Here is a 66,633-nt window from a genome sequence, read left to right as displayed (position 1 = left end):
AGTAAGTAAGTAAGTAAGTAAGTAAGGATATATTTGTTCTCTTCTATCACGATTCTTATGCTAGGAAGTTGTCTGCCATTTCGGAATGATTGGCTACAAGAAGAGTCTCACACTGAACTACTGAGCTGCAACCCTCGCATTCACTTTCATATATACACATGGTTCATAAAAAGTTAATTCATCAACTAGACTAGACTAGAATATACATTGAATCAAACAAGAGTCATACATATGATTAAACAGTAACCGTAAAAATTAGGTTAAAACTAATTTAACAAAAATCAAACAATCGAAATCCGTGGTCTGCAGTCCGCAAGCGAGCTATACTGACCGAGCGACCGCTGTTTGTCGGCGAAGATAGTGACAAATTTCGTGGATAAAGGGTGTCACGTGATCAGATCAACGAATCCCCACTGCCGTTAGTTTCGGTTTTCTAGACCGGAGCCGCTATTTCCCTTGAAATATCTCCTCAGTTATTCTCACGAGGCTGAATGGACCCCGTTTCAGACCCACTACAAACTAATCTGACAATTATTTTAAAACTAAATCGAAAATTGATTTTTAAATAATTTTTAAAACGTCCTGAGCTCTAATGAACTTATTGTCTGTTGTAGTACACCACGCATAGTTTTCACAACGTTCTTCTAATATTTGCTGTGTCAAACCGTTCTCTTCTTATCATTATGTTATTTTTTCCTAGAGAATAAACTCCTTTCATTTATCGGATGATAATTTACTGTTGATGTTTTGTTGTGTATTTTATGCCGTGTACTCTGCACTTATGTCACTCAAGCAGTATTATTTCTTTCTTCAATTTTTTAAATATAATTCTTTATTTATTTCTCATACGTATCACTCGTGATATACTCCACGTCCGTCTTTACCTGAAACGTAATTTTGACATAAGCCATTTTGTGTCAGAAATATATCTCGAAGTACCAATCAAGATGTGAAGTCTTCATCCTCTGTCCCTATCACAAGGACATTGAAGCTGAAATGGAGTTTATGTCAAAGTTAAAATTAATAACAATAAACATGATACGCTTTCTGCACAGTTAGAATAAGAAATAAAATTCCCAATAATTTATAAAGTAGAGTCACATTGTTGAAGGAGGCAAAATATATTTTTAGAAGAAAAAAGTGGAAAACCTGCTTACTGCGAAGAATCATAACAGCATTATGCCGTTTAGAAAATCTAGGCGTAGATGAAATTATATTAAATTTGATCTAGTAGGAAATATGTACTATAACTTTTTTTAATTCGCTTAGTGTGGGGTGGAGTCCAACTGGGTCCACTCGGCACGTCGGCCACAGATTGCCCTATTCTACTTGTCCAGGGTGATTATGATGTTGAAGAATTTGATGGAATGAAGACTGGCAGGGGAAACCGAAGTACTCGGAGAAAACCCGCCCCAGCGCCACTTTGTTCACCACAAATCCCACTTGACTAGACCCGGGATCGAACCCGGGCCGCCGCGGTGGAAAACCAGCTACTAACCGCTTGAGCTATGCCGCGGGCTGTAGTGTAACTTAGTAAAAAGTAAAGCTATCCCTGTTAACAGGCCGCGTAGGTCCATAGGGTTGTGAGACGTTAAGGTTCCCACATTTTCTACACAATCGGCTAGCAGACGGCTGTAAGGTTGTCAGCCTTACGCGCAGTGTAACTTAGTAACAGATTTGAAATCTGAGGAACGCTAAACAAATCGTAACTTTTTAACAGAAACGGAGTTAATGGGCACAGCTGCATGCTTATGGCTCTATGCGAAGCGAACGAACTCCTCAAGCCGGGAAAGTCCTTTGTTGAGGACATCTTGCACGTGGTATTTAGGTAAGTACCGACATCAGGACTCTACAGACTAGTCTACTGAACTTGTAATTACTTTTAAAAGTTTGTGACGATGGTATATTGCTATAAGTATTGTGTTCTTGGACATTATCCATCGTCTCGTCTATTTTTACGAAAACGTCCGGAGATAGGGGCTAGATCAAGCTGCCTCCGTAGTCTAGAGGTAACGTTCTCACCTCATGACTCGTAGTACGCGGGTTCAAATACCCGGCAGAGGTTGTCGAATTTTTAAGGGCGGAAATATTCAGGGAACAAGTCCTCCGGGAGGGACTTTAGGCTGTGTGTCCCGTGTCGTAGCTTTACGGCACGTAAAAGAACCTCATATCCCCAAAGGGGATCACTGAGCCCAATTCCATAAAGTTTCCCTCCCAACAATAGTCTCTAAGGCCTCTGATAGATGAGGTAAGCACTATAGATACTGCTAAGCAAGTGGCCGAACTCGCTTGCTCGGCGGGACTGATGGAACGCACCACTTATCGGTAGGGTATAGAGACTGGTAGAATATCATAGAGGGAAGCACAATAGATCAAACTGTTCGCGGTGCATGGAGAAACCCACCCTCTCTAAAATAACTAACTAACTAACTAGGGGCTAGCTCTGTCTATTGTACCCAACTGAGTATGTTTTACCTGAGGGCGGGAACATAATGCAGTCTCCGGAACGTCGTATTTTTAAAAAAGAAGCAGGACGGTTTTTAAATATAGAAATAAAATGGATAATGTCAAGAAACATAATACTTGTCGTAATTACGTATTCTACGTAGATCTAAGATACAATTAACAATTTCTGACTTTGAGAGTGTTTTAACTGTTAATAGAAGAATTAACATTTTCTGTCATACTCAACCAACAGGTACAAGTTTAAACTACGTATTAATACTTCAAGGACATTCCGTATGCATCTTATATTCCCCCTTGCTGGGTTCCATTCCGTGCATCCGCGAGAGTACAAAGGCTGATTGCAATATTCCTCGGGAATCTTATACTGGAGCATTGCGTTCCGATCAATCATATATGATAATTACAAATATTGTTTTGATTTGTTTCACAACAACACAGCGCGCCACAAACATATACAGGACAACATCAAGGAACCTTCTTCTCGAAAACGACAGGAGACACATATTCGGGCCCCGTCAAAAGAATTAATAAGAGGGAAGACACGAACCAGCTTCGTTTACGAATTCCAATAGTGTCTTAACAAACAAATTATAAATATTTTAACGTATTGGAACAGCCGCTGTAGTTGTAAGGACTTTAGGTTTTATACACAATTGTATATTGTTAATATTATTTTAACTTTTAGAACATGCACTGTAGCAGCAACTTCCAACAGTATTAATGTAAAGGTGTCCCTCTGAAGATGGTCTCTGATGACCGAAACATGTAAGGGCGTAAATAATTCAAATAAGAAAAATCTTCACCAGTCACCCTAGATGGTACTGTTTAACTTTTTATGATACAAATATTTCTATACAAGAAATTTATTTCTTAATTACTCTGCCTTCAAAATTGAATTGCACTTTTAAGAAATATTTTATGTTAATTTTACACATAATAGAAGTAAGTCAATTTTTTGTTTCCATTGGCGCTACAGCCATCATTTGGGCCTAGGCTTACCTCCATGAAACTCTCCGTTTCACTTCGGTTTTAATAGATCTTACACATTCGGCAGGACTCCTTGGGCGGGTGATCAGCTTTTCACAAGGCCTCTATCTCTACACAAACATAGAAAAACGCACACACACAAATTATACATCCATTCCCTGAGTAGGATTCGAACCAACGATTCCGGTTTCCAAGCGAGCGAAGACAGTACATGCCCTTGGTGATAGATATTTATGAAAAATTCTTTGACCTCTGTTATCCCCAACTATTCCTTACTTATGAAGAAGTATGTCTCTTTGCCGGGTAATATACTTAAGATCTACTGCACCCCACATGCATGACTACTCTCTGTATAAATATAATACCAAAGAGCGTGTCTTTCTTCGTGATTTTGTAAAGAAACTATTCGTTTCTTATGTACCCTAATATGTTTTCCTTTAAACAAAATTGGACTTAAAATATTCACGTATTAAAATGTGTATTTACTGCACGAGATCATTAGTACTCCACATCAAATGCTCATTTCATCAAGGAAAGTAGAATACACGAAAGAGATCGTCATTGATAGGACGATACTTTGTTTTTCAGAATTCCACACGGAAGAGGTGATGAGTTTGAAGCTGAGGGGTACAACGAACCGACCAATGCCATCTTCTGCGATTCCTTGAAGCAAAGCTGTCACTTTTCATTATTGAGATTTTTGCTTCAAGAATAAACTCATTTAACTGACAGATGCGACGCCACCAGAAAGCAAAGGAAGACGAATATTGAAAGTAAAAATAAAGATAAAAGAAAATAATTAAATGTGAATGTGAAATGCGCTCATTGGAGAGGAAAAATTATTCTTATGCACGAGTTGACAATATTAGATGTGAAAGGTCTTACGAATATTGATACTCATCTACACGTCTGAATAGTCACTGCTCCTTATCACTTTCATTAAAGAATATTTAATTAATACACACATGATTAAATTCTTTTGACAGGGATGTTATTTACTTTGTCAAAATTTGACGTCACAGAATTTACAGCAAATGTGAACAGTGTATACTGTACTGAAATACTTGAAGTGGCAGCTACTTGAAGTATTAAGAAATGCTTACGATCATACATGAAATAGTTTCCTTCAAGTAAATTGTTCTCGTAGTATTTTGAAATGAAATATACGAACAAATTTAGCCATTGAAAATATCTGTAAGTGTAAGAGTACTAACTTCCGGAAGTGTCACCCTGTTTCCGGTAAGAGTTCTTTCATGTGGTTTGCTTTGCCAACTCTTCAACCCCGAAGATAGGGGATTGTGTAGGAGTCTGGCAGATTGCATGACGTTACAACCAAGAAGACAACACGCCCAAGAGACGCCCTTCATAAGAAGGTCAGATGGGATATATCTACAATTTGGTTCATGTCTACAGGATACTCACGTATTTCAAATTACTCCATGCACGTATTTAATTTTCCAGTGTTATTTTCTTTATAACGATCTCAAATCACAAATACGCAGAACTGTATTTTTTGTATAATTGGGCTGAATATCCCCTTTAAGTTTATAAAGCTTTAACAAAAATATGATCATTTTCAGAAAAATTCTAAATATTTCAAGAATTAAATTCCATGTTTGGTACAACAAAATATAGATTCCAAATCAATAGTAATGCCTCCTCACTCTGTGCTTGAAGGTAGACAAAAGGCTTCTCGTTCATGTTTATTTAATTTTTGTCTTCTTGCATGTCTTCCATATATATATTTAATTTATTTTAGCTGAAAAGATAGATTTCATAACTTGGAAATGTGCGCTCAAGCTACAAAAACTTTGAGGATGTACTCAATTCTTAGGTCCTTTGATTTTCCCTTTCAGTAGAGGCGTCACGAAATTAGTTGACTTTTAATTTCTTTGCATCTCTTCTTCCGAGAACTGAAGACTTTCTAACGGAAGCCGTTTGTTATGATTAAGGGGACGCCATGACCTGTTAGCCAAAGCGGAGATGTTCACGACAACCAAAAGCGTTGTGCAAACAAGCAACTCTATGGACACTGCACACAGCGGTAACGGGAAACGCTGGCCAGCTATTTATTTACACATTTCCGTGTACATTTTTAGGGAACACACTGTGTACAAATTAATTCCAGAGGTTTACGAACTCTGAGTTCTGCAGAGTTATCTCTCACTGTTTGCTGGTTCACACCCATCATGCGTAACTGCCAGTAGAGACTAAGGCAGAAGGGAAATACAGATTTGGGGGCTTGAAGTAGTAACATTTACTGTCAAAGTGCAGCCTTCGATCCTAGTACTTTGTGCAAAGACCGTAAGTATGTGATATTCTGAATTTTATGTGAAGTAGAGCATGACTATTCTGTTCTCTGTTTCGTGAGTTAACTTATTCTTAACGAGGAAACTTCTGCAAGCTGAATACATTCTCCGTTTCTAATATACTATATGCACAGAGTACCCATTGGTGACCTTCAGGATATCTTAATTAAAAAATATTAAATAATCGCAGAAACATGTATTTAAACACATGATTAATGTGAAAATATTCAACAACTATGTATTAAGGACACAATGGAGATTACAACCATGCCGAACCAACTGTTATGACTGGACCGCACCATATCTCAAGCAGTTTGTCGCTGGCTTCCCACCGCGGAGGTCCGGGTTCGAACCCTGGGTCTGGTCAATTGGGATTTGTGGTGGACAAAGTGGCCCTGGGGCGGTATTTCTCCGAGTACTTCGGTTTCCCCTGCCAATCCAAATTCTCCATCCTCATAATCACCCGGCGCAGGCTACTATAGGCCAATCAGTGGTCGCCGTGCCGAGTGGACCCAGTTGGACTCCGCCCCCCACTAAGCGAAGTTAAAAAACTTTTAAGAATTTCTTCATTATATTGGGTACAATAACTAAGGTAGGGATGTCGCAATCAATTGAAGTTCTACATAACGAGTAATCAGCACAAATTCTGACAGCGCCATCTGGAGTAAAGGTAAAGTAAGGTTATCCCTGTAACAGGCCGTCGAAGCCCATAGGGCTGTGAGGCGTTGAGGCTCCCACATTTTCTAGAAAATCGGCTCATAGATGGCGGCAAGGTTGTCAGCCCTACGCGCCGGCCGCCCTTTAACCCCTCCCCAGGAATATTCCTGGTACTATTTCTGTTAGAGGCTGAGTCGACCCCAGGGCCATTGTGCGGTTGGAAGGATTACGAAAATTGTAAAAAATTCGCCTCATTGGGACTCGAAACCGATACCTTCCGGCTTGTAGTATAGTGCCTCAATCGACTACGCTACCGAGTGCCCCGCCATCTAGAATATGAAAGTAATATTTTACCAACTTACTTCCTACATAAAGTGTACATATCTATTTAAGCATCACAGCAATGTGTCAAGTATGAAGAAAGGAGGCAAACCTCCCTGTATTCCTTATTCCTTGTCATTCATTTCTCATGTTCATATAGCGTCTAATTACACATTGTTAGTGTGTGACAAATCGAAAGAAATGCGAAAGGAAGATCTTCTTCTGCTTTTTGGAAGTAATCCGGTATTTAGATGAAGGGACTGAGGAGACCCACGCAGAAATCTCAGGTATAATAACAGATACCCGGGCGAAGTTTTGAACTTGAAATATCCAGAAAATTATTCAAACGCTAAGTTTTCGGCCAATCATTCTTGCCATTGTTGGCGTCAGCACATAAATCATTTTTGTCGTTCTGTTGCTTTGGGTTTCAAACTTCGTTATGAATAATTAAGGCAATGATGATGACTGTCAACATATATGTATAACCTTTTTTTGCCAATGATATACTTCCCTGTGCTGCCATCTTGCTACAAGACCTTTACCAATTATTATGGCCAAAATGGAAAACTGCGTCCACTGCTATCTTGTTGGAAGTCAGATTTTAATGCATCAATCTTTGTGATATTCCGCGGCGACAAATAACGAAACATTGGTCAAGTGAAACATTTATTCAACACTTGTTATGAAAAGACCAATCTCATTATTTCACTACAATTTTTTTAAGAAAAAGTGGAGTGTTTTCTCCACGAAACATAAATTCGTTAGTAATGTTGCATTACGTTAAGGCATTTACTTGCATCGACAAGAAGACTGTAGAAAACCACCATAAGAATGTTGAAATATACTGTGACATGACGCCTTAAAGCCGGAAAAGCGGAGCCAGAGTAGATGCTCAGTGCTAGGCAACGACTCGGTAAACAGTTTCCTGCGGAAATGAACACGCATGAACAATGGAAGAAATGTTGTTTCTACGCAACCGCGAGGTAAACAAAACTCCATAACAACAGAGGAATTTTTAGTGAACGCTGTTTTATGTTATAGTCGCCCCGAGGCTATGCTCGTATAAAGAGAAGAAATTAAGGAGTCTCAGGAGTCGCCAATCTAAGATGATTTAGAAGAGATGGCAACGAGAGACTTGTGCTGCCGTCCCTTTCTCTTTCTTTGTACTTATGTGCCGGCTTCGGTAGTTCACTTGACTCTTATCAGGAACGTGCTAAGGCAATAACTGAGGCAACCGGAAACTGGACACTTGAGGTCAGTCCACCGCTCGAAATCAACAACACAACCTCCACTGTCCACAAACTGTTTATTTATTCAGAAGCGAAATATTATAACATCTTTGCAAGCACAGAGTAAGCATGTCCTTCAAAATTATCAAATTTTAACTATCCAAAGTGAGGGGCTGATGAATTTAGAGAGACCTAGGAGTGCAGCACAATGACGTCTACCTCCGACCAATTTAAAAGCCAAGTTTTTGAAGACTGCTATCCTGCGGGAGCATCCCCCGAGAATGATCTAAATTGATGGCCTCTCCCCCATACAAGAATTAATTTCTTATTGGCTGATTTTTAACTAGCCAAAATCATCATGCAATCGGCACAAGCCAATCGCGTAACGAACTTTGAGAATGAAACAGTTCCTAAGATGTAGATCTCGGAACCCCACATGTGAGAGCGGTTATTTCCTCTAGTTTAGGGTCCAGCTACACCCTTCCGAAGGCACTTTATGATAGCAAAACATAATTCACATCTTCAGAAAACTAAACGTGTCTCCCGTGGTGACCTTGTCCCTTTCCGGTCACCCCAACTGGATGTAAACACAAACAAGGCAGTTGTTTTTTCCAGAGATGAAACACAAGTCTTAACATGCTAATAAATCGGTCTCGCCAATAAACGAGTCACCCTACCGAAATGGCTAAAGAGGACCATAACGTCTCACGGAGAACTGTAACAGGTTTGGACGGTCACAGTTGGCAGATGATGAAAGAATTGAAAGAGTTCAGTTGAGAGTTGAAAGTCCGATTGTGAAGAGATAGCTTTATTTGTTCATGTGTGCTGCAGTACAGCTATATTCGGAGTGAGTGATTCAGTAAATTTCACAGTGTCTGTGTTAAAATCCGTTGCCAGGAAATGATTAGTGGAGAGTGTAACAGTCTGCAAAATGTGTAGATTAGCGATAGCACTGTATTTCTTGTAAATACGAGTGAAGTGTCACTAAATCCAATCAGCCAATATAAAACCCCTACTTCTCACTCACTCACTCACTCACTCACTCACTCACTCACGGTGCTGAACCCTTCTTGAGGACTCGCCAATTGTGCAGCTACTCAAGGAATTCCCAGCATTTTATGGAACCCGAAGATTCATTCCCGTGTTCATAAGAGCCCTCCACTGGTCCCTATCCTGAGCCACATCAATAAAATCCAAACTATCCAATCCTATCTCTTTAAGATCAATTTTAATATTGCACAACCACCTACGTCTTGGTCTTCCCAGTGGTCTCTTTCCATCTGGCCTTCCTACCACTATCCTATATGCATTCCCATTCTCTCCCATTCGTGCTACATGTCCTGTCCATCTCATCCCCCTGGAGTTCATCATTCTAATTACATAGTCACCCTACACGTGACAATGAAATTTGAATATTTAGATCTTTAGCTTCGATTAAAAATGAACTTACGTTCTTGTAAAAATATCCGAATTTCTTTCCCAGACTCGAAATTTAGTGAGGAAGTCGGTAACGAGCCAACATTTATAGACCCGTTCCCAAATACGAGTATATCTAGTTAAACCTCTGAACAATGCATATTACATGAGCAGGCATATATTTCTTCGGGCTTTTCGAACACACATTTCATACTTTCATTGCAGGAGGCAACTAAAATTTTAATATATCTTCTCTGCTTTACAGAAGTTCATCCCTCACAAACTGTGAACCTGTTGACATGAAACAATACGTTATTTTCATGATGATAATAATATATCTGAATCAACTGTGTAGCTGCGAGGTGAAATCTGCTAAAAACCAAAAGGTACTGTCCAGGAAGAAGAGATACCTGTCTTTCCCAGAAGGAAGTTCTGCTGTGGTAAGTGGTTTATTTGGCCACATATTAGCGTCTCAGCCTGACATAGTAACGTAATAATCAATGCAGCGAGAAAATGTCTTACTGACTAAACCTTCATTTGGCCGCGCCATAGCTCAAGCGGTTGGTCGTTGACGTCCCACCGCGGAGGCCCGGGTTCGATCCCTGGTCTGGTCAAGTGGGATTTATGGTGGACAAAGTGGCGCTGGGGCGTGTTTTCTCCGAGTACTTCGGTTTCCCCTGCCAATCTTCATTCCACCAAATTCTCCATCATCATAATCACCCAGGGCAGGTACAATAGGCCAAGCAGTGGCCGCCGTGCCGAGTGGACCCAGTTGGACTCCACCCTCCACTAGCAAATTTATATATGCTGCCATTCAAGTAGCCACATGGTATTCTTCGATGCATTATTCTCACAGACCGTGAATACTTGAAACCACATACGAGGTACTAACTTTATCGCTGGACATATCCTGACGCTTCTTGCATATCCGCGAAACATTTCTGGAAACCATACACTGAAATATCCTTTCAGAAATGTGAGCATAAGTTTTAATTAATTTCAGTTTCTATATTAGACCTTCTTCGATGGAATTTCTACTTTTGTAAAGCCTAAATTATTTCGATTTGGAAAAGACATAATGAAAACTGTCAAACCTTTACGCTTAATATTCGACAAAACATGCCTCAACATGCTTCACACACACACACAAAACTGAAGTGGGCAGGGGCAAAGTTAGGATGTAAAATCTACGTGCTCACATTTGCCCGGCCTCAACACTTGGTCCATTTCATCCAGACCTCTGTCTGCATGTTCCATATGGTAACAAGTCTCTTTATTGATTGCCGCAGTTAAATCTCTCGTTTGCGAACTCGTACATCTGGGACTACAGCCCTTTACCACGTCCATCCTGGAACAGCCTGTGTGAGGCAGACATTGGGTTCAAGCTCCCTAACAACTCTCGAGTGTTTTACGGGTCCAGGACCAGAAGAAACCAGAGGAGCTACCGCCTGCACAGGAGCGAGCGGCTGGAGCTCTTCCGCAACGTTGAGTGCCTGCTAGACCTGTAAGTAGCAGCTGAGGTGCGGGGTGCGTGGTGCAGGTTGAGGATTGCAGGTTGCGAGTTGCTGGTTTCGGGTTGCGTGTTGCGGGTTGTGGGTTGCTGGTTGCGAGTTACGGGTTGCGAGTTGCGGGTTGCGGGTAGAGGATTGTGGGTTGAGGGCTGCGAGATACGGGATGCGGGTTGTGGGCTACGGGTTGCGGGTTGCGGGTTTCGTGTTGCGTGTTGAGGGTTTCTGGTTGCAAGTTGCGGGCTACGGGTTGCGGGTTGCGGCCTACGGGTTGCGGGTTGCTGGTTGCGAGTTACGGGTTGCTGGTTGCGAGTTACGTGTTGCTAGTTGCGGGTTGCGGGTTGCGGGTTGCGGGTTGCGGGTTGCGGGTTGCGGGTTGCGGGTTGCTGGTTGCGAGTTACGGGTTGCTAGTTGCGGGTTGCGGGTTGCGGGTTGCGGGTTTCGGGTTTCGGGTTGCATGTTGCGGGTTGCGGGTTGCAGTCTACGGGTTGCGGATTGCGGGTTGCTGGTTGCGAGTTGCGGGTTGCGGGTTGCGAGTTGCAGGTTGAGGGCTGCTTGATGCGGATTCAGGGTTGCGGGTTGCGTGTTGCGCGGTCCAAATTGCGAGATGAATCCTTCAGTGCACTTCATTGTACCTTTCTTCATTCACACAACAATGACGGCTTCTACAGAAAACTGGAAACAAGTGGGAGAATAAAGGATTCCGGCTCAACCCTACACAGCATTGCGCTACTTATCTCTTTCCTTGCTTTCCATGGATTAAGCTTAAGCCTGTAACAACTGTAAGTACGAGTATGTCGCTTCATGGCCTTCACGTACCTTATATTATTTTGTTATGTACTGAAAAGGAGTCTGGATAGCTCAGTCGGTATACCGACGGGCTACAAGCTGGACAGCAGGGGTTAGATTCTAGGGGTTGATAACATTTTTCCATTCTCCACAGTGTCCAGACTAGCTCTGGGCACACAGTCTCCAATCCAATGGATTTCGTGGGCTCTTTCCCCTAAGGTAAAGAACCCGGGGTTTGAAGCAGACCACTCACCTCCATCTAGCCCCAAGGTCAAGAATGTTGGGTCTGTACCTCCACTCCTCCTGTATCTCCATGGCATAGTGCTTAATTAATTAAGCACAGGAACAATTTTACCCTTCTACTGAAGAGAGATTATTCGAATATCTGCTTTTGTCACGGTTAAACATGTTTGTCTAGTTGCCTTTATTACACGTGGCTAGTAGATCCACATTCATTCGCTTTATGTCTTATCTTATACTCGTATATCCATCGACGAGTTTAAAATATTCATTCGAGCATTCGCCCCCAAGGAAAGCAAAGGGTATCTTTTGAGTTAATCTTATTATTATATTAATAGTCCACAATGAAAGTTGATACGTATAAGCCAGTGACCTCCAAACAGAAGTGAAAATTAGTATAAAGGTTTGCGTAGACATTTAATGAATTCTTAAATAGTCCTGGCTTCAATTAAATCACATGGCTGTGAGAGAATTCACTTGGTATGAACTGAGAACAAAGGGGGACAGATCCTTGTTACCCTTGTTACTTTCGCAAAATCGACCATCTCACCTGAGTAGTATAGCTCATAAGAGGCTGAAAATTGCTCAGTTGTTCAAAAATTCCACGTCTATTACAGAGCCCTAAGTCCACCGCGATGTTCACAAGAGCTCATCACTAGGCGCAACGCAAATTAAGATGAATCAGGTTCACGCTCTTCCCATCCTGTTTAGCTAAAGTTCACATTAACTCGATCATTCTATTTGTCTTTATGATTCTTAGTTACGTCTTCTTTCACACTTTTCCATAGAACTGCATAGTCTGGGATGTACGAACACTCGTTTTCCGTCCAAGCACCGCTTCACGCCGTCTGTGTCCGCATGTAAACTGAAGGGGGCTTCCCTTTACATACTCGTACGCAACTGTTTCAATAGATTGTTTTTTTTGTTAGGTTTGGCGTTGAAGGTCGTCCATGCTTAATCAGGACGCTTTGCGAAGCCAAAAGGGTTCTAAAACCTGGGCGGTCACTTGTAGAAGATATCCTACACACCGTGTTCACGTAAGTAAGATTTGAGGTTTTCACGACGCTGACTGTGAAGAAAGCAGTCTTCTGGGATGTGGCACGGTGTAGATGTGGTGTTAACCACGTTTCGGAGGAACGTATTGCCTCCATCTTCAGGGTAGAAGACAAGAAGAAATCAGCGAGCGAACCAACGTGAGCAGGTGCAACAGAGTCTGTTGCCACGGCGACACGTCCCAGAAGACGGCTTTCTTAAAAATTATACCCAATTTGAAAGTCCTTCGGGTATCTCAGGACTAAGGACAAAATTATCCTAAACTAATTATATATTGAAGATTCCTCTTCGGAATTTCCTAATTATATGGTAAAAAGATTTCTTGCTGTTATGAAGTCCAAATCTTTGCCTCTGTCTTCACATTGTTTCAGAAGTAGACTCTGATATTGTCACGTGACCTGCTAAACCGACAAGTACTTAATGAGTTCCGGGTTAGGTGAATCGATTTATTGAATGTTCATCAGGCGGAACTACAATTAATTGTAACACAATCTTACTGTATTCTCCATATGGAGGGACTGATCTGCATTCATCTTCAAAGTTGAATCACCAACCTATAAATCTCAACACACAACCAGTAATATAAAAGGAGAGGCAATATTACGCACTTAAGCGTAAAGACGGAAGCAGCATGTTCCTCCGAAACGTCGGCATTCAGCGCAAGACCACAATGACACAGACCAGGAGACAATGCGAACAGACACCACAGTCAAATATTAAATCTCGTGTAGGAGTTAGTGTTGACCGCCTCTGTGGTCTAGTGATCAGTGTTGCTGGCTACAGATCTAGAGGTCCTGGTTCGATTCCCGGCTCTACCAGGTATTTTCTGAGAAGTGGTGGTTCTGGAACAAAGTCCGCTTAGCCTCGTGGTGATAATTGAGGAGCTATTTCAAGGAAATAGCGGCTCCGGTATAGAAAACCGAAATTAAGGGCCGTGGGGATTCGTTGCTTTGACCACGCAACACCCTCTATCCGCAAAATTTGGCACTAACTTCGCCGACAAGCGGCGGGCGCTCGGTCGGTACAGTTCGCTTGCGGACTAAAATCATCGAGTTTTTTTATGGGTTAGTGATATTTATATTCTGCTATTTTATTTTTCAGAATCCCAAGTGGACAAGGAGATGAATTCGAAGCGGAGGGATACAATGGGCCCAGAAGTGAAATGTTCTGCAAGTCATTTGAAAAGCGCTGTCCATTTTCCTTGCTGGAATACTTGCTTTATGATTAAATCAGCACGAATCTTGCTATTCGTATCACAAACAGCCGATAATGACAAAGTTACAGGGTTAATATAAATTATACATTTCAAATATTATTCTAATTGTGGCAGACGGAACATGTAATCTATGTAGTCGGATATGGACCAGCGACGGAAACATTGTGCGCAGGTCTACATAAGTAATTTAGTCTTAACTCTCGCATTGTACATAATCATAATGTAATGTGGTAGATTAAAAGAGAATATTACAATAATTTACTTTTATTATATTGTGACATATTGAGCTATGGATGACGCTCCTCCCCCCCCCCCCCCCCGCCGNTTTGGAGTGTAGTATTTGTGATACTGCAGATAGCAGTAATTGTGGATCTGTAATTTGGGTGATTGTAAGTGCGAATGTGAAATAAAATTCGCCATACCAAATACGGCGTGAAGTTATTTGTCGCGTTATACACCCAAGACACGTGACAATATAATTCCTTACGGTCGAATTGTGTTTGGATTATTAACTAATGTAACCCATAGAGGTGAATGCTTCTTGAAAACCTAATTGTTGTTCAGCTATTTAAAAAATTTCCAACTATTTATTGAAATCTCCATTACAGTGATCACAACAGTCGGCCACTTGTCTCTATCCGTAGCCAGATTAATCTAGTTTATATCTCCAAATTATTTATTTAAGTTGAACTAATATTATCCATCCATTTACGCCTAGTTTTTAAAATCGCTCATATTCCCTTACAGTTTGCTACCCAAGTACGGTAAGTTTTTATTTTCTCTCAAACATGTGCTACACGTCATACCAATCCCATTCACCTCGACTTGATCATCATAATATCTGGCCAGGAGTACAAATTCTGAAGCTCCTCATTACGTAACTGTCTCCATTATTCTGTATCTCCTTCTTTCTTACGTCAAAGTACTGTCTTCAGCACTCAGTTCTGACACATCTTGAGCCTGTGTTCCTTCACTAATACAAGAGTAAGTGGTTCACAACCGTACAAAACTACAGAAAAATTACAGGTTCTTCAAATAGTATATTAATCGGTATATTTCTAGATAGCAGAGGCGAAGACAAAAGGTTCGGAATTGAAAGGTGGCAAGTATTCCCTGATTTTAATCTGCCCTTAGTAACTTCATGAAAGCTATTTTGATGTGTTAATGTCGTTTTTCCATATTTGAAATCTGCAGGATTTTCAAAGAATCTATTATCGATTTTATATTATGATGGCCCATGATTTGATGATGAAGTAGGAGATATACTTGCTTTCCTGTGCTTTAACTTCCAGACCTAAGTCCATACCAGTGTTCAACAAAAGATTTGTGTATTTACCTTCTGCTCAGTAAATTAACATTAGAACAAGCCGGAAAGTAATGTGTTCCACTTAATTTTAATCTCTTATGGGTTGCTTGGACCGGTCACGGTAGCCGAGCGGTCTAAGGCATGTACTGTCTTCTTTCGTTTAGAAACCGGGATCGTGAGTTCGAATCCCACTCAGGGCATGGATGTTTAGTTTGTGTGTGTGCCTTTTTCTGTGTTTGTGTACAGGTAGAGGCCTTGCGACGAGCTGATCACCCGCCCAAGAAGTCCTACCGAATGTGTAAGATCTAGTAAACTGAAGTGAACGGAGTTCATGGAGGTAGGCCTAGGCCCACTGGGGCTGTAGTGCCAAGGAAAAAAAGGGTTGCATGGTCCTTCTTAGTGACCAAGCAAAAGCTGAAGTTTGATGGCAATGAACAGTAAGACATTATGAATGGGGAAGATACAATATCAGACAAATGTTTGTTCACATGTTTCACTTCAGTATATATTCATTACTCTTCACTCACATACTCCACTTCCTCACCCAATGTAACTCGTTTATTAGCTCCCTCTCTCTGCATGTTTCGGCTGTATACGGCCATTATCAAGTGTCTATTTGCCGAAACTGTTTCACTGTGTAGTACGTGCAACTTCGCCACTCAAACAAAAAATAAACTCTGTGGTTTTAGTCCGCAAGCGAACTATACCGACCGAGCGACCGTCGCTTGTCTGCGAAGTTTAGTGCCAAATTTAGCGGATAGAGGGTGTCACGTGGTCAGGGCATCGAATCCCCACGGCCGTTAATTTCGGTTTTCTAGACCGGAGCCGCTGTTTCCTTGAAATAGCTCCTAAGTTATCATCACGAGGCTGAGTGGAACACGTTCCAGATTCACTACTTCTCAGAAAAAAAATCTGATAGCTCCGGGAATCGAACCCGGGCCTCTGGATCTGTAGCCAGGAACTGTAACCACTGCAACTTTGCCTATCATTTGTGAATATGATATCTCACACTTAAAATAAATGTATCCTAATAAAAATCACTAATATGTATTAATAATACAAACAACTGGCCGCCTGTCACCTCTCACACCCTCGAGTCCACCCGCTTGTCTGAAATGTTTCTTCTGCGCACTCAAGGTTACTCTTGGCCTTGGTCGAAGTTACGTGACACTTGCTTTAACATTCTAGAAGGCTTTCAAAAATGTAACTAAATTAATATGATACAGTCTCTTAGTGGTTAGGATGAAGTTTTGTGTATAGCGAATATTGAAATGTATTTTTATTTTAAAGACAGGAAGCTCTGAGCTCATTAATAGTCACGGCAAGCAGCAATTCTTCTGATCACTTGTTATCACTTGACTACACGCTCTCCGCTCTGCTATACCCAGGTCTGCTGTATTTGCAGTTATATAGTAGATCAAATATGGATCCCAAGACATGGCCTACAGCTTCGTATACGTCTTGACCAGTCAGTCCTCTAGTATAATTAAGATCCGGGAATAGAACCACTACAAATCAGAAATTGAAAAAAAGCTTGGATACAAATTAATAAAATTTCTAAGGAGCGTAATGCCTCACGGCCCACCACACATATTCTATGACTGCTCTGAGGAAAACTCTAGGATCTCCAGTGTAAATAACTTACTTTAAAATGCATTAATCTTTACTTTCAATGTTTCATGTAGGCACACAAATATATCGAGTCGAGAGGAACTGATATGTTCTGGGAACTTGTACAGGAACAACTGTGTACATATTAGTAGTGAATTTTTTTGGCTACGTATGAAATAACTGCGCAAATGTCAAATGCCACTTTAATTCCAGGAATAAGAAGAGAAAACTTGTGTTTTTTTCTCCCTTATTTCTATAACTGACAATTTCTTCTAATAAACATACAGAAGGCTGATTACTTACTTACTTACTTACTTACTCATTGAGCTAGGCCGCGCTATAGCTCAAGAGGTTAGTCGCTGGATTTCCATCGGGGTTCGACCTCGGGTCTGGTCAAGGGAGATTTGTGGTGGACAAAGTGGAACTGGAGCAGGTTTCCTCCGAGTACTTCGATTTCCCCTCCAAATCTTCATTCCACCAATTGCTCCACAATCACCCTCACCTATCATCTGGGGCTGGTACAATAGGCCAGAAGTGGCCTCAGTACAAGGGTCTTAGCCCCACCCTACTAGAAATAAAAAAAAATACGCATGGAGGTAAGACTTTCTGGAGGAGCCGCCAATTCTACAGCCACTCAAGAATTTCCTAGCATTTTCTGGAAACCGAAGGTTCATTAACATGTTCACAAGATCCCTACACTGGTCTCTAATCCTGAGCCACATTGATCCAGCCCATACCATCTCATCCTATCTCTGTAAGATCCATTTTAATATTGTCTACCCACCTACGTCTTGGTCTTCCCAGTGTTCTCTTTCCTTCCGGATTTACCACCAATATATATGCATTCCTCGTCTCCCGCATTCGTGCTACATGCACTCCGCGCCTCATACTCCTTGACTTGATCATTCTAATTATATTGGAGAAGAGTACAAGTTATGAAGCTCCTCATTGTGCAGTTTTCTCCAACCTCCAGCCACTTCATCTCTCTTCGGTCCAAATATTCTCCTCAACATCCTGTTCTCAAATATCCTCAGTCTATATTCCTACCTTAATGTTACAGACCAAGTTTCACACCCATAGAGAACCACAGGCAAAATTTTAATTCTCTTTATTCTAATTTTTATATTTTAGACAGCAGACGGGAAGAGCAAAGGTTCTGGACTGAACGGTAGCAAATATTACCCGAGTTCAATCTCCTCTANATACCATCTCATCCTATCTCTGTAAGATCCATTTTAATATTGTCTACCCACCTACGTCTTGGTCTTCCCAGTGTTCTCTTTCCTTCCGGATTTACCACCAATATATATGCATTCCTCGTCTCCCGCATTCGTGCTACATGCACTCCCCACCTCATCCTCCTTGACTTGATCATTCTAATTATATTTGGAGAAGAGTACAAGTTATGAAGCTCCTCATTGTGCAGTTTTCTCCAACCTCCAGCCACTTCATCTCTCTTCGGTCCAAATATTCTCCTCAACATCCTGTTCTCAAATATCCTCAGTCTATATTCCTACCTTAATGTTACAGACCAAGTTTCACACCCATAGAGAACCACAGGCAAAATTTTAATTCTCTTTATTCTAATTTTTATATTTTAGACAGCAGACGGGAAGAGCAAAGGTTCTGGACTGAACGGTAGCAAATATTACCCGAGTTCAATCTCCTCTAAATTTCCTTCTGAATCAGGTTTCGATCTGTTATCGTTGTTCCCAAATATCTGAATTTTCAAAACATCTGTTTCCTATGTAAGTTTTGAGGTTTTCACGACGATGACAGTGAAGAAAGTTGTCTTCTGGGTTTAGGCACCGTGTATTCTTCGTTTTGGCCGACGTTTCGGAGGAACGTAGCGCCTCCATCTTCAGAGCAGTTGAATAGCTGCGGAGAGCAGCAGCTCTCCTTCAAAGAAGAATATTGGACAAAATTTTATATGAAGTTGATAGCAGTGATATTCCCCGATAATTACTACTGTAAGTTTTATCACCCTTCTTGTGAACTGGTATAATAATAGACTCCTTCCATTGATCAGGCAATTTTTTCTTATGCCAANCGGTAGCAAATATTACCCGAGTTCAATCTCCTCTAAATTTCCTTCTGAATCAGGTTTCGATCTGTTATCGTTGTTCCCAAATATCTGAATTTTCAAAACATCTGTTTCCTATGTAAGTTTTGAGGTTTTCACGACGATGACAGTGAAGAAAGGGTTTAGGCACCGTGTAGTATTCGTTTTGGCCGACGTTTCGGAGGAACGTAGCGCCTCCATCTTCAGAGCAGTTGAATAGCTGCGGAGAGCAGCAGCTCTCCTTCAAAGAAGAATATTGGACAAAATTTTATATGAAGTTGATAGCAGTGATATTCCCCGATAATTACTACTGTAAGTTTTATCACCCTTCTTGTGAACTGGTATAATAATAGACTCCTTCCATTGATCAGGCAATTTTTTCTTATGCCAAATAGAAGTAATTAGATTTTGGACCTTAGAACGTAATATTTCGCCTCCTGCTTGAATAAGTTCTGTTGGAATTTGATCACTACCTGGTGATTTATACCCTTTCAATTTTGCAAGAGCACTTTCAACTTCAAAACGGCTAGGATCAGGTATTAACGGCTCATCTGTATCGCTTTCTGCCTGCATAACATAACTGACCCTATGTACATTCAATAACTTAAGAGTAGTTCCTGCACCTATTCAAAACGTTGTGGGTATCTGCAAGCAGATCACCATTCTCATCCTTCACTAAGTTACTGCTAGGCTGGTAACACCTCTTAAAGTCATTTATTCCTCTATACAAGTCTCTAATGTTCTTTTTCTTACTGTTCATTGCAAGCTCATAAATTTTGTCTTTCAGATATTCCCTCTTTTTTTTCCTGAAATGCCTGCTGATTTCACGTCTTATATTGTTTAGATTATACCCATTTAACTCGCTTGGATCGTGTAACCATTGCAATTTGGTCTGCTTTCTTTGATCTAATAATTTTGAGCTTCCTTTATCGAACCATAGCTTATGTTTCTTCTGTTCATAATTACCTAGACTCTCTTTGGCTGACATTTTTGTATTCTCTCTAATAGTTTCCCAAACTTTATTAACATCCACCTCAGTTTCCAAGTTTTCCAAAGCCGCGAACCTATTTGAGATTTCAACACAATACTGCCCTTCACCCTCTACATTATTTAATTTCTTGAGATTGAACATCTCCATATGAAATCTGTGAGTTGTTTATTTACTCACTGCCAGTCTTTCCCTAACCTTTGCCACCACCAGGTAGTGGTCAGTATCACAGTCTGCTGCCATGAATGATCGGACATCGGGTATACTTGAGTGCCGTCTCCTATTTATCAAAATATGGTCTATTTGATTGTGTATCTTCCCATCAGGAGATGTCCAAGTAAATTTATGGATGTAACGATGTGGGAACATTGAGGCTGATTAAGTTTTCTAATACATAATTAAGTGAAGCATTTTATTGTTTCGTTGTTTCTGTGATAGAATTATCAACATAGATTTTACAGCTGTGTGCACACTAGAAGATTTTATTCTAATTACAAATTACGCATCACAATAAGATTAATTCAGGTATCTTTAAGGGCAATAACTACTACCTAACATAGATATATGTTTATTGTAATTGAAAGAGTACCAATTAATATTGTAATCACGAAATTATTGTCAGCGATCCAATAAAGTAGTGAAGTAGAATACGTACTGCGAGGCAATAGTTAGAGCAACTTTAACACAATCTTCACAATTTACTTTATAACAAATTATCTTACCTGCCTTTATATTTTCGTATGTAATTAGTGCTCTCATTTCCATATGGAAAATGTGAAGTTTTATCTTTGCTTATGGCGCTCTTTGCAGAGGTCTGTGTACTTAAAATTCATGCCAAAGGATCCCAAATGTCATGCGTCACCTATGTTCTGTTAATTAACTTAATTAGTTTCAATTATAATCCTTGTCATCACAGCCGTTACTAAGCTAGGACACTCGCATTCACATACGCATAGAGAGTATGAGTCTAGGAGCAGAGAACATGTAGAAATGTTGTTCAGATTTCACTAGTAGAGGTGATCAGAACACGTTAGAGCTTGAAGAAGTTTCTGTCTATGGATAATTCTGAAGGAAATCTATAAAACGATCGTGGTTAGTTCAAGAACGTTTGTGCACGAGTTAAATATAAATTCAGGTGAGAACACAGGTGTGAAGCAAATTAAACTTTGTGTGTAAAAGTGAATATATGATGCTGGATTAAAGCATCATTTCGACATTAACCGTTAATTTTTCTACAATACTGGCAAAAGAGAAGTACTTGATAACAATATTTATTTTTTTTTTTTCAGAATATACGTGAATATATTACAGAATATAAGAAGTTTGGAGACCAAGAATTACTTCGATCTTTGTTATCTGCATTTTATTGTGTGTCATGATTAAACGTATAATTGAGAACTGAGTTATCCGAGAATACTTTCCAAGAGATTAATATTTTTAGAGGAATCAAACCTTCTGTTTCACTCTTTATGAAATGAATCCTGTTGCGTGATCAAACCAATCAAATATCACGTTCCGTGTGACGCAGCACATAATCTATAACATTCAATTTATTTAATTAAATTCACAACACGTTTCGGCCATTTTATCTGGTTATAATCAGGTGAATACACGCTTAACAAGTGCTTCTACGGAACTGTAAAGCACTTTACCTCTCATATGGGCCCAGAAGTCGTTGTACCTTGTAAATATGGGATCATAGTAGAGGTAAAGGCCGGTCACGGTAGCCGAGCGGTCTAAGGCATGTACTGTCTTCGCTCGCTTGGAAACCGGGATCGTGGTTTCGAATCCCACTCAGGGCATGGATGTTTAGTTTGTGTGTGTGCGTTTTTCTGTGATTGTGTACAAGTAGAGGCTTTGCGACGAGCTGATCACCCATCCAAGGAGTCCTACCAAATGTGTAAGATCTAGAAAAACCGAAGTGAACGGAGAAGTTCATGGAGGTAGGTCTAGGCCCACTGGGGCTGTATTGCCAAGGGGAAAAATAGAGGTAAAGAGCTCTTATTCATCTGATGATGACCAAAGAAAATGGTCCAAACATGAATAAAACAAATTGAATGTTATACATTCTCTGTGCTGCGTTAGACGGGACGTGATAGCTGATTTGTTCTGTTTTAAGTAATATATTAATTATATAGTAATAAATTTGCTTAACGGACCTTTGGTAAATTACGTCAAATGAAAAATTTCCAGATTGGACATAAATATCAGAATTATTTTTGTATATTCCTCTGAATTATTTTGCGGTTGCTGATCGATCAAAAAACTGGGGTCACAAAATGTTTTCATTCTCAGGTTGGTATGCATGGATACCGGCTGGTGTTCCTCTTCCTGCTCTCTGTGCTTGAACTCTGCACACTGTGCCAGTCCTCTTACGACGATATAAATGATGTGACCACACACTCACGCAGGAAACGTTACCTCGTGTTCCCAGACGGCAGCACATTCTCGGTGAGTGTTTAGGATACGAAAAACAAGTCAGACACTGCATGTAGTATATGTCTTATACAGACAAAATAAACTCCGTGGCCTATAGTACGCGAGCGAACTATACCGACCTAGCGACCGCCGCTTATCGGCGAATCTAGTGCCAACTTTAGCGGATAGAGGGTGTCACTTGATCAGCGCAACAAATCACCACGCCGTTAAACTCAGTTTTCTACAACGGAGCTGCTACTTTTCTATTCAAGTAGCTCCTCCATTATCCTCGCAATGCTGAGTGGACCCCGTTCCAGACGCACTACTTCACAGAAAATCTGATAGCGCCTGGAATCGAACCCGGAACCTCTTTATCTGTAGCCAGGAACTCTGACCACTAGACCACAGAGGCGGCATATGTTTTATACGTGTTCTCTAATTCGTTAGAAGAACTGTAACTTTAGATAATACATAACAAATAATTATATTCTTTATGTAGTTCAATTTCCTTCCTTCAGCGCAAACTGAAAGGAACATAATCCATTAAATACACATACTTCCAAGATGAATCTCAGTACTGAAACACCTCACAAACCAACAAGCTCACTGCATGATAGGATTCAGAAACTGTACAAGTTTAGTCCATACTTATATAATTTTTTTTTCTGACTTGATTATAAACCTACGAAGTTATTATCCTTCAGACTGAAAGGAGTACAGATGGCTGAAAAGCTTTCCCTTAAAACTGGAATTTCCGTAATTCAGTTCCCTCTTCATCCATCTCACTCACTCATGGAGATGAGCCCTTCTTGAGGATTTTCCAATTGTGCAGCTATTCAAGAATTTCCCAGCATTTTCTGGAAACCGAAGGTTCATTATCGTGTTCACAAGAGCCCTCCACTTGTCCATATCCTGATCCAGATCAATCCAATCCAAACCATCCCACCCTATCTCTCTAAGATCCATTTTAATATTGTCCACCCACCTACGTCTTGGTTTCCTATTGTTCTCTTTCCTTCTGGCTTCTCCACCAATATCCTATATGCATTCTTCTTCTCCCATATTCGTGCTACATACCCTGCCCACTTCATCCTCTTTGGCTTGATAATTCTAATTATACTTGGAGAAGAGTACAAGTTATGAAGCTCCTCGTTATGCAGTTTTCTCCAACCTCCTGTCACTTCATCCCTCTTCGGTCCAAATATTCTCCTCAACACCCTGTTCTCAAACACCCTCAGTTTATGTTCCTCCTTTAATGCCAGAGCTCTTCATCCATCTAGTCTACTTAATTCAGAAGTGTTTAGTGTTCATACACAATACTCTGATGTTATTTGTTACATCTCAAATAACATGGTTTGTTTTAAAATCAGTGTTCTGGCCAATGGAACCGGTAAGAAAAAACACCAACGCTACTAAATTAGCGACTATTTTAGGGATCCGGTCTGCATACTTATGCATGTCATGTTCATGCTTTTGTATCTGGGTTTTATATTTATTTATTCATTCATTCATCAGTAATCTGTCAGACGACAGGTCCACCGTCTCTTCCAAAACAGTTCCTCCACTTAATGCGATCTTCTGTTTTTGGAAAGAGACTATCCAGGAAAAGTGATAATGTGGTAGTTTTTCCATTTACTTTCCACATCGCAGTACAACAGCCGTTCAAACCACTCTGGTCACGCCTGTTGCTATGCGAACTTGAACCATCTCGAGCTTCATTTGCTCTGTGCTTCAAGTCGCTGCTGATGACGCTGCTTCCGGCATCAGTTTTTGGTGTCTCTCTTCGTCTGATGCCTACCCTTTGACCTGTCCAGCAAGAGAGGCCCTGACAGTAGTTACGCTACCGCTGGTATAGCTCTCAGGGTCCTTGGCATACTCAAACCCCCTCATCACGATAAGGTGGAGACACCAACGAGGGGGTGTATAAATTTATATAGTGGCATTAAACGTGAGAATTTACGGGAAAGTGTAGACTGTCTCAAGTCTCACGTAATTTCAGTGTGTACGTTATGCATAAAATCTGTATGAAGACAAAGAAACCAAGGTCTTAATGTTCCAAACTTCGTTGACACATCAGAGAATCTGAGAATATCAATTAACATGTGTCACCTAAGACGCAAATTAATTTATGAACCCTCTCTCTTTAGGAACAGCTCAGTGCACAAGGGCATTTTATGTTTTAAGTCCCTATGCAATAAAATCTTTTTTTAGCGTTTTGATATATTCAGACTCTGAATGAGAAGAATAAAAAAAATCGTAAAATCTTTAGAACTGTTGAGCCAGAAAAGAAAAGCACAAGACCAGAAATTAAGAACAACTGAGCCTGCTGCTTTTAACTCAGATTTCAACACGCAAAACTGTGGCCTGGCGAGAAGTTCCTGCTTACAGACTTTGAATTATTACAACAGAATTAACTTAATTGTTTTTGTTAACGCAAACTTATTGATTAGTTCTATTATTTTAGCTCGTTTACTAGTGTTATCAGTATGATTTTCACTGTTGTCTAAATGATACAATTTTCTTTGTCTATTCTTTTGTTTGTATATATGTGTTTGCTTGTTTCCTTGTTTTTATCTTTCTTTCTTTGTTAATTGCCCAATGATTTATGGGTAATCATGCAAATAAACAAAATTTAATTATGTTACAACAGATTCTTTAGAAGTGATAACGTATAGATATTATTACGCATTAAACGTAAAACATTAGTAAGTAAGAAAGCACTAGACCTACATTTGTCCCCATTAAGTACTCAGCTGTCCAACAGCTGATTCTAATGCTCCTCAAATATTCACAGATCGCATTCTGTGTCCAGTGGGGAATACTGGATTCGGACCCTCTTATCTTCACCGAAGCAGTGAACTGGGCCGTCTCTTACGAACTCCCGAATCAAACCATCCGCGATCCCGACACGAAGAGACTTGTGGTACCCTACATCTTACGCAGAAACCGACGAGAGCTGTATCATAAGCTGGAGACGGCAATGCATTCGTGAGTAACGAGCACCTGTTTCGAGCACGTCCCCAGAACTACTCGTTGCTGTTATGTTAATGACCCCCCAACATATGATTATCTAGTGGATGATATGGTGAGTAGGTGAAGGTTTATTATCGGATTTGGTGGAAGGATACGTCCATAGGTATACATACTGAATGACGAACTAGTCTGGTGATTTACAGCGGCTCCATGGTGCTACATTAGTGATTTAGTGAATGAAAAGTTATCTTATTTGGCGTAAGATAAGGTTGATTCACCTAATGTTTTATTTAAACTACTCTGTGTTACTGAATTTAATTGACCGTATCAGAGCGTCTTCAGTCAGCTCTATACATGGTCCAACGATGGTGTGAAACAATCAATCAATCCATCAATCCCAACAAGACGGTAATAATACCACTTACTAGGAAGAGAAATGTAAAGGGTCTTAAGGAACCGATTCTCTTCAACAAGACAATCCAGCTCTCCAGCGATGTCAAGTACCTTGGTCTAATATTAGACAAGGGACTGACATGGAAAAAGCAGCTGGACAAAGTCATTAACAAAGCCTATAAGGCTTTTTGGACATGCTGAAGCATGTTTGGTAAAACTTGGGGACTACAGCCACACGTTGTACATTTGGTATACACTGCGGTTGTGAGACCCATAATTACTTATGGTGTCACAGTATGGTGGCCCAGAGTTAAACTCAAGACAAGAAAGATGGAACTTGGCAAATTGCAAAGGTTGGCTTGCTTAGGTATTACAGGAGCATTTCGAACGTCTCCAACAGCTGCACTGGAGATACTCCTTGGACTCCCCCCACTGCATATGCAGATGGATGCAGAGGCCAGGGCAGGAATTTACCGTCTCCACTGCTGTGGACAATAGAAACCTAGATCCGATGGTTTCGGCCATGCAGACATGACTCAGGACATGAAAACAGAACCCATATTACAAATGGGGTCTGACAAAATGATACTGAGACATGTATATGAAAAACCCTTCAAAGTCAGATTTCCTGAAAGGAGTGAATGGGAAGACGGGTTTCAGCCTGACAGAAAAGGGGGACTGATCTGGTATACAGATGGTTCCAAGACACATAGAGGCACTGGAGCTGGTGTGTACTGCCATGGTACGAGGCGGAAACTTAGTTTCAGCCTTGGGCGGTACNTATTGCTGGAAACGAAGCAGCAGCACACCAATTAGCTAAAACTGGAGCTGAACATCCGTTCATAGGACCTGAACCAGCCTGTGGCATTTCTATGGGAGTTGCCAGACTGGTAATCAGGGACTGGACTAACATAAAACATAAGAAATAGTGGCAATTCTTAACTGGACTCATGCACGCTAAGGGACTCATACGAGGACCTTCTGATAAAAGAGCGAAGGAACTGTTGAAGCTCAACAGGAACCAGCTACGATGGGGGGCAGGACTACTTACAGGACACTGTCACCTCAAAGGACACCTGTTCGAACTGAGACTAAGTGATAGTCCCACTTGTGAGAGGTGTCAGATAGAAAATGAAACAGCCACACACGTCCTGTGTGAATGTGAGGCTTTAGCTTCTTTAAGACTACGTCACTTGGGTCAGTACTTTATGGAACCAAGTGACTATTTCGACGCCCCCACGTCCAAAATCCTGCGCTTCATCCGAAGCGTGGGGTTGCTGAGGGAATAATTAAAAAGGGGAAGCACAATGGACCACTGAGGTCTAAGTGCAAGGGCCGAGTAGGCGTACCCCTTCATACATACATATATACATACTGAATTTAAACTGTAAATATGTAAAATCGTTGCTGCTCTAAATAATTCTTAGCCAATTAAAGGTTATGGTCCTTGTAGTACTTTCTCCTATTCACGTGTTTATACGGAGTGTCCCAGGTGTTTGGTGCCATAGTTCAGGAGCGTACTGAGGGTTCCTTATAGAATGACTTTGAAATAGGAACCCATGTCCACAAACGTAAAATAGCAGCGCTAGGGCAGCATTTAAAATCATTTCGTTTAAACTTGGCGCCTCAATGTCCAACTGCATTGCATAGAGGAACAGCCATCCACCAGCATTCGTGCCATTGCCAAGATTGTGGGGACATCAGAATCAAGTGTTTTGAGGATGCTGCACGGCCAACAACTTTATCCGTATCATCCAACCCGTGTACACGGCGTAGGTCCAGCTGACTTCGTACCGCGAGTTCAATTTTGTCAGTGGATACTGAACCAGTGTTTACATCAGCCCAACTTCCTGAATCACGTGTTATTCACAGAAGAAACGCAGTTTACAAGGGATGGCTGGTTCAACTGTCGAAACAGCCACGTTTGGGCTGACTTAGTTGGTTACCACCAGGCGCAATATTCTGTCAATGTCTGGACGGGAATCATTGGCGATCACTTGATGGGGCCTTTCCTCCTACCACCGCGACTCAATGGGCCCTTTTACAAGGTGTTCCTGGAACGTATCCTTCGACTTTGCTAGAAGACGTGCCACTGATTGTGCGGAGGCAAATGTGGATACAGCATGACGGAGCGCCGGCACACTTCAGCATTGTATCACGAGACTACCTGGAAGCTGCTTTTCATGGCCGTTGGATAGGAAGAGGAGGCCCAGTGCCTCGGCCACCTCGATCCCCAGACTTGACACCTCTGGACTCTTTCGTCTGGGGCCATGTGAACAGCCTGATCTACGACACGTCTGTGGATAATGAATTCGAGCTCTTGGCCAGAATACTTATTGCAAGTGACGTGATCCGTGAGGCACCTGGAATATTTGAAAGGTGCGCCAAAGTTTCTTTCGTCGATGTAACGCATGCTTTGAAAATGAAGGGCGCCAATTCCAACATCTACTCTAGCAGGTGAGTCTTAAGAGTCTGGAGGGGGTAATATGCCTGTGCATGCTCTTCGGCATTGAGGCGCCAAGTTTAAACGAAATTACATTAAATTCCGCCCTAGCGCTGCTATTTTACGTTTGAGGACATGGATTCCTATTTTAAAGTTTGTTCTATAGGAACCCTCAGTATGCTTCTGAAGTATGGCACCAAACTCCTGGGACACCCTGTATAGATAATCGAGTTCCTTTCACAACCTCTTTCAAGGTCTTCCTCAGTCTCTGCGTCCTTTTGGTTTACATCGTTGGAAAATTTCCTGTATTCTTTCGTCAGTCATTCTACTTCTATCTATATTATATTCAGTTTTCCTAACATCTTCATCTCTTTTAGAACTAAAAGCAAGTGGTATTTTGGGCCGCGCCATAGCTCAAGCGGTTAGTCGCTGGCTTCCCACCGTGGCGGCCCGAGTTCGATCCTGGGTCTGGTCAAGTGGGATTTCTCGTAGACAAAGTGACGCTGGGGCAGATTTTCTTCGAGTACTTCGGCTTCCCCTGCCAATCTTCATTCCACCAATTGCTCCACAATCACACTCACCTATCATCTGGGGTTGGTACAAGAGGCCAGAAGTGGCCGCAGCACAAGGGACTTAGTCCCACTCCACTAGCAATAAAAGAAATGGTAATATGCCCAATACAGGAGAGCAGATATCTAATTCCAGTTACTTAGGAAGTGACGTAATATGTCTGTGTATATTTCACATGGCGATTTATTAAGTACCATAGAAGTAAATGTTAAATAAATTTCATATATTCACCACGTTATCGTGGTGAGGGGGCTTGAGTATGCCAAGGACTTTGAGAGCTATATCAGCGGTAGCGTAGCTACTGGCAGGGCCTGCCTTGCTGGACAGGCCAAAGGGTAGACATCAGACGAAGAGAGACACCAAAAACAAAAACTGATGCCGGAAGCAGCGTCATCAGCAGCGACTTGAAGCACAGAGCAAATGATGATCGAGATGGCTCAAGTTCGCATAGCAACAGGCGTGACCAGAGTGGTTTGAACGGCTGCTGTACTGCGATGTGGAAAGCAAATTGAAAAACTACCACATTATCACTTTTCCTGGATAGTCTCTTTCCAAAAACAGAAGATCGCATTAAGTGGAGGAACTGTTTTGGAAAAGACTGTGGACCTGTCGTCTGACATATAACTGTCTAACCGTCTAGTGCGTTAAGGCCCTTTGCGTTTGGGGCCACTCCTTCTAACCGTCCTTCTCCGGCAGTCCTCTGAAGAGCCCTTTGGTTGCTGGTTGCATCTGCTCCTGTAGCCGTTCCCTCTCACCTGTTGTTACTTCGAGTTGGCAGGTTGCTGCTGCGTCCTTCCTATCCAGTTCTGTTTCCTTTTTTGTTGTTCTGGTGGATAATAGTTTGCGGGGTATGGGTTATCGGAGTGCTGGGCGCCAGTAAGCTTACTGTAACGGCTTACATTTCGGGGAAAAGGGGGGACGAACTGGAAACTACAGGTGCTAGGTACCGCGTTCTCACTGGAGCGATGAGATTCGGTCTCAGGGTGAATACGGGAAAGAGAAGAGTGTTTTAGGTAGGCACTAACACACAGTGTTTAATTAGCCGATCTTGCTATACACGTACATGTAACAGCACTTGTTGCACTTCCATAAAACACCTGGAAATCTCTCCAACGTTGGCGACCGGATCCCTGGCTAGTTAGTTAGCGGCTGTTTCTTTTAGCACAACCCCTAGAATTGCACTTTCACTTATACTTTTAGCACAAAGAAAATTTCACGTTAAATTTAGAAGAGTTATCCAGAGATTGTTCCTGCAAACACTTAAACATAATTTCGGCTGTACACTTGGAGGGCTGTTCAGAGACTCATCTCGCAGACTGACCCTGCTTCGAAGCAAGGAATCTTCGCGGCTTCAGCTCCGCCTCCAAGTTACTACGCTAATTTCTGCTGATTGGAACAATTCGAATTTAGGGAGTTAACCATAATTCTCATTGCTCCAATCACATAACATTAATTTGGGACTTTGGACAAGTCCTAACGTCGTTTTTGACAGCTGCTTGAAAAATTATACCAGTAGCGTGCTTCCTGCCTGGTCTTTGTAGCAGTGAAGCAGGCCCTATTCTTGAAACCAAGAATCGGGCTAAGTCACCCTTGAGTGTTCCTTGCTACCTCTTGTGTATAATTACTATAAAAAGAAATATTGATTACAGATAAAGCTGATTGTATCAGTGGTACGGCTACAACTGATGAATGAATTGTGACCCATTGCTAGGAAACAACCCCGAAACAAACGACGTTTGCTATTAGACAATGGCTCGTAAACAGCGGCAACGGTGTTTTCTGTGTGATTCGTGCCTAGATATTATACACAGGACAATTAGTGAGTTAGCACCCTACAGTGTAAGAAAGTGAAGTGATTATTGGTGATTTAATTAGTCAGGTAACTGTAGTTCAGTCGTTTTTAGCTGTTGTTGTTAGAAGCTGCTAACTGAGGCATGGGGATTATTAGAAAACCCAGAGTAAAGGGAGAGTCCTCCATTAAAAGCCGTTACCAGGCAACTGCTGGTAAGAACACAGCAGACTGAGATGGCATAGTACGTGATGTAGTGAACTGCAGAATGTGTGAAATAGCGGTAACGCTATAGTTACTTATAATTACCATCTGTGAGTAATCAATAAATCCAATAACATATCCAAACCCCGTCTGTAGTCACTCACACACTGATAATATTTACTGTGAGCTGTTCAGATTATTATTTCAGCAAATTTACTAAGTTTCAGGAGGGTGAATTTGCTTTCTTATTTTAGAATCTTCTCATGGGATACTATGATTATAATACGAAGACTTGAAACAAAATTAAAAATATCGGTACTCTTCTCTGATATTAACTATATTACCAGACAATTATCACTTTTTCATAAATTTCCAAAACCTCATTCCAGGATAATACAGAAAATTATTAGTTGCTCTTCAATCCCCCTACCTCTCACCCTTCATAACTCATAATCCTGAGAAGAAAAAAATAAATCGAAAATCTCTCCCAGTCAGACAAGAAACTTCTACTAAAGAACTGCAGTAAATTATAACCAACTGCTATAAATGGAATACCGGTAATGAATTATCTTCCAGACGAATATATGTGCAAAGGCTTCCTATTCTATTTCAGGGCGGGACTGGATGGTCGCGCATGCATCAACAGAGCTCTGTGTGAAGCTACGCAACGGCTTAAGTCCAGGGAAAGCTTCAGTCAAGAAATGTTGCGCGTCATGTTCTTGTAAGTTTAATTCAATTAAATATTATTCAGTGCTAGTTACTTCACTCACTGACTTATGTAGCTGAGCCCTTCTTGATAAGCTGCCAATTGTGAAGTTACTTAATAGCCAGAATTAGTAAATTATTTCCTTAAATTAGGGGTGGGGCGCGGAGCGGACTTCATAGGTTTCGGTTCGTGCACTGCACTGGGTCTCTGTGCACCGTCATGGGAGCTTCGTGGGCTTCTGTTCATGCAATATTCTTGATCTCTGTGCAGCGTTTGTATCAACATCATTTGTGTTGAATATATTCACAGTCCCCTCGTTGGTGTCTCCACCCTATCGTGGTGAGGGGGTTTGAGTATGCCAGGGACCCTGAGAGCTATACCAGCGGTAGAGTAGCTACTGGCAGGGCCTCCCTTGCTGGACAGGTGAAAGGGTAGGCATCAGACGAAGAGAGACACCGAAAACTGATGCCGGAAGCAGCGTCATCAGCAGCGACTTGAAGCACAGAGAAAATGATGCTCGAAATGGTTCAAGTTCGTATAGCAACAGGCGTGACCAGAGTGGTTTGAACGGATTACTGATTACTGATGAATGAATGAATGAAATTAGGGGTACACTACGACCAAATTTGATCTTTACACTGTATACAAGAATTCGATTGCAAAGAAATTTTGTTGTGAACTTACTTAAAACACGACTAATATTATTTCGTAATACACTACTCACTCACGCTTATGCCAGAGGAGTGGAGAAGCATATACTGGTTGAGAGAGTCAAGAATTTTATTGCCTTTTAAGGAAACTTTAAGTTCATTGCAAAATTTACAAGAACGCCCCGTCCCACGTCGTTCTAACAGTATGAACATCCATTTCGTAATAAAACGTCTACCGATTACAGTGACCGTGCGGTCTAAGGCATGAAATGTCTTCGCTCGCTCGGACACTGGGATCTTGGGTTCGAATTCTACTCAAAGTATGGATGTCTGCGTTTATTCTGTGTTTGTGTGAGGTAGCGTTCTTGTACTGGCTGATCCCTAGTCCAAGGAATCCTACCGGCTGTCTAAGGTTAAGAAACTGAAGTGAAACGAGCGTTTCACAAATGCCCTGTGCTCAAAGTTCGAGCAATAGGAAAAGGAGGCCGCGCCATAGCTCAAGCCGTTAGTCGCTGGCTTCCCACCGCGGCGGCCCGGGTTCGATCCCGGGTCTGGTCAAGTGGGATTTGTGGTGGACAAAGTGACTCTGGGGCAGTTTTTACCGAGTACTTCAGTTTTCCCTGCCAATCTTCATTCCACCAATTGCTCCACAATCACCCTCACCTGTCATCTGGGGCTGGTACAATAGGCCAGAAGTGGCCGCAGTACAAGGGACGTAGTCACACCCCACTAGCAAAAATAAAAGATAACAGGAATAGAAGGAGGAGGAGAATGTATACATAATAGATGGTGTAAAAATTTACAGTGAAGTCACAATTTTTTTCAGGCTTGTGGACTACAATAATAGGGCACAGCACTAACATTAACCAAAACTGACATTCAGTTCTGTAGACCAGCCATATTATTCATGTTTTGTCTTTTTGGTCTATGACAACTTGTTTTTGGTAGGTTATTACCATCGTTTCGGAGAACACTAATGCCTCTATCTTCAGTGTCCCTTTATTTTTAAACTGATGATGAAGGCAACCAATTCCGCCCCCCCCCCAATATTTACAATCATAAAACCTATATACCTATAATCCCATCACTTCAATACTCCTTCTAGTGGAAACATAAAATCTCAGCTCTCAGTAACATGGAGTGATAATTACAAATGGAATAGAATTCGCATAAAGTATATTATGTTCATCTGTACGGATGAAACAAGCTAAAAAGAAATACATAGAGTGCATCCTATATGCACGTATGTGTCTGACCGCTGATATGCATTGTGTTACGTCATGTGGTTATTGGGCAGCACGCCTCACTGGACGTGATTTTGTTTTCAGACTTCCTCAGGAAGAAGTTAACGTGTACGAGCCGATAGAACACCACGAGTATGATGCGGCCTACCGTCGCGGTTTGTCCAACCGTGACTGTCCAAACACGTATTCGACTTGTCCTTTTTCACTGCTCGACGTGTTTCTCAGTGCGCCCAAATACGAACATTTATAACCACCAAGAAATATAAACTAACTCAAAACTCAAATACGCCGTGCAAGTAGTCCATTCAAGGTTACTGTCTTCTGTGATAACACGTCAAGTAGTACGGAAGATTATTACTGATATTTCGGAAGAAATTTCTGCCCCCAAATTTGGGGCATGATAGGATACCAGCCTACAGGGCTTCGTATCCCAGAAAACACGTATCGTCTAAAGTCATTGTCATGAGAAAATTGACCCTCGCATTTTCCTGTTTACATGATATCTGAAGGTGGGAAAAATGAAGATTAATATACTTAATACCAAGATTAATTGTTACAAAGATTAAGACAATAAGTGAACCTATATTCGCAATATGTCCTCTTTATTAGAACATCTCATTTTTCTTAGATGGATAAAGCAACAACATTACGGCAGATTCTTTTAGAAAAATAGAATTAATGTTGTTACGTGTTACAGTGATTAAGACACGGGTTTTGGTTGGTAATTAGATTTATTGGATACTTACTTGTCGTAAATGATTTACATAATTTACAATTACTCCACACTAACCTTCTCATAAAATTTTCTAATCTTCTACTACTACTAAGTAGCAGCAGCTCAAGCGGTTAGTCGCTGGCTTCCTACCGCGGCGGACCGGGTTCTATCCCGGGTCTGTTCAAGTGGGATTTGTGGTGGACAAAGTAGCGCTGGGACAGGTTATCTCCGAGTACTTCGGTTTCCCCTACCAATCTTCATTCCACCAAATTCTCCATCATCATAATATCCGGGGCAGACTAAAATAGGCCAATCAGTGGCCGCCGTGCCGAGTGGACCCAGTTGGACTCCACCCCAGCTAAGCGAATTAAAAAAAATAGAAAAAAGTAGTAATAGAAGGAGGAAGAGAAGAAGAGGAAGAAAGAGATGGAGGAGAACGAGCAGCTGTACTGATGGTAGATGGGAGGTTAACGAGGGCAAGTAACCTGTACGAAATCAAACGATTTAATGGAGTGGAAACCGAACTCGTCTCTGAAAAGATGTCTGTGGCTGATTTTCCTGTAAACTGTAAATCTGATTTGAATGTTCTTATCAGATTAAAACTATGGATAGGATTATACACCACTGAGCTAGCTTAGATCAGAGTAATAATATTAGTAATGCTGGAAGAGCACGAGGAGAGTGGATTTCAGCCCCAAATATTAGGTTCATAGAACAAGACAGAAATTTCCATTAAACAAAGGAATTACGAATGTTTACTTAAATTGTTCAATGCTTAAAATATTCATAAAATTCCTACTTATTTACTTACGGTATACTCAATGACGTTCTATCAACTGCAAGAGTTTCTCTACAGCGTCAAAACTTGTCGATTGAGTATTGCATGTTGTATGGAATGAAGCGTTCAAGGGATATGCTAAGCATCTCTCAGGAGGTACTAAAAATAATACGATTTCGGGAATACGGATTTCGGGACTGAAAACATAAGCTGAAATATCTCGAGTAAAAAGGCGAAACACCTGACGGCAACTTTCAGTGAAATGTAGATTACTTTGCTTTAATGAGACCATGAGTGTGTTTAGGAGTGTCGAGGAGTGGACTACAGTTACATAAATACTCATTTTAGAATACGGTATTATTTACACAGCCTTAAAAATTTGTTTTACCACTCGAACGTAATTACTCAAGTCAAGCTCAAATGTTGACTTTCTGCTGTTGGCTCACATGGCTTCACATGTCTTAACCTCGCTGAAGATTCGTCAATACAATCCAGTTACCATACGTTTTGAGTCCGACGCGAAATTCGGCGAGTATTGTTACACAAGAGACTTGTCATGTTATCAAAATAATATCATATTGTCAGCGATAATTAGAATCTTCATCGCATAGTACGGGTACTCCACACGGACTGGCTGAGGTAAGAAACACAGGAACGAAATCGTAAGCATTAAAATTGTTCGCGGAAGGATACACCGTCCGCTGTCAGCACAGGTCAGTGTCACGATTCTCTACAGATTTGTTAAAATAATATTTTTCTCCGCGTTCATATCATATATCGTCCACTGTCTAAGACATATGTAATATTCATGACGTTTCGGTAATTGGCTCTTCCTGAAACGTCGTGTGTATAACATGCCCAAGAGAATAAATAACGCCCATATAATTCTCTTGTAAGCTTTATATATGAAAGTGTGACTATTTCGTTATAAATTATTAGTATTCTTGGAAGAGGACATACCATTTCTTATGTATCACAACGAGTTATTGCCCATTCCAGGATGCGAGGTTAGTTATTTATTGGAGAGGGTGGGTTTCCCCATGCACCGCGACCAGTAGTGGTCCATTGTGCTTCCCTCTATGATATTCTACCAGTCTCTTTACCCTACCGATAAATGGTGCGTAACATCAGTCCCGCCGAGCAAGCGAGTTCGGCCACTTGCTTAGCGGTGTCTATAATGCTTCCCCCATCTATCAGAGGCCTTAGAGACTATTGTTGGGCGGGAAACGTCCTGGAATTTGGCTCAGTGATCCCCTTTGGAGATATGAGGTTCTTTTGCGTGCCGTAAAGCTACGACACGGGACACACGCTTTAAGTCCCTCCCGGAGGACTTGTTCCCTGAATTTTTCCGCCCTTAAAAATTCGACCACCTCTGCCGGGTATTTGAACTCGCGTACCACGAGTCATGAGGTGGGAACGTTACCTCTAGACTACGGAGGCCGCTAGGATTCGAGGTTCAGTCATATGCTTTAACATTCCGAGACTATATTTCGATGTGTTTTATGATTTATGGAACATAGAAGAACAAGTTCTGTCAGGTCATTGCAGCCTTCTATCTGTTTAAGATTAGGACAGACCAAGTGGTAATTAGGGGCAAGTTAGATTACTAAAACACATTACTTTCCAGTACAGGGAAATAAGTTTTAAAATTTAGAATTACATTTTTGCAAGCACAGAAAACTTTTTCATTTCCAGAGCCTGGGTTTTTGTACCCCACATATTGCCATTAGTCTTGTATCGAAAACAAGGAAATAATCACATTTCTCAATGTGAACTTCGTATATTTCGGGTATATTGCTGGCATATTCAGGCAGGGCTGGAGGGCGTCAAGAGTGATGGACACAAGGCATCACCAGCACAATTGATGGATTCTGTTCATGCCTTAACAGAGGGACTTCATCTGGAACCCACCATCAATTGTTTAAGACCATCAAAAAAAAAACGAAGAACATGCTGTTGAAATTTATTGTATACGGAGAAAACTAATAAACAGAATTCAGTTACTTCAGCATGACGGATAACAGAATGCATAGGTACTTATATTTACAGTTTAATCATATGATAACCTTCCATTCGCCGGTTACATTTGCCGAGCGGTCTTAGGCATGCACTGTCTTCGCTCGCTCGGAAGCTGGGATCTTGGTGCCTTCGGATACCACTCAGGGCATGTATGTTTAGTGTTTGTGTGTGTACGTTTTTCTGTGTTGGTGAACAGGCCTTGTGACAAGCTGATCACCCACCCAAAGAGTCTTACTGAATGTCTAAAATCTAGTAAAGCGAAGTGAAACGGAGAGTTTCATGGAGGTGGGCCAAGGCCCAAATTGGTGCTGTAGCGCCAAAGGAATCTGTGTGTTGCGGTTTAGAGCATTAGAATAATGTGAACATCTCCCACCGACACACAAAAGGGACTATTGTATGTAACGTAAATACACATCAATCTATTTATGAACAACAGAAATCATGAAGAAAGCTGTCTTTTGGGATTTGGCACCGTGTATATGTGATGTTAACCGACGTTTCGGAGGAACGTATCGCCTCCATCTTCAGGGTAGAAGGAAAAATATAAGAAATCCGCAAGCGAAGAGACCGTGAGAACCGGTAAAAGCAGTGGGCTTTCTTCATAGTCACCGCCGTGAAAGCCTCAAATCTTACAACAGAAATCATATCGCCTGCTACTCTGTCAAGATTTCGGTGTAGATAGAATACCACATTAGTATCTTTGAACACTTCCTTTGACATAGTGTTAGCCCTTGAAAATACTCATACAAACGGATTCTGTCAACGAAATGTCTTAATTGTTTCTAAGCCACTTCGAAACCTGAGGAGCGCCTATTAAGTTCATAGGTCGCCCGTCTTGTAAACACGATTTTCCTTGAAAAATTGCATGTGTTTCTGGTGGTACCTCGTTTAATATTTATCAGGTAATGAGAACAATAAAGCAAACTTTATCGAGAAAATGGAAGGCACTTCCATGTCGACAGGCATTTCCAGTAAGCAAGTGTCATCAGGAATATATTTTGAATCTTTTATATTCAGCCATCAACCATGGTCCACAGTTGCTGTTGATAAAATAAAATAATTTTTATTGACTTAAGCCTAGGTATACATATGGTTTCTTTCATTCTATTGACGTAATGCTCTGTTACATCAAGACTTTGAAGCATATATTAAAAACTTATATTTATTTACTTTTCATTTAGAGTGTATAATACCGGTATACATTGAAATTTTAATAATGACTGTTTAGTCATTCTCTAGGCCTAAATAATTTCCCTCGTCAACGAATAATCAGCACCTAAGATTGAAAAATGCACGCGAATAGAATATTTGTTTATTATAAGAGAAGCAATGTTTTAATCTTAATTATTTCAGACATGTTCCTCTTGCTGGAGGCACCTCTTAAGTGTTCTCTATATGCCATCACAGTTTTGTATTTATTGCACGCTGGTGGTTACTTCCTGAACCACTATTCTTCAAACACAATTTTTCTTTCATGAATAGAATGAAAACGTGACGACTTGAGTAGTTGTGTAATCTTTTCATGATTTATGGAAATCATAATTCGGGTGCGTTAACATACAGGCGCTCTTACACACGTGCATCTCTTGATTAGCATGTCGAAACACTCACTGTGTTTTGTAAATTTGGTTCGAACGGTGTTCGATTATTTGTAATACAGGCAACTTCATCTCTATTCCTGTTTCAATCGTATAACTCGGCATTTTCGTTACTGGCATACCATAAATATAAACGTAAAGTTATCCCTGCAACAGGTCGTGAAGGCCCATAGGGTTGTGAGACGCTGAGGCTCCCACATTTTCTCTAGACCAGGGGTCTCCGAACTTTTCGAACCGCGGGCCACATTAGGCAATTCAGCACTTTCAAAGGGCCGGATAAAATGAGAAATTACTAGCTCTAGGTATATTTATTTTATTGAAAGCACAGAATTTCATAAACTAAATACAAAGTACGTGAGAATAAATTATCGTATATTAATGACAACAGACAGTAGTAGCAAATGCTCATATTCTCATCACAAATTATAATAAAACAATTAATGTGAATGATGGAACTCTTTCTGCGTTCTTAAAATCTGATTAAATTGAGGTTCAAATTTTGAAACGCTAATCACAAGTAGCGACTTTAAATGTTCATCGAATAAATTTGCCCTGTATTTCGACTTGATGTATTTCATCTGGGAAAAAGTTTGTTCACACAGATACGTCGTCGCAAAAATGGAGATAAATTTATAAGCAAATTTCTTTAAATTTGGAAATTGCTCAGAGTTCAGAAATTCCTTCCTTGTATTTGGCTTTAAAATGATAATTTTCCTGAAGTTCAATAATTTCCATTTGAATTTGACTTGGGACATCTGCAGTATCACAGTCAAGCGGATTTTGAAACAATCTAATTTCCTGAGCACTGGCATCCAAATCAGTAAATCGCTTCCGAAATTGTTNAAGTACGAAGAAATACCGCGCAGTATACGGTCCAGAATTAGTAAAATTGTGAATAATATTTATATTAACATAATATGGAATATCAGTATATTTTAAACTCAATTTGAATTTGAAATCTATGAACAAGTATTTTTCTTACCAGTACTCATTGGAAATTAGTTCAATTTGCGCATTTCTGCACAATTCTTTCGCGGGCCGGATAAAATCACATCGCGGGCCGCATTTGTCCCGCGGGCCGTAGTTTGGAGACCCTTGCTCTAGACAATCGGCTCACAGATGGCAGTAAGGTTGTCAACCTTACGTGCCTACCGCCCTTTAACCCCCAAATAGATTCCGGGTACTCATTTCTTTTAGAGGCTTAGTCGACCCCAGGGACATAGTGTTGTTAGAAGGATTAGGTCAAATGAAAAATCCGATGATCTTATCGTGACTCGAAGCAGCGACCTGCCGGCATGTAACATAGTGCCTCAACCATCTATGATACCTCGTGTCCTTCAACGGCACACCATACATAATATAATACATCAAGCGTTCTATGCCCGCAGTTAGATCAGCGTACAGCATTTTCTGTTACAGTATATAATATTCGTGTTCTTTTCAAAATGATGAACCTCGTTCATTTGTAACGTTTTTAACGAAATCTGTATGAGACGTACTTATGGGAATAATGCAACAAACATAGAGATACAAGTCTTCGTAGTCACAAAGTGCGATATATTTCCATGGATGTGATAATTGTGATTCTAGCAGTACTTGCCCCCGAAGCGTAAGTAACACCATATCAGACTATACAAAGTGTGTGTTCAGAACATTATAAACCGAAGCAACTAGAGACTTCTTCCAACACATCACTCACTCATGGAGCTGAGCCATTCTTGAGGGGCCGCCACCTGCGCAGCTACTCAAGAATTTCCCAGCATTTTATGGAACCCGGAGATTCATTACCGTGCTCACAACAGCCCTCCGCTGGTCCATATCCTGAGCCAGGTTAATCCAATTGATACCATCCAATCCTATCGCTCTGAGATCCATTCTAATATTGTCCACCCACCTACGTCTTGGTCTTCCCAGCGATCTCCTTCCTTCCAGCTTTCCCACAACTATTCTCTACATATTCCTCCTCTCCCCCCATTCGTGCTATATACCCAAACAATCTCATCTTCCTTGGCTTGATCATTCTAATTATACGTGGAGGAGAATACAAATTATGAAGCTCCTCATTATGCAGTTTTCTCCAACCTCATTAAAAACATCTGTTCAAAGAATTAGGCTAAGCAATTTCATTATTTCAGGAAAACTCCAGCTGACCTCGAGCAATTCTAATAGAGCTCGTATCTGTGAATGTAGCTTCACATATGTTTTTATACACTCGGTGTACAGGTACTTATTTTCTCCATGAAATTTAGAATTGTATAATAAGTTAGAAAACTTCGATTTCGGTTTTTCAGAAACCCAGGTGCTTAAGCATGCGATGCGTCTCTATGTTGCAGTGCCGTTATGGACAATTATCAGCCTCTCCTCCTTACTCTTCTGGTGCTAATCTTTTTCCACACATCGTGCCAGACATTTTATGACGGCGATAGCGACATAACCGTACCGCGCAGGAAACGTTATGTTGTCTTTCCACGGGGCAGCACGTTCTCGGTAAGTTACACTAAGGTCCATTTCACTGGCTGTAAACTAGCTCTAACTGCGTTTACATGTTCCTTGAGTATAAGGTATCAGTTTCTGAGAATATGCACTTCATCATGACACTCGGTGATCAGTAATTAAAACGTTAATTTATCTTTATTTTCTCGGATAATGCACTAACACGCATACGTTACAAAATTCGAGATGAAATATAGAGAACTGAGTGAGTATACTGAGCTACGGCCTAGACGACGGGGTTCGATTCACTGGAGGGACAAGAGACTTTTCTCCACAGAATCCAAACCGGCTCTGTGGCCTACATAACCTCCTACCCAGTGGGTACCAGGGAATTTTCCTACAGTAGTAAAGCCACTGCTCACCTCCATACAGTGCCGAGGTCAAGAAAGGTGACACTATAATTCTATCCCCCATAACTTCTTCCGCGGTATCGTAGTTGGTAGAGGCACTATGTTACAAGCCGGAAGGTCAAGGTTTTCTAGTTCCGATGAGGTCATTGTAGTGTTACAACTTACCCCGAGGTCGACTCAGCCTCTAACATAAAGGAGTACCAGGAATATTCCTGGGTGGTAAAGGGCGGCCGGCGGTTAAGGCTGACAACTTTACCGCCATCTGTGAGCCGATTGTCTAGAAAATGTAGGAGGCTCGACGTATCACAACCCTATGGGCCTTCACGGCATGTTACGGGGAAAGATTTATATTTTTTTATAACTTTTTAAGCAAGCACAAGAACGACTATACTTTTCACTTCACATATAAATCAACTGATTGCCAAATTACTGGAAGGTGTTAAATTCTCTACAGGACAAAAGGCACATCGCCTCATATTTTGTAAGAATTTCTGGTTTCTTTCCTGAGATAAAATATGTATTTCAAATGGACAAATGTTCATTTCAGTGGCGTCGCACAACGCAACTATATTTGTTAAAGCAGACCCAATGTAGCAAGTAGCTAAATACAATTATAATTTTAATTTCATGCATCCTGCCGTGTTGCAATATATACAACCTCTTTATTTTTACCGTCACAACACAGCAAATATAGAACTTCAAGGACAATGCTCAGTATAGTTCTGCTACATGTTTCGGCCACCAGTGGCCATCATCAGGCAAACGTACTGCAGTTCAATGGTGTACATTTGTTGAAGTGTGTTTGCCTGATGATGGCCACTCGTAGCCGAAACATGTAGCAGAACTATACTGAGCATTGTCCTTGTAGTTCTATATTTGCTGTGTTGTGACAGTCAAATAAAGAGGTTGTACACAATTATATTATGTTTGCCTACAGCTCGCTTTTAGCAATAGAATAAGGACCGTGGCAGGCGGAAATATATTCACAAGTGGACTGAACTGGGCTGTTGCTTTCGATCTGCCTAATCACACTCTTCGCAATCTTCGACCAAAAAGGATTGTGTCACCGCTGACCTTTCGACTTCAGAGACGGGAACTGTATCGGAGATTGGAGACAGCGATGAATTCGTAAGTTCTATAGATGTGTCACTTACATTGGACACAATAATTTTACTACTTTCTCTGCGGAATCTTAGAGTTACAGAGCTGTTCAATAAATTTCAGCCTTTTGCAGAACCCTAAAGTTAATTTCATTGTTTTCTAGAGCTCATCATTGCACCATAATTAGAGTCTATTGAATTCTGTCAATAACCTGTCACCATACGTTTGTGTGAAACCTATTGCCATTATTCTTCCATTCATGCCTGGTTCTTCGAAGGAGTCTCTTCCCTTAAAGGGCTTTGTCTAAATTCTGTATGTATTTCCTATTAGGAATAAAAGTAAAGTAAGTAAAGCTATCCTTGTAACAGGCCGTGAAGGCCCATAGGGTTGTGAGATGTTGAGATTCCTACATTTTCTAGATGGCGGTAAATTTATCAGCCTTACACGCCGGCCGCGCTTTACTCGCCAGGAAAATTATTTAATTAATTTCTGGTACTTATTTCTGTTAGAGGCTGAGTCAACCCCAGGGCCGTAGTGCGGCTGGAAGGATCAGGTCAACTGAAAAAATCCAGTGACCTCATCGGTATTTGAACCACTACCTTCCGACTTGTAGCATAGTGCTTTAACCACTACGCTACCGTGTCTCCCTTTCCTATTAGGAATATTGAAATAAACATAAAATATTTAGATAAAATAAATTAATTTAATGAGAAAATGTCTTTATAAATAAATTATATTTAAGTGATTTTGCTGTTTACATTATGAGAATGCAGTCAGAAATGAAACTGGACAAATCACATGATTCTTTGTGAATGGATGACCGTCCTTGTTTCAATCCTGCATTTGATACATTCAGCTGTCTGAATTTCAAAAGCTGGATTTACTCCAGCTTTCGTGCTATTTTAATATAATTTAATTTACAAAATCCTATTTATAGCCACACACCCTTTGAAAAGCAATCCAACTCAATATGGTAACCGTGGGGCTTAGTGACAGGACACTGATCCAGGATCATCAATGCAGACTGGCGAGTATACAGTGTTACTGTGATCTACCATTCACGCTGCTATGAGAATTTTTATTGTCGTGTGGCTTGTGACGCCATGCATTATCGTACTTTTCCAAAAGGGTTCGGAGGACACATTTCCTCCATTTTCAGATAGAAATAACCCTGAAGATGGAAGCAGTAATATCCTCTGTAATGTTAGTTACTACCTTCGCCGTATCATTAGCTGGGAGATTGTAATCCCAGACTAATATTATGGTGTGATGTACCCAGTGGGCTGCCAACGAATGCTGACAAGAATATTTCTTTACAGAACAGGAGTTGACGGTCGAACGTGCATCAAAAAAGCTTTGTGCGAAGCTGCGCAGCGCCTGAAAGTAGGGGCCAACCTCTGGGAAGAGATAACGCGAATCTTGTTCACGTGAGTATGGCTACACTTGCAGAGAGCGGCCGAACAATAAACACACAAACGATATTAATTCTGCCATTTCCTTCTTCTCTCAACACCAAAGAAATATACATTTGTATATATTGTCACGTCTTGGGTATGTCACGCTACAAATAACTTCACGTGGGTCTCACACTCACTCTTACACACCGTACCATTATTATCGCTTACAGTATCACTTGACTTCTGGCCCAATACTCTAATGCGACGTCTCAACTATCCTTGGCCGTGGTTGGATCTCAACTGTCTCTGGTGGCTGTTATCCCAAGACTGTCTCGTTCTCATCTCTGACTCTGCTTATATAGGCGTCACACGGACCGGATAGCGGACACCATTTCACGGTTCCGTTGCCGCTGTTCAGACAGTCCGTTGTTAGGGGAACGTTCCTTATAGAATGCACCGGTAACATGTTTCGTCTCATCAGTTGTTACTCAAAGAAAATTCGTTGCTAAGGTTTGTCGCTTCGGGAACTCCCCAATTTCCACGTATTCGTTGTCGTGGAAGTGTCCGTTCCGATTGTAGCGGTTGTCGCGGCGATGGACGTAAGGTAACGCGTCACAATACTTTTTTCTTCATCTTCGCTCATATTTTGGAGCATAGGGCTGATTTCACAGATTCATGATTATTTTATAGACGGTAGGACTCCTTGGACAAATGATCGGCTCGTCGCAAGGCTTCCACCTAAACACAGGACAACATAAACACAAAATAAACGCATATACAAACCGGATATCCATGTCTTGTGTTGGATTCGAACATAAGATGCCGGCTTCCGGAAGAGTGAAGACAGTACATGCCCTAGACCGCTCGGCTACTGTGACCGGCTTCATATAAAGTAGAGTTCTTTTAAAAAATAGTTGCTTTATTAAACAGTAAAATATCGCGTAACTCTTCCGAAGACTACAGACTTACGTTATAATTATAGAAGGATCCGTTGAAATCAGAGATAAGCTGAAAATATTTTAGTAGAGCAGTCCTGTTTGTTATGGGCTCTATGATTGCAGTGAAATACATTCCTGATCCAGTCAGTGACTGAGGACAGTTATTTCTAACAGATCCAACAGAAAACTGTCTCCAATCCCTCACCCGAGAATGGGAACGAATCGAGTCTCCGAGAGCTTGTATAACGGACGTATACAGAGTCCAAATATCAAACAATCCAGAGAGTTATACGCTATTGTCAGAACCATTCAGAACATGCTTAAAATTATTCCTTAGTAGAATAAATAGAAATAGAACTTAAAATGAAATTGTTCAGAAGATATTGTAAATGTCAAATATTTATTATAGTAATGAATAATTAGGCTATAACATAACTGCCTTTCAACAATTTATGCATCACTAATTAAGGAAATGTCAGGAAAGACTACATCTATAATGATTCTACATATTGCATTAATGAACAAATTTTGCGCTCAAGAAATAATGTTAAATTTTCCGACAATATCAGTGAAGAAGTTCTCAAGGATTTTGATGAACAAATTTGATATAAGTGTAAACCCCTCTATATTTTTATTGCTATTGGGGTGGGACTAAATCCCTTGTACTGCGCCCACTTCTGGTCTATTGTACCAGCCCCAGATGATAGGTGAGTGTGATTATGGAGCAATTTGAGGAATGAAGATTAGCAGGGGAAACCGAAGTGCTCGGAGAAAACCTGCCTCAGCGCCACTTTGTCCACCACAAATCCTACTTGACCATCCCCGGGATCGAACCCGGGCCGCAGCATTAGGAAGCCAGCGACAAACCGCTTGAGCTATGGCGCGACACTAAACCCCTCCCTTAGTAGATCTTCTGCTTAAGTACTTTTCCCAGTTCAGTTCCAAGTCATATTTTAATGAATTTGTAAGTTGTAGAAGGTCATAACATTGGCATATTTGTAAGGCGATGAATTTTCTTGATATAATTTTTGTTAATTTATATATTTTTTGTATTATTATATGCAGAAGTGAAGGTTTGTGCTTATCCTCCTACTTCTACCTACACCCATAGCATCCGGCCATCGATCAAAGTTCCTTGTAGTCACTGCAATTAGGGATATCTCGATTCGAAGCACCTTCGCTCGTGCAATTTCTGTGGATTCCTCTTACAACAGATTGCATAGGAATAATAAAAATGCTTATTTCATACGTCACTTTAATGAACACTTCCTTCGTAAAAGCAATGAAATTTCCCGCAATATTCTTACTCATTATTTCTATTAAAGTTAAAGAGCCAACACACGTGACAGCCCGCTTTGTATTACTTAGAACCGTGACACTGCATGAGGCTTGCAATAGCAAGTACACAAATTTATCCGTTAAATCGTGTACGGATGCAGAGCGCTTTATGCATTACACCCTTGTATGGTTCCCTAGCAACTGTCGGATAAACAAAAATAAAGGAGGAAGGAGTGAGAAACGGATATCAATTACACATAAATCATTAAGAAAGTTTATTATCCGATGTGATCAAAAACACTCTTCTTAATTTCAGGCTTCCAATGGAAGAGGTTGACCTGTACGAGCCAATAGAGCACCACGTGTACGATGCGGCTCACCGACGCGGATTGTCAAACCTCAACTGTCTGAATTTGTACAGAGCTTGCAGATTTTCTTTGATAGATATGCTACTCGGGTAAAAGCAGTAAAGTGGACGGCATCATGAAATATGACGTATAACAACTCAGAGAAGAGCGGTCTTCGAGTTAAACAGATGAAGGGGAGACACACAAATACACATAATTACACATGCACGTCCATATAACACGTACCTAATCTGTGACTAGAAAACTTCACTTCTCTCGTTTAACTTTCTGGTTATGAAACACCTAACCTTGTGAAAGGAGTTTATATGACTTATAAATAAGGCATTTCTTACCGAAAACCGTCACAACACAACAATCAATAATACGTGTAAGTAGCTCTAGGAGATACTTTTGCTACATATTTCGGCCTTCAAAAGTCCATAATCAGGCAAATACACTAAACTTTTCGTTATTGAATTGCATGTCAAATATAGGATAGAGTACTAAACTTCNATTTGGAAGTTGGTAGTTGTAATCGTAATTTATGTAATGCTTATACGGACATATTATATACACAAAGGCTGATGTGGTGTTCGGAGGCTTGTTATTTATATTTGATACTATTTGACGGGTGACTCCGTTGTGTAAATGTCCGATCTGAAGGAGAGAGAGATAGGCCGAAACGTGTAGCAATGTCTCTCCTAGAGCTACTTACACGTATTATTGAGTGTTGTGTTGTGGCGGTTTTCAGGAAGAAATAATATATGAAACACAGCAGGATGCATTCACTGAAAGTTATAAACAAGGTCTCTACAGTGTCTAAGATTTGAAACGTGTGTTTTTAAGACGTTTCACATAAACAAACAGCAAATATGTGAAGGATTGTAAAGCAACATGCTAGCATAAATGTGATTTATTGCGAACTTATAATCTGGGCACGCCCTTAATAAGAATAAGACGTTTATACAGACGAAATCACAGGAATTTGTCCCAAGAATAAAAAATATGCATTAGAAAGAGTGTTTTTTTGTTTGAAACACAGTTCTACGGAAGTTAGATGTATCATCTTGATCAGAATTGAGAACTTGGGAGATACATGGCTTTGTGGGTACATTCAATGGGACACAAGTCCAACGAAATAAATTATAAATATTTATGTACTGCATATTTATTTTCATATAATAATTATTAAGTTCGAAGACGTAGATACTAAGGCACGAAAAATAAATATTTATATAATATGGAAACACGCGGTATCGTAGTTGGTTGAACACTGTTACAAACCAGTAGAGTTCGAGTCACAATGAAGTCACTGGATTTTTCAATTGGCATAATCCCTCCAGCAGCACTATGACCCTGGAGTAGACTCAGCCACTGACAGAAATGAGTACCAGGAATGCCCTTGGGTGTAAAGGGCGGCCGGAGCGTAAGGATAACAACCTCACCGCCATCTCTGAACTGCTGTCTAGAAAATGTGAGAGCCTCGACCTCTAACAACCATGTGGGCCTACATTGCTTGTTACAAGGATAAATTTACCTTTTCTATTTATATAATATATATATATTCATATATTCATTTGAATATAGTAATTTCGATGCCGACTAACTGGAGTACGTTTTGGAAAATCTAAACGAAATATTGTCTCAAAAATATCATACCTGAATTTGATCTTAAAGAATACAAGTCTCAAGTAATAACTGAACACACTTCAGAGAGAAAAATATTATCAGTTATATGAGAAGGATATCAATATTATATTCAGTTCAGAAGGATCCTCTTACTCATATTCCTGTGTGTAAGGACCATAAGAACAATAGTGAAATCTGTCTTGTGACACAACGAAATCAACAATCGGTGCCCGGGGCCGTAGAGGCAAAGCTCCACACACGTGGTGTGTTCAAAAAGTATCGAACCTTTGGTCGGCAGAAATTCATTTATTGATTTGGAGGTACAAAACCCCAATCCCCTTCAAAGCAGTCTCCTTGGTAATGCACACACTTCTCCCAGCGCTTCCGCCATTGTTGGAAACACTTCTGGAACGCGTCTTTTGGAATGGTGATCAGCCGGGCCGTCGCATTCCGCATGATGTCTTCTCTTGACTCAAATCGGGTTCCTTACAGCGGCATTTTCAGCTTGGGAAATAGCCAAAAGTCACACGGAGCCATATATACGCACAGTCTCTCTCTCTCTCTCTCCTTCTCCCTCTGAGGAAGTTCGTAATTCCGAAATCAAGCACGAGATTCCTCGGTGTACACTGAGACGAGAATTTGGCTTTTTGGAATTTAAACTGACACACAATTTCCTATGAGATCGCAAATCTGCAACCACATCTATGCAACTTAGTCGCTTCTTCCAATAAAAAGTTTTATTCGTTTTTACCACGGGCACTATCAGTGAGTCCGTAGGCTCAGATTTCCAGGTTCAAATAAACCATGAGTCTGTCGTATACCACAATGTCGGGCGACAGAGTGGATACTTGTACCTGTGGGTTGGTCTGGACGGAGTCGGTTGAGCGGCTAACGTCGTCCGTCGTTGGTGAGATGTACTGCTGGAAGATGCTAAGATTCAAGAGAGTTTTATTTACACAGTAAATAATTGTACAAATGTGACAACAGCAAATCTGCTTAAGGCTTGAGCAGTGGCCGACTCCTATCTGACAAAGTACCGTCCTATAGACTAAACTTCGTGATCAGATTAGAAAGCGTGTGGATGGTTTGAGTCAGGGTTTTTATAGCCCTGTCTGTAGTGGTGGGGGTTGCGTGAAAGCTTCCCCGAAATATACCCGTTACATCAGATAGGAATGTTCTAGAATGTTCGAGAATGTTCGAGAACATTCTATTGTTATTTCCTATGATGGACCTTTCCGGACCTTGGCTTGTTCTCTCGGACTTTGACTGATGTTTACCGGTTTCTCAGTGGAGCTATGTGACTATTCTTATTTGCATTCCTGTGTTCAAAATAAGTCTTATTTGCCTCTGGCAGATAGATAACATCGGTGAAAGTCGAGTTACAGTATGTGACAAGCCTGTGCAGTTCCGGTTCAAAATTCTCAATAAGTATTACATGTAAGTTTAATAAAATGTTACTATGAACCAAAACCCTCTTAATTATTTCATCCATCCTACACCTGTTATATTAATGCTATCTACTATATTACATCATCATATACTATATGACATCGTCATATACAACATTACATCGTCATATACAACACGTCTATTAGCGTCACTGTCGTCTTCTGATTCTTCTCCATCAATTCATCTATAAACCTACAATCCTTTAAATATCTACATATTAAATTAACACAATGATGAGTCGGGCACGGCGAGTATGAGGAATCGTACATGAAAGCAGAGAGCGTCAGAATCCAACGAACCTGTGAGCTGTAAGAAGTTATGAAATTTTACCGAAACTGTAATACTACCTGTAGTCCAAGGAGATGACGTGTTTACTGTTGAAGCTGCCTCAATAAATGAAATTCAGTGTCAATTTACTGTCATGGGTAGTCGGCCGCGCCATAGCTCAAGTGGTTAGTCGCTGGCTTCCAATCGCGACGGCCCGGGTTCCATCCCGGATCTTATCAAGTGGGATTTGTGGTGGACAAAGTGGCGCTGGGGCAGGTTTTCTCCGAGTACTTCGGTTTCCTCTGCCAGTCTTCATTCCACCAATTGCTTCACAATCACCGTCGCCTATCATCTGGGGCTGGTACAATAGGCCAGAAGTAGGCGCAGTACAAGGGACTTAGTCCCACCCCACTAGCAATAAAAAAATTTTGTCAAGGGTGGAAGGTAACACCAAAAGCCAAAGAAAAGATAAATCTGTCCTTGTGCTTAATTAATGAAAAACTAGGCCCAAAAAACTTATGGAGCAGTGGATGTATAGATTCACGTATCATCGACCTCGGCAATAGCTGTATGTGAGTGGCTTCACAGAGTCACAGTATTCTACTCTGAAGATGGCCTTAGCATGTACTTCCAAAACTTTGGCAACATGTTTACATTCACAGGATGCAAACACCCACGTACAGAAACAACATTAACAACGAACCAATGTGAAAGGCCAAAATCATTAATTGCACTCTGTCAACAGCATGTTTCAGTAGAACAGCAGAATTACTGTGTACATGAATTGGATATAATATGGAATGAAGTAGGCGTATCCTGTTTAAGGTTCTTTTTCTAGAAATTGTCTAGAGGGACTAGAGAAAATCAAGAATACCTCAGACAGGATACTTTTTCTAAGTTTCAAACACAAAAATTCCCAAATACAAAAGAATTTTAACAACTGGACTGCAGCATTCAGTAAGGATAAAAGATTCGAACATGGGACTTCCATACTGGAAGAAAATTGTTATTAAAATTTAATTACTTCTTTGAATAGGTTCCATCAGAACCTGACAGTGGTTCAGCTAGTCTAAATTCTCGAAACCGACTATTTTTTCGCAGAGCCTTCAACTCGAATGTTTATCATGAGCCAGTTGAATCCAGTACCCGCCTTCACATTCTATTTCTTTAAATTCATTTTAAGACTAACCTGCAACCTACGCACAGATCTGCGAAATGGTCTCTTTCCTTAAGTTATCAGGGTAGAATTTGGGCTCATTTCTCCTATTCTTGCTGCCCCATTGTATCATTTTTGATTATATCATCTTAAGAATATTCTGACAAAATTATACGCTCCTTATTAGGCAGTCTTGTCCTGTCTTCATTTCCATACTTTGAAATATCTAGCTCCGCCCCACTCCTCGAGCTCCCACCCTCTCCTCAAGTATCCTTCCCCCATACTCCTGCCTTTATAAGCGAGAGGATTGTTAATGTCGGCAAAAACGCCGCTCCTGCTCATAGTGCAAAAGCTGTCAGTACTGGTCAGACTGTACCTTTATTGTGGTCGGTCTTTCGTAAGCGTTCACTCATGACGTAAAGCACTATCTTCAAAGCAGCAATTAGGAGTTCAAGGAAACTTGCCCATTCTCCACTCAGATCTACTAACGTTTTGGTCTCCATGTTAATGCTCTTCTGTTAGCTCACTTGATTAGACTTCATTAGCTTACCTGTGACGTATAAAGCGTCGAATACTTGTGAAAACAAGACTTGTACTTGCCATTAACCTCTTGCTCGAAACAGAGGCAGTACAGCAGGAAAATATTGCGATTTGAAATGTATATTTTAGAGGTAAAGAAACAGATCTACTGGTTACATGGCTGGAAACCAGTTAGTAAGATTTTATGCAAGGTGTAAGATCTACAATTTCATCAACCTCAAGGACACCTACATCTAGAAAATATGTAATAGGAATTAACAAACTGATCTACCGATAACAGGTAAGACAATATTTTGTCCTGTGTCTTCTTGGTTGCGTTCTTTCAACATCAGAGCCTCTACGGCTCGCAATATTAACTTAACATGATCAAGGACTAAGTTAGTTTCTAGTGTACTTTCATAGCTAAGGAAGAAAGTAGTGTTATAGGACCACCGAAAGTCTATACGTGTAACCCTCCCTTCAATGTCTGAACAAATAAACCACATTCAGTATGAATGTTGTGTCATTTGAGGTCACCTAAGCCCCCTAATTTTAAATTCCACACAGTCAACATTAACAACATGGCGGACGAACAAATTTATGAGGTAGGTGCCATACTGCGTGCCATTCGTTAATATGTTTACTATTGAGGGAGCACGGGGTAGAGTAGTTGGTTGAGGGACTATGCTACAAGCCTAAAGGTCGCGGGTTCAAGTCCTGATGAGGTCATTGGATTTTTTTATTCAATTGACCTAATCCTTCCAGCAGCACTATGGCCCTGGGTAGACTGGGTAGACTCAGCCTCTAACAGAAATTAGTACCACGAATTAATTAAATAATTTTCCTGGGGAGTAAAGCGCGGCCGGCGCGTAAGGCTGACAACCGTACCGCCATCTTTGAGCCGATTGTCTAGATAATGTGGGACCCTCAACGTCTCACAACCCTATGGGTCTTCACGGCCTGTTACAGGGATAGCTTTTCTTTCTTATTGGTTATTATGATTAGAGCACTTTTGCAGAAATGCAATATTATTACAAACACTTTCGTCATAACTGCCGATAAGTTGATAATCGTAGAAAGTCTATGCAGTGGAAATAACTTTTATGAGCACTAAACGGAAATCCCTGACCTTAAGCACGAAAGGGAACAAACTCACTGAGGAAGCTCAGATTATGAACCACGGTAAACACACTGGCCCCAGGAGAAGTAATTAAGAAGAGCAGACGGGCCAATTATTTTCTTTGACTCAAATGTTATCCGTATTACGTGGCTGGTAAATAAAGAAAGCAGAATCTGCATAATATATTTTCCCAGTCAAACCTTTGTGAAAAGTACAGCAATATTCACCAAAAACTATTTAGTTCCTAAAATGAATGTATAGATTGAAAGGATGCTAGAAGAATTTTTTATTTTTCTAGATGTGTTGGAATAGTCAGACCGCCTCTGTGGTCTAGTGGTTAGCGTTCCTGGCTACAGATCCAGAGGTGCGGGTTCGATTCCCGGCCCTACCACATTTTTCTTGAGAAATAGTGGTTCTGAAATGGGGTCCACTCAGCCTCGTGATGATAATTGAGGAGCTATTTCAAGGAAATACTGGCTACAGTCTAGAATATCGAAATTAACGGCCGTGAGGATCCGTTGTGCTGACAACGTGACACCCTCTATCCGCTAAAGTTGGCACTAACTTCGCCGACAAGCGGCGGTCGCTCGGTCGGTATAGTTCGCTTGCGGACTAAAATCACGGAATTAGAACACACATACGGCCATGTTAACTATATGCTGATGAAATCCACATGTCTTATTACAGCCGTCATGTTAAGGGTTAAGTCAACTGTCATGGCGGTCGTCATTTCAGGACGAGATTTGCAATACCAGAGCCACATCTCAGTAAAAACAAGTTTCGGATATGACAATCATTTTCTTTTCTTTTCTTTCTTGTTCGTGTTTCTTCTGGTAGCTAAAGATACAAACTAACTTTTCGCGATTTTAGAGAAGTAGATATATCAATAAACCTACGGATTGTATTTCTGTTTTGTGGAGGTCTTTGAGCGACTGTCCTGGTTAACGATTGTTACAAATGTTGATACAGTAGTGTCTTCTTTCTTTTAAAATACAGGGTGTTGTTGTGTACACTGTGTATTCTTGTATGCTTTATATCTTATTTGAGACACACAACAGCATGCAAAACTATTAAGATTATGTAACGATGCTGTAGGTGTTGTTTGCAGAATAATTATTTGTGAATAACGTCATCAAAAGATTATCTTAAAATTTGGGGAAACGGCGTCTGTTATGTTATTTTTAAGGAAGTTACTAGCCCAGCATTTAAGTAAAAGAAATAAAGAAACACGTATAAACTTTATATATAATTTCATGTAATTTTTTACTTATATTTAATTATTGGTAATCTCCCTTATTTATTTGATACACATATAGTATATAACTATTCCCACATTGTCATATGCGTCTCTGTTTACACAAATGCCTTTATTTATCAACACATTCATTCGATCCTATATCACTTATGCAGTTTTCCATTATCAACTTTTAAAAATTATCACGTAAGCTGGGTGTAAATGTGTCTGCCAGTAATCTCCCGGTTCCAGCCTGTTCCGTGCATTGCTCGTGTCTGCAGAGTTATGCTCAAGTGGAGACTGCTGTTATCCATTCCATTTACACTTCTGGTCTTTCACACAACGTGTCGGAGCTATGATGGCGTCAACGATATGCCAACCCTCTCACGTCGGAAACGTTACATTGTGTTCCCAGAAGGAAGTACGTTCTCGGTAAGTTTAGATGTATTAAAACTATAATCCGTATTTTTAGTGCGCAAACGAACTATACCGACTGAGCCACCGCCGCTTGTCAGCGAAGTTAGTACCAACTATTTCGGATACAGGGTGTCACGTGGTTAGCGCAAAGGATCCCCACAGCCGTTAATTTCTGTTTTCTAGACGGGAGCCGCTACTTTTCCACTCAAGTAGCCCCTCAATTATCCTCACGAGGATGAGTAGACCCACTACATCTCAGAAAATCTGGTAGCGCCGGGAATCCAACACGGGACCTTTGGATCTGTAGCCAAGAACTCTGACCACTAAACCAACGAGACGGTAGTTTAAATGTACTGCTTTGTAAATAACTGTTGCAAATTGTCATTATGTTTTTCTGATTCGTAAGACGCTAAATGACCTGTTACTTGAAAGCATATTGGTGTCGATTTTGCTTGTGAGAAAATTATTTCTTTTCTAGAAGTACACGGAGGAACATAGACTGAGGATGTTCGAGAACAGGGTGTTGAGGAAAATATTTGGGCCGAAGAGAGATGAATTGACAGGAGGTTGGGGAAAACTGCATAATGAGGAGCTTCATAACTTGTACTCTTCTCCAAGTATAATTAGAATGATCAAGTCAAGGAGGATGAGGTGGGCAGCTCATGTAGCACGAATGGGGGAGACGAGGAATGCATATATGATATTGGTGGGAAAACCAGAAGGAAAGAGACCACAGGGAAGATCAAGGCGTAGGTGGGTGGGCAATATTAGAATAAATATTAGAGAGATGGGATGTGATGGTATGGATTGGATAGATCTGGCTCAGGATAGGGACCAGTGGAGGGCTCTTGTGAACACGGTAATGAATCTTCAGGTTTCATAATATGCTGGGAAATTCTTGAGTAGCTGCAGAATTGGCGGCCCCTCCAGAAGGGCTCAGCTCTATGAGTAAGTAAGTAAGTACTACAGCATTTTCTCTTAAATTCGTTGAACATAATAAGAACAGTTAGTTTTCCAAACCTGATAGTCATAAGCTTATATGAGAGGAGTATATTAATTGATTTTAAATAAATAGATGTGAGGTCTAGACAGGTTTCATCTGTTTCAGCATAGGAATTCGTGGAAAACTTCTGAAGGCATGGCAATAAACCATTCTAGATTTTTGCCTTTTAGGTTATGATACCATGTAGTGGAAATCATCTAGTAGTCTAGATGGTGTCATAATACAGAATACTACAAAATAAATCTTCATTGTTTTTAGAATCTCATATTTTGCTCGTTAAATAACCTTCAAGCACCATGAAAGACTGAATTTCTTTACAAACTCAAGGATCACCCATTTGCGAGGCAAGAATTTTGCTTCATCGCGTTATTTATTAATCCATTTCAAAAAGAGTTCTAAAATACATAATAGAAACGAAATAATAATCATGTGTACAACATGAAATGGCTTCCATTTTTCTATCATGTGATTCCACATATTCGGTTTAGAGTGTAATATTAACTGTAATATTGTCCACTAGTATGAGATCCTGGAATCAAATGAAAACGTTAGGGCAGTTCTCACACTGTCGTCACAGTGATATATTAAAATATACATTCTAATCTCTACAGAATTTATAGAATTTCTAAAACTCCTTCACTATACAACAATAGCTCATAATCCTATAATTAATAATAATAAATATCTGTGCAGTTACTCCGATCTCGGTAGCTCACACAGTTGTTAATGCTAAGGAAATAAAACGTAAGTCAAGAAGATGTTGATAGCAGTTAATTGTTCAATAATTACAATGAATTAACAACACAAATATATATTCTGACAGATAGTCTTCGTCTTAAAACAAGACGAATTGTTTAAAATTTATGTACACTTTATTTTTATTTATGTGATGGGAACGCAGCTCCAATCTCACTCCATTAATGGAACGAAAATTTCGGAAGGGCAAATTATTGTTACCCCAAGCTTTCTGGGGCCTCTGGTATAAAAATAAACACATAAAATAGAAATAGCAAGGGAGGGAAATCATGTTATCTGTCGGCGGAAGAGTTTGATTATGAAGGGCGCGAAATCATGTTATCTGTCAACAGAAGAGTTTGGTTATGAGGGAAGCGAAGTCATGTTATTTGTCAGCAGATGAGTTTGGTTAGGAAGGGAGCGAAGTCATGTTATCTGTCAGCAGATTAGTTTGGTTAGGAAGGGAGCGAATTCATGTTATCTGTCAGCAGATGAGTTTTGTTAGGAAGGGAGCGAAGTCATGTTATCTGTCAGCAGATGAGTTTGGTTAGGAAGGGAGCGAATTCATGTTATCTGTCAGCATATGAGTTTGGTTAGGAAGGGAGCGAATACATGTTATCTGTCGGCAGAAGAGTTTGGTCCTAATTTATTCAAGAATAAGGAAGGCCTACGTAAGAAGTACAAGATCTACTGTTTTCAGGGAGGAGACCAATTTAGAAGGCCGTAACTGAAAGAGAGGACATAGTTAAGTAGAATTTGTTTTGAAATTCTCCAACTTTTCTCATGTTCAGTCATTTGAAAAGGAATGAATTTTTTTTCCTGTCACTACAGCCTCAGTGGACCTACGCCTACCTCCATGAACTTCTCCGCTCACTTCGGTTTTTCTAGATCTTACACATTCGGTAGGACTCCTTGGGCGGGTGATCAGCTCGTCGCAAGGCCTCTACCTGTACACAAACACAGAAAGACGCACATACACAAATTAAACATCCGTACCCTGAGTGGGATGCGAACCCACGATCCCGGCTTCCGAGCGAGCGAAGACAGTGCATGCCTTAGACCGCTCGGCTACCGTGACCGGCAGTGTATAAGAATAATATATAAGAATTCAGTTCGTACCTCACAGGAAACAGATCCGAACCCACGAATCCCGGCTTCCGAGCGAGTGAAGACAGTGCATGCCTTAGACCGCTGGGCTACCGTGACTGGCAGTGTATAAGAATAATATATAAGACTTCAGTTCGTACCTCACAGGAAACAGATCCAAACCGACGATCCCGATTTCAGAGCGAGTGAAGACAGTACATGCCTTAGACGGCTGGGCTACCGTGACCGGCGGAATGAATTTTAGTATCAGTTATATTTTGCTGGCATGCTGTCAGCCATAGGTAATATGTTGAGCAATCAAAGAATTAAAATTAACGCCAATTAATTTCACAAACTTTCATATGAGAACAGATCGGCGTGTCCGAGCGACAGAATGTTTTCACATCTTGGAGGATATCAACGTGAAAGGTTCGTATTTCTTATTTCCAGCTGCCATTTTCGCTTTCCTTCTCTTCCTATTTCACATTTCTCTGAGTCTATTTTCTCTTTGTGTCTTCTGTTCCTTGTCTATACAGATCTTCTTTTGTTACTCACTCTTTTTCTCTCTTCCTTATTTTAATTTCGTTCTCATTTTCCTCTATTTCTCGCTGTTGTTGTTTCATTACTTATCGCTTTCACTTTCAACACCCGTTTTCTTGCTTTCTCTTATTTAAATTTTCTTCCACTTATTTCTCTGTTTCTTCTTTTGTTTCTCCATGTCCTCACCTCTCTTCCTATATATCTTTCCCATTTTCTTTCACTTTCTTCTTCGTTCCTTCCTTTATTCACTAGGCCAATCTTGAAATACTGTTTTACTAAACACAGTGGAAGTTTTCTACCTCACGGAACCCGTTATACATTTGACGGGACAACTTGAACAAGGGGTCGGCCCATACCAATGACCTATACTTACATAAAACATAAGAAATCCTATGGGGGATTGAAATAGGCCAAGAATTTCTTTCCGGAATTAATAATAAGAACATATCCGTCCATTACATTCAGGAAACGACCTAAGGACCCATATTGCATGGGTTGTTCAGGATCCAAATCGGCGGATAATTCTAGTTTACTGCCAACGGAGCCATAGAACGCATCTGGCGTCCTATCAGGACTGAGGTCAGAGCAATAATGCTGACGCATATGACGGCAGGCAGCGTTGTGTCCTTTGGAGCAAGGAAAGTCAAGTATTGCTGCTACGTGCAGTGCTCATACAAATTAGCGGAAAATATTTTATGCTTGTTAATGCTACAAGGATTCTATGAATATTTTTATTCTTTAACCTTGGCACTACAGCCCCAGTTGGCCTAGGCCTACCTCCATGAACGCCGTTCACTTCGGTTTTTCTAGATCTTACACATTCTGCAGGACTCCTCGGGCGGGTGATCAGCTCGTCGCAAGGCCTCTACCTCTACACAAACACAGAAAAACGCACACAAACATCCATACACTGAGTAGGATTCGAACCCACGATCCCGGCTTCCGAGCGAGCGAAGACAGCTCATGCCTTAGACCTCTCGGCTAGCGTGACCGGTAGCTGAGCGGTGAAAGGCATGAGCTGTTTTCGCTCTCTCGGAAGCCGGGATCGTGTGTTCAATTCCCACAAAAGGCATTTATGTTTGGTGTGTGTATGCGTTTATTCTTTGTTTATGTTGACCTATATTTAGGTTGAGGCCTTGCGACAAGCTGATCACTCATCCAAGGAGTCCTACATTCTGCAAAAATGATCAATGAAACTGAGATATCAGCGCCATTCTCAAAAGTGGGAAAGAAAGGCAAAAATAATTAAGTAACGACCTCCTTGGAGCAAAGTCCGTCCCACCTGGGAAGATGACAGATCACCTGGTTAAGGAATTCAGTATCGCTTTCACAAAAGCCCGCCACTGGTTCCTGTACTGAGACAGATGAATTCAGCACTCACTGACATTCTGTATATTTAGGATTACGCATAATCTCGCATTATATTACTCTCCCACCCATGTCTCTGTGTCTCAAGTTGTCTCTTCCCGTCAGATTCTCCGCATATGCACGTATATTCGCATCCGCTTTCGGAAATTTCCACTCATTGTACACGTTACATTATGAAGTTTCTCTGTACGTAAGTTCCTTTATCTGCGGAAGTTTAGCACGCCTTTCTATTCTTGACATTATATATATATATATACATGGTGTTTCACGACTTTAGATCAAAACTACAGTAGGCGATTTCCTAGGTCTTTGTGATCAAAAAAAATCATATAAACATGTGTCCGATTTTGTACGGTTACGGAGTTATGAACGTTTTTCATTCCCGTACACGCCCTCGTGTGAACCGCGGCTGTCAGCTGGCTGGTCGCTCGCTATTTTTAGCCAGCTACAGACAGAGCGTTCTCGTTATCTCGACACATGAGAGCTACCGAAGGCGGGGTGGGTTGGTATGTCCGGCGCGGTTCACAACCGAGCGGCAGCCTGTGTTGCGGCTGGCGGTGGAATTTTCGAAACTCGGCTTTAAGCAGCAATCAATTGAAATTAAAGGTAATTTCACGAAGTTAAGTTTACACTCATACTTTAAATGTATCATGTATTATGCTGGTTTATTATTTTGTGTCGTTGACTGTCAGTAATCTTTACCTTCTATTCTGAGTTTAAACGGTCATAACTCCGTAACCGTCCAAAATCGGACACATGTTTATATGAACTGTTTTGATCACAAAGACATAGGAAATCACCCCCTGCAGTTATGCCCTAAAGTCGTAAAACACCCTGTATATACCGATTAACTCTCTAGTATTACAGATTGGGAAATTAAATATCTCTGACGCGGATGACACCACAAAATACTGAGCTTGGCCAAATGATTTAAATGATCATTGCCAAAAGTAAATTCCTTTATGTAATTTCATCCCCTCGGAGTAACATTTGTCTTACATATGAAATGGTTCAAAAATATTTTCCCCACAGATTACAGGCATTCATTTCTTTTTCCCCCTCACTCACACGAACAAAATACTTAACCCAGTGCCACCTTCTTGTGTCATAACCATATTACTGAAGCATATATAATTCAGACGTTCCTGCTTAACTAATTTAGTCAATGAAATTTATGATTCTTTCATCTAAGACCTGATTATTTATCCTGAACCCGCATTAATATTTATTTTTTAAGCATGGATTAAGAAATATAAACGTCACTGTTTCTTAGGCTGTTTAAAGATATATTTCAGTTGCAGAGTGTACAAGTATATGTTGTGTAGTGAAATGTTTTCGAATGACACGTAAGAATCAATAGTAGCTTTTTCTTGGATATCTTTCAGAATTCCAGTGGACAGACTTCAGTAAATTTAAGTCTTTCAGTCAGGATATATAAGTATGAATGAATGAATGAATGAATGAATGAATGAATGAATGAATGTATAAGGGGTAGGCCTTCTCGGCCCTTGCACCGCGACTTCAGTGATCTATTGTGCTTCCCCCTTTTTAATTATTCCCTCAGCAACCCCAATCTTCGGATGAAGCGCAGGATTTTGGACGTGGGGACGTCGAAATAGTCACTTGGTTCCATGAAGTAATGACCCAAGTGACGTAGTCTTAAATAAGCTAAAGCCTCCCAATCACACAGGATGTGTGTGGCTGTTTCCTTTTCTGTCTGACACCTCTTACAAGTGGCACTCTCACAGGATATATAAGTAACGCAGCCAAGTTTTGTTACGCTAAGAGAGTAGATATCTGGCACAAAATGTTACATATTAGAGAGCAAAGATTGTTGTACTCTATTCCTTCTGTGCTCAGTTCCCTGAGAATTGCATTCCTTGCATATCTCACAAAGCCAATGTCTCTAAAATCATATGGTCACTATTGGCTGTAGATTGCATTCTGCACAACTTGGAAGACGCTCACTGATGACTTGGACATCTACACAATCGGTCTGAACTGGGCCATCTCTTATGAGCTGCCGAACCAAACTATTCGGGATCCAGAAACTCACCGAATTGTACCTCCCTTCCACTTGCGACGGAGGCGAGGGGAACTGTACCAGCGACTGGAAGCGGCGATGGACGCGTGAGTATTACATTGACTGAAGACAGGGTGTTTCGATGCTTACATTCCTGGCATAAATTTTTTCTCTAGTTAGGAAGCACCGGTTGAAATATAAACTGCCTAACTTCAATATTATAAAGTAAATCTATGCACTAGCACAAATATTAGGTTTCTGGGCATTATCTATCGTCTTGTCTTTATCTATAATCTTCCTGTTTATTTTTCATAACCCATTGTTTCGGAGACTGAATTCTGTCTCCGTCTTCTTAGCTCTCGCAGGCGGTTTGTGTTGTGTTTGATTTATGTACGCCATCTTGTAGCTGGCACAGGTGTCCGGAGATAGGGACTAGCTCTATCGATTGGGCCCAACTGAGTAGGTTTTACCTGAAGACGGAGATAGAATCCAGTCTCCGAAACGTTGTGTTTGTAATAATATACAGGACGATGGATGTCTAAATGTCTAATGTCTAAAAACATAACATTTGTACTGATGTGCCATCGCCACAAACTTTTAGATCTTAATGCACACGCAGTCGAAAGCGGATGAAAGCAGGGCCAGAACTCAGAAATAAACGTGAGAATATTTCATCGGTTTCTGTCTAAATTACCCTGGAAAGATGTGAGGAACATTTATGGCTCTGAAATTCCAGTAGATAAGTGTAAGGTATATGTATATTACACAGTTTCCCCTGTAATTTTATTTAATTTAAATTAACCTCTAAACAATGCTACATTCATTTCTGAAAAAAATAATTTGTACCTTAGAGGAGTAATAGTGTGGAATCGATTAGCACAAAGCAAGCCCTTATGAGAACAGATGAAAATATTTGTTTCCCTTGGACGGACCTAGAGTAAGACAAAAAAATATTTATTTCATAAATCATACTCCTCGCCATATACAGTGAAGTTGTTTAAACCATTGCGCATGTCAATTGCGCGACATATAATACTTAGGCCCTATGCAGATGGAACATGCAATGACATTTCTTCCAATGTTTCTGTCACGCGTCCAGACACTAACAGTAAGAGCCTTACTTACTACTGTATTAGTAGAAACTAGGCCAAGTTCCAAAGAGTAGAGCCATTCTTGAGAAGTATATAATCTCTCTGCTAGACAAAAATTTCCCCACCTTTTACGGAAACAAAAGATTTATCTCTGTGTCATAGGGCAGTCTATTCTTTTCCAAAAACATGAGCAGTGCAGGATAATTACCGCCGTGTTCTATAGACTGGTAGTTGCATAATGCAATGTTAATATTCCTTCGAATTTTATATTTATTTTAAATATCACTTTCTGAACGTAAATATATTTATCTACTTCTCTAATTATAATGAGAATTGTTAGAGTCTTATTGCAGAAATTAAAGTAATTAAGTAAAATTTAATCTATTCTATATATATATATATATGTGTGTGTGTGGATCTGGTTTATACTTTTTACCTGAGGCTTTAGTTGCTAAGAATATATGTCATCAAACGATAGGATCATCAATGGATAATGAACGGGTAAAGATGTGAAAGGAAACAGTCACGGCCTAATTTAAATTACTTTTCCGGCATTGTCCGCGAAGTGGGGGAAACTATCAGAAGTCTCAGTCAGTACGATCGGCCTCCGGCTAGAGATTTGAACCGAAGACTTCGAAACAAAAAGCAAGAATACTATTCACACGGCGGGGGTTCCCCTGTTCACTTGATCGATGAAACATAAGCTTCGTTCTATTTACAAAGAAGAATATGCCTCAGTTTGTTATATGCACACGAACACCGTGTTCTGTGCAGCTCTTCGTGCCGTTACTGAATGCCCACTCCTGTTTCATGTCCTTCTTCCACCAATACGTCACATGTTTAGGCCTCACGGGACCCTCGTAGGTGTGTTAAACTCTTTCACTGTGGGCACAAAACCATGTGCTAAGCACAAGATAATTATTTTTTTTTGTACTCAAAATTTAAAAAATGTAGTCAGTTAAAAGTTAAAAATGAAAAAGTTCGCATGTTGTGGCTGCTCTCTTAAAGCCGCGTGGGTGTTTTCTGATTATGTGTGCCTATCTACTGCCACAGTCAATACGTTCGTGGAATGGCCGCAAAGAGTCGTACAGGAATTTCCCGTCAGTATGTTTCAGCAATGTTTTCCACAGTTATATCAACTTTGGCAGACTTTCTTTGCGGCCAAAGGCAACTATTTGAGGGCCGATATGGCTCTGCTTAAGTGTATGTGAATACCTTGCGATAAAACCACATTCCACGAACTTAATGACTCTGCCACGTGTATCTTGGGTACTTCAGGTTGCGTCTCTTGTCTGTGTGTGGACTATACGACTTCTAAATACTGTCGCGTATCGGGCGTATATCGCGACAAATAACTTCACGCCGTATTTTATATAGCGAATTTTATTTCACATTCGCACTTACAATCACCCAAATTACAGATTTACGGTTACTGCTATCTGCAGTATCACAATTAGTACACTCCAAATGCCAGACTACAACTGACTAGTTGCTGGCTAACTCGGCGGTAGCTCCAGGACTCACTGACTGTCTCAGTACAACTCAGTACAACAACTACTCTCTGAATAGCCTTCGCTGCGCCTCATGTAGCCTCGATCGGACCATACGGAAAACGGCCGCGTAATAGGCACCCTTTTCGCCTGGCGCTGTGTTGCTATGTAACGCTAGCGGAGGTAACCGCTGTTACTATCGTAACGTCGCCGCTGTTGACTCGCGTTGCCTAGCGACCGCGATATCCCTCGGTGACGTCACCGCGGAGGGGAGTGGCGGGGCGGGAACTCGCCTATTACCGTAAGAACGCGAGCGTTACGTTACCGCCAAGTACCGCTGGGGAGGTAGGGGTCAACATGTCACAATACTTTAAATTTTGAGTCAAAAAGAAATAATTAGTTTTGTGCGTAACGCGTAGTCAGTTTGTCCATAATGAAACAATTTACTTACAATAATATACACACCTGATGATGGTCCTTGCGAGACGGAAACATATGCTGAACCAGTAAAGGCACGAGGAGCTGTACTGAGAACTGTGTGCACGTATATTATGTGTTAAGGTAGCGTAGCATAATGCCGAAATGCAAGATAATTATAATGTTCACACAGCAAACAATTTATGCTGTATCATCCATTTCTTTCGATATTCACATTACATGGCTTGTTCAGCATATCTGAGTCATATTAACGTGAATAGCAATTTAATGTATGTCATTTACAATTGTGAAAGAGACTATGTTCTAGACCACAAACAATTACACATCTGAACAGAAGCATCAATTATTGCATAATTTAATTAATTTTCTGTCCCTTGTCTATTCCAGCACACCTGCATGTTGATGTTAACACAATGAGAACTGTAACATACCTGTAATTACATACCTCGTTATTAAATTCCTAGTAGTCATGTGACGGACTCCTCTTTGCAATGGTTTTATACAGAGAACTGCACACAATGCACGCCAATCGCATATAACTTAGGTAGTCACATGACAAGTGACAAAGCATTTAAGAATCGTAACATGGAAATGATTTAGTTTAGCACCCAAAGTGTTTAGTTCTCTTTAATGACTTTTGCGAATAGAATAATATAATGGATAATTAATTTTGTTGTATTCTGCTCTCACCGATGTTCCAGTCAAACATCAGTCGTGATATGTACTATACTGAATATTTTGATACTTTTATTATACAGCGTTGTGTCTAGTGCCCATATTTTAACTCTACGTTGTGAGAGGTAAGTAAGGTAAGAAATTTCGTGTTAACTTTCTATTCACTTCCGCTGAAGATATTTGACACAGGCACGTGAGCTTTCTCTCACAATTTTTTTTTCCTCTGGCGCTAGAGCCCCAGTGGGCCTAGGCCTACCTCCATGAACTTCTCCGTTCCCTTCGGTTTTTCTACATCTTACACATTCGGTAGGACTCCTTGGGCGGGTGATCAGCTCGTCGCAAGGCCTCTACCTGTACACTAACACAGAAGAACGCACACAAGCATCAATGCCCTGAGTGGAATTCGAACCCACGATCCCGGTTTCCAAGCGAGCGAAGGCAGTGCATGCCCTAGACCGCTCGGCTAGCTCCCACAATATCATGGAAGCAAAATAGTTTGTGGAGAGCTCAAAATATTCCCCAAAAATTATAAAACAAAAGTATGTGAATACATTGTCGAATTAGTTCACTATTCAATTTTCAATATTCATGTCAAGTTTCCATTGTAAAGAAGCAGGCAACTCACGAAGGTATATTTCGGGGAATACAGTAATTTATCGTTATTCTGAAGTTGTCAAGGCTGGATGCCAACAAGCACAGCAAAGAATGATAGCTTCAGTGAAGCATTAAAACGTAATTAAGGTGCCGATCCACTATAGTAATCAGAGAATCCTGTTATAGCATTAATGTTCTTGACTTGGATTTGGGGCGTTAATTCTTTGCATCTCACAACCTCCTGCGCTTAGGCCTACTGAAGCTTTCGTGGTTTTCCTCGAAATGTCTAGATGGAAGCTGGGACAATGACATCAAAAAGGCTTTTTCCAGTACACATTATCTTCATTCTACACTGCAGAACTTCGCAAATTTTGCATGTATTGTTAAGATAATCACATTAAGAACGATATGGGCCATGTATGTAACACGCATGGGACAGAGAAGAAATATTCAAAAATTTTATTTTGAAAATGTGAAAAGAAAAAGTACTTACTGTAACTATCCAGTTTATGGGATGGTCAATTGATGCTTGTGTATGGTTAGGGTTTTGTGAAATTTCTCACTTTCGCCTCACAATTTGAAAATTTCCCCCTGAGACACGCAGCAAGTGGCTTGGGCCAAGCTTGAAGCCAGCTGCCCATCAGTAAATCAGTCAATTTAATGCGTAAAACAAGGCCGAGTTCTTTAGAAATACTAAACTTGACAGGGGAGTTCATAAATTTAGCAGCGTCGTTTCCTGCTACCCCAAAATCTCAGTTTGACAGCCACGCAGCAGGTGGCAAAATTCACCCCTAAACTGTACACTGGTGGATATTCGCTTTCCTAATTGGAGGAGAATGATAAGCAACCTCCCAGTCTGCCCGGTCCAGCCAATCATCATCTGAAGTGGGAGGTCCTTTGCCCGAATTTTTGTAACCAGGGCAAGTATTTACCATTCAGAGGGTGCCTGGCAAGGAGGACTCTGAAATTTACCTTCACCGAGGGTACACGTGTTCTGATCCCCGTAAACACGCCCTGTGGTGACTATTAAGTGTGCGTCTCAGAACAGTAAGGAAGCCTACATCCACAACTCTGTGAAGTGTCACTACGGTGCTGTTTCCGTACAAATAGTGCAGGTTGAATAAAGACTTCGTTAATTGTTGTTGAGGTGACTTCCCTACGCCTAAAGCCCCAATAATCACCCAAGTCGTGGCCAGTCAATACGCCTTGAGAGGAGTCGAATTGCTCTACCGGAGCT

General features: G+C 40.7%; 3 protein-coding genes across 6 annotated transcripts in view; all 3 read left to right on the top strand.

Moving 5' to 3' along the window:
• Positions 1-9,708: 9,708 nt before the first annotated feature.
• On the top strand, positions 9,709-14,203 carry LOC117282930. The gene is made up of 4 exons (XM_033754549.1): positions 9,709-9,825; positions 10,675-10,889; positions 12,852-12,959; positions 14,077-14,203. The coding sequence occupies exons 1-4, from the start codon at positions 9,709-9,711 to the stop codon at positions 14,201-14,203; spliced, it is 567 nt and encodes a 188-aa protein (XP_033610440.1).
• A 6,910-nt stretch (positions 14,204-21,113) lies between these two features.
• On the top strand, positions 21,114-47,057 carry LOC111872144. 2 transcript variants are annotated; one of them, XM_023865733.2, is made up of 8 exons: positions 21,114-21,250; positions 22,454-22,609; positions 25,371-25,564; positions 31,562-31,669; positions 40,992-41,145; positions 42,439-42,629; positions 43,922-44,029; positions 46,532-47,057. In XM_023865733.2, exons 2-8 carry the CDS (start codon positions 22,460-22,462, stop codon positions 46,674-46,676), a joined length of 1,050 nt encoding a protein of 349 aa, XP_023721501.1. In that variant the 5' UTR covers positions 21,114-21,250; positions 22,454-22,459; the 3' UTR covers positions 46,677-47,057. The 2 variants fall into 2 exon arrangements, with proteins under 2 accessions (XP_023721501.1, XP_023721500.1); XM_023865732.2 differs by having other exon boundaries at positions 21,114-21,293.
• Positions 47,058-51,595: 4,538 nt separating this feature from the next.
• The window catches only part of LOC111872145, a 19,787-nt gene continuing 4,749 nt past the window's right edge, over positions 51,596-66,633 (top strand). For all 3 annotated transcript variants that reach the window (XR_002844175.2, XM_033754551.1, XM_023865734.2), the window contains exons 1-3: positions 51,596-51,883; positions 54,189-54,368; positions 61,022-61,215. Coding sequence is in view for 2 of the 3 variants with exons in the window: in XM_033754551.1 (XP_033610442.1) it covers positions 54,222-54,368; positions 61,022-61,215 (341 nt within the window). In the remaining variant the exon portion in view is untranslated. The remainder of the gene's footprint in view (positions 51,884-54,188; positions 54,369-61,021; positions 61,216-66,633) is intronic.

Source organism: Cryptotermes secundus, unplaced genomic scaffold (genome assembly GCF_002891405.2).
Source record: "Cryptotermes secundus unplaced genomic scaffold, Csec_1.0 scaffold534, whole genome shotgun sequence".
In the NCBI taxonomy this organism is placed as follows: domain Eukaryota; kingdom Metazoa; phylum Arthropoda; class Insecta; order Blattodea; family Kalotermitidae; genus Cryptotermes; species Cryptotermes secundus.
The sequence above is the reverse complement of the archived record's forward strand: the minus strand, read 5'-3'. Positions and strand labels throughout refer to the sequence as shown.

Bases quoted from the DNA above. Each gene is read 5' to 3' on its own strand.
- LOC111872144 (XM_023865733.2), top strand. From the start codon at position 22,460: ATGCATGGATACCGGCTGGTGTTCCTCTTCCTGCTCTCTGTGCTTGAA. The intron at 22,610-25,370 runs GTGAGTGTTTAG...AAATATTCACAG, and splicing joins CAGACGGCAGCACATTCTCG to ATCGCATTCTGTGTCCAGTG. The intron at 31,670-40,991 runs GTAAGTTTAATT...TCTATGTTGCAG, and splicing joins ATGTTGCGCGTCATGTTCTT to TGCCGTTATGGACAATTATC.
- LOC117282930 (XM_033754549.1), top strand. From the start codon at position 9,709: ATGATAATAATATATCTGAATCAACTGTGTAGCTGCGAGGTGAAATCT. The intron at 10,890-12,851 runs GTAAGTAGCAGC...TTTTTTTGTTAG, and splicing joins GTTGAGTGCCTGCTAGACCT to GTTTGGCGTTGAAGGTCGTC. The intron at 12,960-14,076 runs GTAAGTAAGATT...TTTATTTTTCAG, and splicing joins ATCCTACACACCGTGTTCAC to AATCCCAAGTGGACAAGGAG.